Source organism: Scardinius erythrophthalmus, assembly GCF_964197995.2.
Source record: "Scardinius erythrophthalmus genome assembly, chromosome: 1".
In the NCBI taxonomy this organism is placed as follows: Eukaryota; Metazoa; Chordata; class Actinopteri; order Cypriniformes; family Leuciscidae; genus Scardinius; species Scardinius erythrophthalmus.
Genome location: NC_138221.1, coordinates 28276652 through 28348740, shown reverse-complemented (window position 1 = coordinate 28348740; position 72089 = coordinate 28276652). Strand labels below are relative to the sequence as shown.

The window sequence follows — 72089 nt, the reverse complement described above, 5'->3', positions numbered from 1 at the left end:
AGAATTAAGGGCTATAAAGTGAATACGGTTTGAGGGCTACATAAATAAAAGAATGATTTAAACTATGATCAGTGAATTATCTAAATTATCAGTGCTGGTACTACTCGACCTCAGTGCTGCATTTGACACTGTCGATCACAACATACTTCTTGACAGGCTGGAATACTGGGTGGGGCTTTCTGGGATCATCCATGACATGCGGAGTCCCTCAAGGCTCAATTCTTGTGCCACTCCTGTTCAATCTGTATACCCAGCTAGCAGGGAACATTCTCAGAATGCTGGCTAACATTCCCTACAAGTTTGGTTAATGTTTTAATGAAAACATTTGAATGTAATGTTCAAAGAATGTTTTGAGGATGTTTTCTCATTCCAAATAATGTTTCTATAAGGTTAAATGGAAACTAAGATATAACGTTTTAACTGTAACATTTTGAGGATGTTTTTAGAGAATGTTATCCTACACAGCAAAAACTCCAGTGTTAAATTAACTCTCCTGAGAATATATTTGACTCCACACTCAAAGGGTTAAAGTGTTAAAGGGCACCTATTATGCAAAATTCACTTTTACATGGTGTTTGAACATAAATGTGTGTTGGCAGTGTGAGAGCAAAACCACCCTAGAATGATAAAAATCCACCCAGTGTTTTTTTTACAATCTCAATAAATCATAAGCACTGTCTCAGAATGAGCTGTTCTCAGATTGCTCTCACTGTGACGTAGAATTGCGCAAGCCCCACCGACGTGGTTTGATTGACACTGTGGTTACCCCGCCCTCGGTGATCTGTACACCATCGCCATTGTTTCAACGACAGCCGGTATGTCTCCTAGTGTTCTGTTGTGGGATGTAAGAATAGACATAGTCTTCACTGACATCAGAGCCACTGAAATCACAGCGGATGGATTTTATTTATGAAGAAAAGGTGCCACTTAAACTTCCTAAATACGTTTGCGAGAATCATTTTCTGACTGACTGTTTAGTGAACGAGGGTCAAAGTTAACTTAATCCTCAAGTGTGGATCGTTGCCTACTGTTCGCGATCCAACGTCACCTCCAGAAGAAGTAAGTGTATTTTATGATTTTTGAGCAAATAGTCATTTCAATCGATGTCAGCCAGTTCAACAACAAATGCGTCTAAAGCTATTTAATGTCGTCGTCATAGGATGTCTCAACAAACAACGTCAGACAGTTTTATGTCACGTATTAGTTTTTGCAGCAATTACAAATTTAAATAAATTAATACCTGCTCTATCTCCATAAAAAGTATATAAACGTCTATCTCCCTGCAGCATTTGTTTTCTGGTTCTGTAGCCATCTTCTCACATTTGCCACATAAGCACCTGCTATGACAAGTAATGTCAACATGACGCAACAGCACCCCTGGCATAAATATAATTTAGCAAACGTTAGTACTTAGCAAACGTTATCACAGTATTTGTGTGTGTGTAGTTTCAAAAAATTGCGCAAACGTTATCACAATTTGTGTGTGTGTGTGTGTGTTGCACATCCATAATTGCAAAGGGGATGCGATTAAAACCTTGTAAGTACATAAATGTATCAAATAACCATTCCGAGACGTCTTGGTCCATTCTCGTTCGTGTTTATTCTGCCGGACTCTCTTCATCATCTGGGTCCAGCAGGGCGGGGATATGCAGCTCATTTACATTTAAGGTGGTACACACCAAAACAGCTCTTTTTAAAACAGACCCCAAAAATGACATTTTCAAATGGTTATAATAAATTAACTGTGGGGTATTTTGTGCTGAAACTTCACAAATACATTCTGGGGACACCCAAGACCAATATTACATCTTGTAAAAATGGGCATAATAGGTGCCCTTTAAAATATGAGTGTTAAATGAACACTCATAGCGGTTACACCAGGTGTAAATGGAATCATTTTGATAAGTCAGATATCCGATTTGGGGAAATCCATTAAGTGGCCAGGTGTAAACAGGCCCAATGATTTCACTCATTTATCACATTTTTAACTGGCTAACACTCTAATTGTGATGAAGTCAAATTTGACTAACCTGAAGTGAATCTGGATTCCAAACAGCAAACGAAGGTTCTCTGCAGAATATTATACAACAGTAATGTCTTGAGTCCTTAAATCACATGAGTGATGTAGGCTAAGACATTGTAACTTCATGTGTTACTCTGCTACAGTATAAACTCTGTAAGCCTGTGTCTTAAATACTTGTACTTAAATTATGCAAATCTATGTCAGCCAATCAGAAGTGATCAGTAGGTTACTGCCTTCAATTAAACCACATGACAATTAAGGAAATTAAATGTCTCAAGACTCTAGAGAACTGAAACTTGTAGCCTAGATTTTTTTTCTTCAAAACGATGTAAAATCATCCTGCCCACTCATTCAAATAAAACAAATATTTAAAGCAGCCATGTAGTCAAACCAGCCAAATGTTTTCCAAAACATAACTGAAATGGCTGAAAAAGAAGAAACTTAACAAATATGTCAAGTGTCAAGAGCCCAACTAAAGTAAACGCTGATAACCATGATGGTAACTTCAAATGAAACAATCATTCATCAACATCTAAACCTCTATTAGTTCTCAATAAGAATTGCTGTAGACGTCTGACAGAAATAAAGTCAGTCTGGTTAGTAATAAGTGAAGCTGGTAATGCTGTTTGTGGAGTTGTTTAATCCTCCTCTCCTGAGATCTTCAAAGATTTATTGTCTTCTTTTCTCTTCAGTGGATTTCATCTGCTGTGCCTGACGAAAGTTGTAGTTTGTGTTTTTATTTCTATTTCTTTCAGTGCTTGTTCACAGAAGGTGTTTGAATGATTGAAAAAATTATTCAGGAACATCATACTAATACATACATTTTTATGTTCCTAGAATGTTGAATTTTAAATCAAAATTAAGTTGAAAGAACGTTTGAGGAATAACATACCTTTTAAAACACATTCTTCTAACGTCAAGAAAACCGCAAATTTTTTACGTTCCCAGAACCAACACTGAATATTTGGAGAATGTTCTTATAACAAAAATATGTTAGCTAGGAAAGGGTTAACACTGGTGATTTTGCGGTGAACTCCTGTGGCAGGTTGAACTTGCTCTGCTGCACAAGGAAATACAACTCCCACTGGGCCTTTTTCACAACTTTGTGGAATTCATATGACTTTGGGGAAACTGTAAAGGGAAATAAGACAAGAACAGGAATGTAGAAGGGGGTAGAGCCACTGAGTCACTAATTTCCAGAGGTGTTTAGTCCAGGGGTCAGAAAGTAGAAGTCCTGCCATATGTTATTCCACCCATGACCTCAGCCAGCTGATTTCTATCTCCTGGCTGAAAAACGTCCCGGGTTACGTATGTAACCCTAGTTCCCCGAGGGGACGGACGCTGCGTGTAATCGCAGTGGGAACGCCTCCAGCGTAGTGCGTCTGAAGCATGAATGAAATCAGTCAATGGAGAGAATGAGCGTCACGGCGAGTGACGTCATCGACCAGGAAACTATAAAGCACCCCTGAATACACAAGCGAACAGCTTCTGATGTTACTGAAGCAAGCGATCCAAGGGGATGCCGGGAGCATGGCAGGACACGCAGCGTCCGTCCCCTCGGGGAACTAGGGTTACATACGTAACCCGGGACGTTCCCCTTCAGGGACTACCGCTACGTGTAATCGCAGTGGGAACGCAATACCCACGTCCCCATGCGAACAAGTCCCCATCATGTGTGATTTAGGAGACACAAGCAGACGAGAGAACCTGAGCCCCGGGAGTGGAGCTAAAATCAAGAGAATAAAATCTGATAAAAGTGTGCGGTGAAGACCAGCCTGCCGCATCACAGATGTCTTGAAGAGAAGCCCCTGAAAGAAGAGCTTTAGAGGCAGCCATACTCCTAGTAGAATGGGCCCGTACAGCCAATGGCGAAGGCTGACCGGCCGAAACATAAGCAAGTGAGATGGCCTCGACCACCCACTTGCTCATCCTTTGCTTAGAAGCAGGACACCCCTTGTTAGGTGACCCGAAACAGACAAACAATTGTTCCGATTTCCTCCACAGGGCAGCTCTGTGGACATAAGCATCTAAAGCCCGAACAGGGCACAGCAAATTAAGTTTCTCCTGGTCTGACGTCAAAAAAGGCGGAGGACAGAAAGCCTGCAGTACAACAGGACTGACAGAAGTAGTTGGTACCTTAGGGACATACCCTGGTCTCGGATGGAGAAAGGCCTTAGCCATACCAGGAGCAAATTCCATGCACGAGGGAGCCACCGACAGTGCTTGAATATCTCCTATTCTTTTCAGAGATGAGATAGCAAGAAGGAGGATAGTCTTAAGAGTAAGAAACTTTTCCGAAACTTCCTCATTGGGCTCGAAGGGAGCTAGGGAGAGACCTTCTAGAACAATGGCCAGGTCCCAGGATGGTACCCTCGTGCGTACTGCTGGCCTCAGCCTCAAAGTGCCACGAAGGAAGCGAGATACAAGTGGGTGTCTCCCAAGAGAAACTCCACTCAAAGGAGCGTGGTAAGCAGCCAGGGCCGCCACGTAAACCTTCAGTGTGGAGTGGGATAACCCCGTGGAGAGACGGTCCTGCAAGAACTCCAGCACTGTACCAACCGGGCAGTTAACTGGGTCCTGTTGGCGCTCTCCACACCAAGAGGTAAAAAGTTTCCACCTCGCGGCATATAACCTCCTTGTGGCAGGAGCTCTGGATTGGAGAATGGTCTCAACGACCTCAGCCGAGAGACCGGATTCTATGAGCTGAGCCCCCTCAGAGGCCAAGCCCACAGTCTCCATAACTCTGGGCGGGGGTGAAGGATCGACCCACTCGCCTGAGAGAGCAGATCCCTCCTGATCGGAATCTCCAGGGGAGAGCCGTCGAGGAGGGACACTAGGTCCGCAAACCATACCCGGGCCGGCCAGAACGGGGCTATCAGCAGAAGACTGAGCCCGTCCCGGCGAACCCTCTCCAGAACTCCTGGGAGCAGAGCGATCGGGGGAAATGCATACAGACGTGACCTCGGCCACGGCTGTACCATCGCGTCCAACCCCAGTGGGGCTGGATGGTTGAGAGAGAACCACAGTGGACAGTGTGATGTCTCCCGGGAAGCAAAAAGGTCGACCTCGGCACGACCGAAATGTTCCCATAGGAGCTCCACCACCTCGGGGTGGAGCCTCCATTCCCCGGGCCTCGGCCCCTGCCTCGACAGGATGTCTGCCCCCTGATTTAAATACCCTGGGAGATAAATAGCTCTCAGCGAAAGAATTTTCCCTTGGGACCATAGAAGGATCTGACGTGCCAGTTTGTAAAGCGGGCGAGAACGCAGACCCCCCTGATGGTTGATATAAGAGACCACCGATGTGTTGTCTGTTCGGACAAGAACATGGTGGCCCCTTAGGTCTGGGAGGAAGTGTTTCAGAGCCAGAAACACTGCCAACATCTCTAGACAATTTATGTGCCATAGACGATGATGGTCCTGCCACAGACCCTGAGCTGGGCGACCACTCATGATCGCCCCCCAACCTGTGAGAGAGGCATCCGTCGTTAGCATTACGCGACGACAAAGAGCTCCCAACACCGGACCTTGGGACAGAAACCAAGGATCTTTCCACATGGTCAGGGCGTGATGACACCGTCGCGAACTCCTGATCGTGCGGAACGGATTTCCCCTCGGGGAGAATCCCTTGGTTCTGAGCCACCACTGTAGCGGTCTCATGTGCAAGAGGCCAAAAGGTATCACGTTGGACGCAGCTGCCATGAGACCTAACAGTTTCTGGAACTGTTTCACAGTAAATGACTGGCCTAGCTTGACCTGATCTACTGTGGCGAGAATCGAAGCAATACGAGCAGGTGACAATTGTGCCTGCATCGTCGACGAATCCCACACTACACCGAGAAAAGTGGTTCTCTGTAATGGAGAAAGCACACTCTTCTTGGCGTTGAGCCTCAACCCCAACCTCTTGATGTGAGCAAGAACGACATCTCGATGCCGAACTGCCTGTTGTTCTGATTGAGCTAGAATTAACCAATCGTCGATATAGTTCAGAATGCGGATGCCCTGCAGCCTTAGAGGGGCTATAACCGCATCCATACACTTTGTGAACGTTCGGGGTGACAATGCTAGGCCGAACGGAAGAACCCGATACTGGTACACTTCGCCCCCGAAGGCGAACCTCAGGAACTTCCTGTGTTGAGGGAGGATAGATACATGGAAGTAAGCGTCTTTTAGATCTATCGTGACAAACCAGTCCTCGGATCTGATTTGTGACACGATCTGCTTGAGAGTGAGCATCTTGAATTTGAGCTTCCCTACAGTGCGATTTAAGAGACGCAGATCTAAAATGGGACGCAACCCCCCGTCTTTCTTTGGAACGATGAAGTACCGGCTGTAATATCCTAACTCCCTGCTGGGGGGAGGAACCCGCTCTATAGCTCCTTTTAGCAGCAGAGTTTTTACCTCCTGTTCCAATAACAGGGCCTGCTCGGGGCCCACCACTGTGGGTAGAACCCCTCTGAACCGAGGTGGACGCGTTCTGAACTGAATAGCGTAACCGTTTTCTATTGTACGCAGGACCCACTGAGATACATTGGGAAGAGTTTTCCATTCCGCCAGAAACTCTACTAAGGGAACCAGCCTCTCGAGGCTGGCCTCTGGTTGAATATCCCGAGTGACAGACACAGCGCCCTGTAGCGGCGCACCGGCAGGGGATAGCTGGTCTAAACACTCCGCAGCCCTCCTCGGAGGAGGCGAGCGTCCCTCGGGAAATCGCCCGCCGAGTCTCTCTACGCCCTGTATAGGCAGGGTTAGTAGAACAGACCCCTGAGGACAACGGGAAAGACAGGGCACCGTGGTCTTGTGAGGTGTACTCAAGTCTTTCACGATGGGGATCACCCTGAGAGTCCTGGCGTTGATCGCGTCAGGATTTTTTCGATGCGGCCTTCTTGGCGACAATGACTGTCCTCAGATCAGCCCTGCCCCGCGAAGATCGCGTCCGAGAGCGCCCCGCCTCGTCCCCCTGAATTTGCGGGGGGGCACGAGACGCAACACTCTGCTTTTGTTGCACTCTCCTAAATGAACTACTCGGCGGCTGAGGCTGCCCTCGCCCAGCAGCCCCAGGAATCTTTACTTTGAGGGGAATAAATTTCTGAAATGCTGCAGATTGTCTTTTTTCTTCCTGAAACCTTTCAGTAACAGAATGTAAAGCATCACCAAATAAACCCATAGGGGACACAGGAGCATCTAACAGAACAGATTTCTCTCTCTCTTGCATTTTGCTCTGATTTAACCACAAATGCCTCTCCGTGGCCACCAGGGCTGCCATTGAGCGACCGATTGATCTGGCCGTCTGCCTGGTGGCTCGAAGAGCGAAATCAGATGTCTGTCTGAGCTCATTGATCGTCTCAACAGAAATTTCCCCCTGCTCGCTAGCATCCTTAAGCAGGTCAGCTTGATAAGCTTGCATAATAGCCATCGTATGCAAGCATGCAGCAGCCTGCCCCGCCGCCGAATAAGCCTTCCCCACCAACGCTGATGTGTTTTTTAAAGGTCTGGTGGGGAGAGCCGGTGCTTTCAGTGATGATGCCGATTCGGGAGAGAGATAGCTCGCGAGCGTCTCTTCCGCCCTCGGCATCGTCACATAACCACTAGATTTAGCTCCCATAATATTTGAATAAACATTGGAAGTGTGTGTGTGAATTCTCGCTGACATTGGTTTAACCCAGGTCTTTGTCACCTCAGTGTGAAGATCAGGGAAAAAAGGCAGACACCGGCGAGAGGGCTGAGAGCGCGAGGGCAAAAATCTATCATCAAGTTTGCTTTTAATATGAGATTCCTGCCTATCAGATGGCCACTCAATACTGAGCTTCTCAACAGCCCGTGAAAGCACATTAATAAGCTCGTCATCAGGAGGAGACTGAAATGACGAATCTCCAGCCTCCCCTGATTCGAAGCTTTCAACATCCAGCTCCTCAGAACTGGATAGCTGAAGCTCCGGGACAAATTGTGCCTCAACCCGGGGAGAAGTAGCGGAGGACCGCGCTTCCACAGCCGGGACAGAGGCACTGGATCCCTCCGGTAGAGGCTGAGATAGGGCGGGGCCCGTCTCACACCCCCCGGAGAGATCCATTTGTGATCCCCACGACATGCGTCTCCGCTCTGCCTCGACAGAAGCGGGACCCGTGCCGCGGGGAGAGCGCACCGAACCGCCCTCCTCGAAGAGCGATCTGCGAGAGCGTAAGATCCTCATAGGAAGACGCTCACAATGCTCACAATCAGCCCCCTCGAGAGCTGACTGGGCATGCTGCACTCCCAAACAAGCCACACATAGTTGATGCGAATCCCCGCCTGTGATGTATCTAGTACAGGGGGGAACGCATTTCCTATATTGTGGCTCGCTCGTCACTTTACTTTGGCTCATTTTTGGTTTTTTTAATATATAGAGATATATATATAGTGAAAAACTCCTGCCAGGGACAGACAAACACTAAATAGACGGGTTTCAAACACACACAGAGCGCTGCTGAAGTAACAGAAGCTGTTCGCTTGTGTATTCAGGGGTGCTTTATAGTTTCCTGGTCGATGACGTCACTCGCCGTGACGCTCATTCTCTCCATTGACTGATTTCATTCATGCTTCAGACGCACTACGCTGGAGGCGTTCCCACTGCGATTACACGCAGCGGTAGTCCCTGAAGGGGAACTGCTAATTAGCAAATCCAGGTGATTGGAACAAAATACTGAAGAGGACTTTTACTTTCTGAACCTGGACTTTACACCTCTGAAGAGAACAGAAAAAGAGACGAGCAGAAACACAAGAACTACAACTGACTTTAGACACAGTCTTAGATGAAATCTTGACAACTCCACAAACAGCATTACCAGCTTCACTTGTTACTAACCAGACTGACTTTATTTCTGTCTACAAAAGTTTTTATTGAGATTTAACAGAGATTTAACTCTGTTTCATTTGAAGTCACCATAACAGCGATTAGTGTTTCCATTAGTTGGGCTCTTAACTCTTATTATATTTTTTGACTTTTTTGACCACTGTGACAAGTGTGTTTATTATGAGCATGGAATGATATGATGATACACACAGACATTAACAATCAGCATATGAATCTCAACAATGGTGACAATCAAAAGTACCTTGCTGCAAGGCATGCTGGGTACCAGCATAGTACAAAACTCCCAGCATGCATTGCAACATGAATAAATTATGCAGCTGAATTGTCCTATTATTGTGTTTAATTCTAAAAGATTTAAACTGATTGTTATAATATTGCTAGATTTCATGCTGCAGTAACACAGGGTTAGTAATGTGAATGTGTAAATGGAACAACATAAATGTTAGATAGAAAAAAACATCAGTGATGATTATAAAACCATCAACAGGTAACCATCATCACCTGGGGCCTGTTTCAATAAGGAGGTTCAACCAACTCTGAGTTAAAACTTGAACTCTGAGTTGATTTACCCTGAGATGGGAAATTCTGAGTTTTTGGTTTCAGAACAGCTGAATTGAGTTAGTTCAATCGACTCTGAGTAGGTTGACTCTGAGTTAAAGGGATAGTTCACTTTGAAATTAAATTTTGGTATGTTTTAGCTTACCTGAAGGGCATCCAATATGTAGGTGTCTTTTTTTCCGCAGTAGTTTCAATTTTGATATTGATATCAAACCGTTCTTGTCTGTCAGTCATATAATGCAGGTCTATAGTCACTGTCTCAAAGAGCATGCACAAGTCCAAATTAAAACAATTCCCCATCGTCCAAATGAAACAATTCCCCATCGTAAGTACACTTTGATGGCCTAAGACACGAAACGAGCGGTTTGTGTGAGAAAACGAACCGTATTTATAAGGTTTTTGCCTCTTGAACAAAGCCACGTCCAACTGATCTGACGGCGCGGGCGGGTGTAGATATATACACTGATGTCGCCTTGGCTAATGAACTGCAATAGCGAAGGCGACTTCTAGTGTTTCTATATCTATATCCGCCCGCGTGCGGGTATAGAAACACTAGCACTAGATGTCGCCTTCGCTATTGCAGTTCATTAGCCAAGGCGACATTAGTGTATATATCTATACCCGCCCGCGCCGTCAGATCAGTTGGACGTGGCTTTGTTCAAGAGGCAAAAACCTTTTAAATACGGTTCGTTTTCTCACACAAACCGCTCGTTTCGTGTCTTAGGCCATCAAAGTGTACTTACGATGGGGAATTGTTTCATTTGGACGATGGGGAATTGTTTTAATTTGGACTTGTGCATGCTCTTTGAGACAGTGACTATAGACCTGCATTATATGACTGACAGACAAGAACGGTTTGACCTAAAAATATCAAAATTGAAACTACTGCGGAAAAAAAGACACCTACATCTTGGATGCCCTTCAGGTAAGCTAAAACATACCAAAATTTAATTTCAAAGTGAACTATCCCTTTAAGCGCGTGCACCATGACTGGAAAAGCCACGATCAATGGAGCACCGAAATTACGATTCACCATGGCAACAGCACCCGACAAAAAAACGTCCACATACTTAAAAATCAATACACAAGTATAAATCTTAATCACTGTTATATTATCAGGTGAAAACTGACTGAAAGGTAAGTTATTGAACTAATACTCATTTTCATGATATCCCACAGGCAAAAAAAAATGTGGCAGCAACTAAAAATGAACAATTAACCCACAATTTAATCAGTTAAATCTTTAAGCATAAAAGGTTCATGGCTGTAGGCTACATGATTTTACAAACATTTGACATATTAAATAAATATAATTCAGTGTCTATTTCAATGTGCCGCTGCGGTTTCCATGTTGTAGCCTATAATGCTCTTTTTCACATAATTAAATGTTCTCTAATCCAACCTGTTACATTTTTTTAATTAGGCTAATGAAATTAACATTTGACTTCTAAGTTACTCCGCCAACAGCAAGAATGCAGAGGCTGGACCTGCACCACCACTGATAGATGAGGAGGAGATAGCCTACACAATACTGGAAGAATTTAAAATCCAACAGGAAAAAAATAATTACTGTGGCTTTTGTATTTGTAGGATATTAAGATGAACAAATAAATTGTGAATAATTAGTGTTTATTTAACAGCTGTGGTGGTTACAGCATATATCTCTACCCTTCCATCTGGCATCCTCCCATTCCATACAGTAATGTTTGATTTTCGGAAGGTGCGATGATGGGATTATGTGTGTCATCAATGCATCCAACCACACTGGAAATCCTAAAGGAAATTCTAATAATTAGGTTACTTTCAGAGGTCACAGTAAGATGTTATCAAGTGAACGTCATTTATCAGATTAGCCTCATTCAGACTGATTTCTCCACCACTGACCTGCAATCCTGTGAATCTCTTCTTGGCTAATATGGGTTTGTGTCAAGGAAACAACACAAAAACTCTCAGAAAGAGTGTGAGAGCGAGGCACACTTTCATTCTCGCTCTGATACAGTGGCCTTACTAATGTGCTCTGCATCTCCGATGTTATATAGAAAAATGCGTAATGAATGAATGTTCTGCACTGCAAAAAAAAAAAATTAAAAATGCTTTTCTTACTTAGCCTTTTTGTCTTGTTGTTTCCAGTCAAAATATAAAAAAAATCTTAAATCAAGATGCATTTACTACATAAGAAAAACTCTGGGTTTACCTAAGAAAACCTGCTCCCAACCAGGTTAGGTTAACAGAGTAAGTTACCATGGTAACTGACTCTGAGTATAAGTTACCTCTCTTTCAGAAACGGCCTTGACTTACTCTGCTTTCTCGGGTTTGACATACCTCCCATTCTGAAACAGAAAACCCAGAGTTTCCCTCATTTCAGGGTTAACATACTCAGAGTTTTCACTTAACCTCCTTTCTGAAACAGGCCCCTGATCTCATTTCACAGCTTTCTTTGCTGTCGCATATGCGTTTGAAAAACACAATATCAAAGCAGCAACAAAAAAACAAAAGATATATTAAGAGTTAAGAGCCCAACTAATGGAAACACTAATCACTGTTATGGTGACTTCAAATGAAACATGTTAGAGTTAAACCTCTGTTAATTCTCAATAAAACTTCTGTAGACGTCTGACAGAAATAAAGTCAGTCTGGTTAGTAATAAGTGAAGCTGGTAATGCTGTTTGTGGAGTTGTTTAATCCTCCTCTGCTGAGATCTTCACAGATTTAATGTCTGCTTTTCCTCTTCAGTGGATTTCATCTAAGGCTGTGGCTGACGAAAGTTGTAGTTTGTGTTTTTATTTCTCTTTCTTTCAGTGCTTGTTCACAGCAGGAAATTATTCAGGAACATTATACTAACCTTTAAATAACATTCTATTAACATTCAGGAAACTGGACATTTTTATGTTCCTAGAATTCTGAATTTTAAATCAAAATGAAGTTGAAAGAACGTTTGAGGAATATCATACCTTTTAAAACAGTAAAAACGCAAAAAATGTGCGGTTTTCTTGATGTTTGAAGAATGTCTAACGTCAAGAAAACCGCACATTTTTTACGGTCCCAGAACCAACACTGAATATTTGGAGAATGTTCTTTGAAATCTGTTAGCTAGGAAAGGGTTAACACTGGTGATTTTGCTGTGACCTCCTGTGGCAGGTTGAACTTGCTCTGCTGCACAAGGAAATACAACTCCCACTCTTTGACAACTTTGTGAAATTCATATGACGTTGGGGAAACTGTAAAGGGAAATAAGACAAGAACAGAAATGTAGAAGGGGATAGAGGCACTAATTTCCAGAGGTGTATAGTCCAGGGGTCAGAAAGTAGAAGTCCTGCCATATGTTTATTCCACCCATGTACACTCTCAGAAAATAAAGTACATAATTGTACCTTTAGGGGTACAATGGCTTGTCACTGGGGCTGTACCCTCAAGGGGACCCTGAGGGTACATATTTTTACCCTTGTGACAAAACTTGTATTTCCTTTATTTCAAGGCTACTTATTTATTATATTAGTTTATTCTTTCTGAATTCCACATTATGCACAAATGCGTCAATGATTTCCTTGCATTCCAGGACATTTGCATCCGCGCTCTGCATGCGCTTGTTTGTTTCGTTATAGAGGCTGAAAATATCAATCAGGTATGACGCTCTAATAAGAAATTTGTCTGTCATTTGGTCAAGCAGTTTCTGGTTATTCAGTCTCAGGAACTCCTTTATTTTTTTCTTTCAGTTCATAAAACGACTAACACTTTGCCTCTTGATAGCAAGCACACTTCGGTATGAAGGAGGAGTGTCTGGTGCACATCATCTTCACACAGCTCGGCAAAGATTTGTTTGTTCAACGGACGGGCTTTAATAAAGTTGATGATTTTTACTACCGTCTAGAGCGTTTCATTCAGCTCATCAGAGAGGTGTTTGTTGGCCAGGGCTTGACGGTGTATCATACAGTGAAACACAAGACAGTTGGGAGCCATTTCCTTCAAACGTGTATTGAAGCCTGTATTTTTTCCCATCATTGAAGCAGCTCCGTCTGTGCAGCATCCGACTAAATTATTATAGGGAACGTTTTGCTTGGTAAAGTACGTCAATTGCGTCAAATATCTTCTCCTCGTGTCGTTTTGGACAAATTAGTAGACAAAAGAATGTCCTGCTTTATTTCAGCATCTTCAGTGTACTGCATAGCCTGGGGAGGTCTCAGGCAAGGACACAGCGGTCACAGAGGAGCCTGAAAGTGGTCAGTCACTGGAGCCCAGTGGGACGTATGTGGATGTGGGGATGGAGGCCCTACCTGCTATGACCATTCAGGAGGTTTGAGTGGGACAGAAGGAAGACACAGTTATCGGACCCATCCTCCACTTTAAGAGCAGGAACCAGAAGCCAAGCCACAGTGAGAGGATGAAAGTGGGCGCCACTGGGAGTCTCCTCTTAAAAGAGTGGAGGGATCGACTGTCATAAAGGGCTGGTGGAGCAACTAATACTGCCAGAAAGGCTGCGTGAAACTGTCAAAACAGCCCTTCACAATGACTCAGGGCATCTGGGATTTGAGAAGACACTACAGATGATAAGGGAAAGATTTTACTGGCCAAGAATGTTTCAGGAGATCAAGGCTTGGTGCGAACAGTGTGAGAGATGCTGCCTTAGAAAAACTTCCACAGTCAACGTCAGGGCCCCCCTTGTCAGTATCCATACCAGTGCCCCCATGGAACTGGCTTGTGTGGACTTCTTAAAGCTGGAGAAGTCCTAGGGTGGTATGGAGAATGTGATCATTGTTACAAATCACTTTTCTCACTACGCACAGGCCTACCCCACCAGGGACCAAAAGGCAGGCACAGTGGCCAGGGTCTTGTGGAGGAATTTCTTCTGCCGTTTTGGTTTCTCTGCAAAATTACACACAGATCAAGGGGCGTAACTTTGCAAGTGCAATAGTGAAGGAGCTATGCAAGTGTACTGGCACCACCAAAACCCACACCATGCCCTACCACCCCCAGGGCAACGGGACCACCGAAAGATTCAACCGTACCCTGATGAACATGCTGGGAACACTAAAGCTGCACCTGAAGCCCCGGTGGCATGAGCATGTGGATTCCATGACACACGCATATAACTGCTCGCAACATGACTCCACTGGATATAGCCCGTACTACCTTATGTTTGGTAGACACCCCAGGCTCCCAATGGACCTCATCTTCTGGTCCCCCACAACAAATCAGCCGGGTGAATACAGCGATTATGTCCAGACCCTGCATGACTCCCTGTCGAAGGCCTATGCCCTGGCTAATCAGACATCTCAGCTGGCGAAAGGACAGCAGAAAAAGTATTATGACAAAAAAAGCTAAGGGTGAAGACTTTAGTTCAGGGGATAGTGTCTTAGTCAAGGTCTGTCATGTGGAGGGGAGGCAGAAGTTGGGAGATCGATGGGAGAGACGGCCATATGTTGTGGTAAAGAAGCAATCAGGTTTGCCTGTGTACGTGGTGCGACGAGAGGATGGGGGAGCGGAGAGAGTGGTTCATAGGAACCTTTTGACGCAGTGTTTGTTTCTCCCAGTGGAGTGAGATGAAGGAGTGATCGTAAAAGGGAGTGAGTCAGATGGTGAGATATGTGGGACAGGCATTGAATCAGAGGCCGAAGAGGGAACAAGGGGTGACGGTTCAGAGTAGATTCTGGACAGAGCCCTAATTGGAACACCAGATAAAGAGGAGGAGGAATTGAGCACAGTAGGGATGCACGATAATGCATTTTGGCCGATATTCGATATGCCGATATTTTCAAACTAATTTTGTCCAATGCCGATACCGATATATACACATTTTCCCCCTGATATATTTACACTTTAATTTTACTGAAGAGAAATCCAAGTCTCTCTCCTGTACTACCTTTACTGTATTACACTCATGTGTTGTAGATAAGGCAATTTACAAGACAAACAAAACAACATTTGATTCTACCATAAATGTATAATTTTACACGTGTAGACAGACATTCATCCCTGAAAAATAGGTAAATTATTTCACTTGGAGAATAAATGATATGCCATTGCCACAGTTTATTTTTAAGTTCAGACTTTAAACTTCAGTCCTTAGAAGTAAAATAAATAGAAAAAAAAAAAAAAAAAAAATTTACATCTTCTCCTACTTGAACAGGTCTACCAAACGCTCCCCTGTTTTCGGTGCTGATGCGGTGGTGACCCGTTCATGTACTGCAACATGTAAGGGTGGTGCTGCCAATAAAGCAACTAAAAGTTGTCACAGAGAAGCGCAAAAGTAATGATTATGAATATGTCAAATATAGCAAGGAGACATTTTAATTGTTTATTAATAAACAAGTGTTTTCTGGGTCGGCTGCAAAGATGAAGTTGACTGACTCGCGATCTTCGGAGTAGGCTCGCGAGTCAGTCAACTTCATCTTTGCAGCCGACACAGTGAACGCGCCAGAGAGAAATGCACATTTCGGATTACATAGTTTTCTTTCGTTTTGAATTGTTATGTTTAAAAATATGATTTCAAACGTTCTGTAGATAATAGATATATTTATCAGGTCTGTGAGGCAAGTAAGCTATGCTGAGTTTCGTTTCATTTATGAGACGAACTCCAGTTCACGCGCGCGCCTCTGTGTCGTGATATCTATTATCTGGTTTACTTATTATTTATTAGGCTAAATCCAGGCAATTGGTTGATGAAACATTTTTTAAAATTAAGATACAATTAATACAAAACGAAATTCACTTAGAAAGGCTTTGTGCTTTCTGTTTGAGGTCTCTGTGGAAGTTTTAAAGCAGTCTCTATCAGTGCCGCTTTCAGAGCGCTTACGTCCGTAACCGAGAACTGTCACTGTTTTTCCTCATAAATGCAAACACGAAAAATAAAATAAAATGAATATTTTATGCTCTGTGGAGAGCATAGTAGCTTGGAGAGTTTACATTAGTAAGCTACAGGACATCGTCTTTCGAAACATGACCTGCACGAAAGAGAAAAAAAATACTGCGTCATTCTACCCAGCACTTCTGAAAATGCACTTGCGAATGTGTCTGTCCCCAGCAGATCTCAAACCAAACTGACGCTCATGCTAGAAATGCCTCCACATGTTGGAAGTTTAAGTTGCTGGCACTCATGCTATGTTCACGGTCATCACGTGCACATAGGAAACAAGCCACCCTATCAGCAAGGCTCATCGGCAGAAATATTCATATCGGCCGATGCCGATGATGGTCTTTTAAAGCTTTTATCGGCCGATACCGATGTTGTGTCGATATCATCGTGCATCCCTAGAGCACAGAGGAGGCTGACATGTGGACAGAAGAAACAAGTAGTGGAGAGGGAGTGCTTGTGACTGGTAGTGATGCCACCCCCACTCAAGGGCCCAACCCCCCAAGAAGAAACCCGAGAAGGAGCCGGCATCCCCCAACTAAACTCTCACTTGAGACCCAAGTGGTGAAACTGGAGAGTGACCACCAAAAGATAGAAAGAGGGAGAAAGTTGTGGCTAAAGTCCAGAAGTAAGAGGAGCGGTATGGCACACGTGGGGCCATAGTGCATACACCCTGATAATAGTTGGCTACCCATGCCCATGCTTATTACACACATCATGTGCTATACATTCACTCACAACACGTGCATTGTTTTGATTGTCATAGATTAGACCACACTTGAGTTTTGGTTAATTAGATGGCTGGGACGCCATCAATTAAAGAAGGGGCGGATGTAAGGCGATATATTGCGTTGTCCACAAGATGTCCCCATAAAACTATTGTATTAGATCTGATTCAAGTGCCTTTAGCGCTGTCTGAGCCTCTTGATGTACTGTAGCGTTGATACGGGAGTAGTGCGTCATCTTTTCTTCAGTTCATGTTGTCAACGCTATAGGTAAGCCATATTAATGGTAGTGAAAAAAAGCAATGTAAAATATATTTGTTGTTATCGCACTAAAGTTCAGTTTATTGAGATATTTTGTGTTTTAAACTGCTAAAGACCTAAATGCAGAGTAATGTACAGAGTCAAAATGTTTTGTTTTTCCTTTTAAATGTGATTAAAGCATGGTGGCTAATGCAAAGCTATGTTTGATAATATCAGCAGCACAAGCTTGCTGTTGAATTGCATGTGCATTGAAATGTACTTTGCTAGTTTAAATTTAAATTAAGTTCATGTTGTCAACGCTATAGTTGCCGTGCTGTGGAATAAACGGTCAAGCCAAGTCCCTGCTTTCTACCACCACCCACAAACATACATAACACAACGCAGAGCAGCAGCGGCGGTGGTAGAGACCAGTGAGCGCATGGAGAGAGAGAAAGAGGGTTACATATACAAATTACAACATGTAAATAGGAAAATGTTGGCATTATTTTGTCACTTATTGGGAGCAGTATGCTAGCTGGAGCCATTTACCTCCAGTCTTTGTGCTAAGTTAGGCTAGCGCTGGATGCGTCAGACAGAGTTATGGTGTTACGGATCAACTGGGGATCATGTTAACTGGGGCGTGCATGCAGAAACACTGAAAAAATAAAAACCTTGGATCAACTTAAAAAAATTGAAGTAATCAATCACACAAAATATTTGACACTGACTCAAAGTAAATCATTTAATTTAGTTTAACCTGAAAAGTTTAAATCCATGCAACCACTTTTTAAAGGTTGATCAAACTAATTATTTTAACAAACTAATTATTTTAGGTAAGAACAAACTAACAAAACTAATATAGGTTAAAGTAAATTAATTATTTTAGGTAAGAACAAACTAATTATTTTAAGTTAAAACAAACTAAACTAAACTAAACTAACTTTTAATACATTTTGATCAATGACTACTCAGAACACTTTACTTTAGAACACATTTATATTTATTGTTCAATAAACTGACAACATTGAACATCTGTTTCAAATGTATGAAGATTAACAGTCTGCTTCACACAAATACTTTGAGCCCACAAATTTGTTACAAAATTAATCAAATCATCACTTGATGACATCACATTAGTAGTAATATTAAATTAGGAAGGTTTGTTCTGACAGAACACATTTCACCATAAAACATCCTAAAATACAATTAAATGTTATGACAGTATTGTATACCTGTTTCAAATGTATATGATGATGAACAGTCTCTTTCAGCTGAACACCAGAGACAAATCCTGGAACTGCTCCTCAGACAGTGAACAGTGGAACTCCTAAGACACTGATAGAGTTTCTGATACAGAGCTGTAAACTCTACATTTAAATACAACTAATGTACATGTAATAGCTCAAACAAAACTCTGAGCCCAAAAAGTTGGTGGCTTCAAGTATCAGTCACTTGATTGAATCACTAGTGTCACCATAACAGTGATTAGTGTTTCCATTAGTTGGGCTCTTAACTCTTATTATATATTTTGTCTTTTTTGGCTGCTGTGACAGTGTGTTTGTCAAACACATTTGCAAAAGGCTAAAGTGAAATAAGATCAGGTGATGATGGTTACCTGGTGATGGTTTTATAATCATCATGAAATAGACTGATTCACTGAGGTTTTTTATAATCTAACAATTATGTTGTTCCACAAAAATATTCACATCACAAAGCCTGTGTTACTGCAGCATGAGATCCAGCAATATAACAATCAGTTTGAATCTTTAAAATAATGGCCTACGCTGACACACACAAATATCAACAATGGTGACAATCACAAATATTTAGATAAACAGATTAATTCAGAACATCACTGAAAAGCTACTAATTCACAACAAAACCAACAGCAAAAAATAAAAGCAAAGATTTAGAATCAAACAAAATTATAGGACAATTCAGCTGTCAATTCATCATTTTTAAAATTCATTTTCTTCTTCAGTGATTCTGCTTGTTTAACATCAGATGTCTTCAATGGTCAATCATCACACAATTAATCACTTAATTGTCTCATTAACTTTAACACTGCATTAGTGTTACTTATAACACTCTTGAGTGTGGACTCATATAAACACTGAGCAGTGTTAATTTAACACTGGGGCTTTTGCTGTGTAGGCTGCCATAGGAAGGCACTGGTTGGCGACTGCTCGAGCAGGAGGTCTGAACTGTGTCAGGTGTGGGTGGGCAGACTGGCTGGCAGATGCAGGCGGAGGGGGTACTGGAGAGCGAGCGTCAACATGCATGTTGAGGTGGGAAGCTGGAATCTGTGTCTGTTGAGGAGACAGCTCAGGAGGAGCATCAGCGGTTGCCTGGTCTAACGCTACCAGAGAATTGTGTACAGTTATGTTGGGAGCCCATGCATTAGCAAATGGGGGTGACGGAATGACTCCACTATAGCCTGGAACTTGAGCGGTGAGAAATAAGCACTTGAAAGGCCTGATTAGCAGCTATGTTCTTAACTGTAGTATTCGTCACTGGTGGGCTTTGAAAACTTAGCGCGGGCACAGAAGGGGGATACGAATAACTTGGGTGAACCTGGGGGCTGGGTCTAATAGGCTGGGCTGGATGTGGCACGGCAACTGGATAGGGTTTGAGCAACTGCTGCACAACTGGCATCTCAACGAAAGCATGATGTGCAGAATTTTGCCAAGTCATAGCTTCTGAGGGCCCCTGTATACTGTGTTTGCGAACAGAGGCATCAACCGACCTATCTAACTGGCCACCTGGTCTTGCATCTGGGCTGTTGTCGAAGCAAAGTGTCGTTACTTGCCCTGAGGCCCCAGAGCCTGGCAGCCTTCGTGCATGGGCTGGCGTCACATACTGGTCAGCATAGGGCGAGTTCGTAGGGGCTGGTGGGCCAACGGTGACATGCTCCGCTGGCGTTAGGAGACAAGATGCACCGGTGGAGGAGCACTGTATGTCTTGTGGGGAGTTTGCATAGGTCTGCGACATCTTAAAATCCAAATGTGTTTACTATGTGCAAGCAGATTAAATGGCAGTGTAATTAGATTCTATGGAGGTGCTGAATCTATTTAAAATGATACAATCCCATAGAAATAAAAATGTTCTAAAGTAAGCTATATGTTTCAGTGAGATCAGCCCAATGAAAAATGTAACCAGCTTATCCCAAAACTTAACCCTCAGGGGACCACAAACGCGCCCACGCGTTTTGCTCGTTTTTTTTTTTTTAGCAATGAAAATAAACACTATGCTCTGTTAATTTTGATCTTTCATTTTCGTGTAATACATCAATCGATCCTGTTCAGTTTCTATTTTTTTTCTGTATACTCACAATAAAAATAAAGTGTTTTGCTTTTTGACAAATAAAGAAAAATTAACATGATGCGATTTCTGCCTTCTCTCTCTCAGTGAACTCCCATTTGAAACGCGTTCGAAAATGATCTATAACTCCGCGAAAATTCAGTCAAACAGGCAAACAGACCCACGGGCATAAAGCTTGAGATCGCATCTGTTAAATGAAGTCATTTATATAAAAAACAAATATTCTCAGCTTCTGTAATCTGTATAAAAAGAGAGCGACTCCAGTCGAGCTCATTACGAGCTCATTCACAGTAATGTGACCACTCCCCGGAGAGCGCGTGCTATTCAAATGCAAATTCTGAGAAGAAGATCTGTGAAACGCCCATCAGCTGTAAACACAGCGCGTCGCGATCGAGTGAGGCATAATATAGCCTACCTATATATTGCAATATAGCAATATCTCCTGATATGAGGAGCAGATCCCGCTGAGGAGTGAGGTAGGCTGTTTTCTTTTCTCACGTGTGGAATAACGTTATGGAATAACGTTAGTGTAGGCCTATGCAAACCGCAAAAAGATGAATCGCATTTCTATAATATGACTCGCCTTTCTGTGAGATGAATGAAGGGTACATATTTGTAAAGACTGTTTAGCCCAAATATAAATCGCGCGTCTGTGTGTGAAAGAATAAACTGCTTTGCTATAGCCTACTGAGATGAGTTAAACGTTATATTTCTATCTATATATATATCTATATATATATATATATATTTGTCAAAAATAAAGTCATAGACTAAGATGTTAGATGTTCCAATGTTGGCTATATTCAAACTAATGAATACATATGATAAAATGTAGGCCTATAATCTTCTTTCTTTTTCTTTTCTGCAAAGAAAGAGTACACTTGAAATATTGTTGAAATTGTAATTATTGTTGTAATTGTAACATTTTTTAATAAAATAGCAAACATATTTACAAGAGAGATGTAAGCGAAATCTTAAATGGTCAATATAAGTCTTCTAAATACATCTTTTGTCCTTCCATTGTGGCTCAGTCAGTGTCACACCTGAATGAATGGCTAATTATGCAGAGTCATTATGCAGAGTGGGTGGGACATTGTAATCTAAGGTGTAAACTACTCCTCCCCCTCGCATATTGGCTTTCCAAGCAAAACCTGTTTTACACCATTTAAATCAATGTATTTTTTTTTGTGAACGATAAAGCAAAACTATTTTCACATAATTTTGAAGCTAGAACTCAAAGGGAGAACATCCATTAGTCAAAAGTCTTGTGGACACATATTTAATATGTGTTTTGTGGTCTTAATTCAGCAACTTTCATTTTATTTTTTTCCAATAACCACGCATAAACATTATTCTCTTAAAAATACAAACATCTACATACACGTTGCTCGCATATTATGGTAGCCCTGTTTGTGCTATATAGAGTGAATTTACACCTTTGCCATTAACATGTTTATAAATAACTGAAAAAAGCACAAATGTCAAGGCATGTCAGAACATCTCAAAGGCCCCAAAAACACTGTGGTCCCCTGAGGGTTAACGACTCATCAACTAAAATGGCTTGTCAGTTTAAACTTAAACAGTTTAAACTTAGGTCTCACTGATTATCAAGCAGATGCACAGTAATCTTAGATCAATTTCACAAATTTCAATAGGCAAAAATCTTCTCTCTTGTCCATAAAACTATCAGATATGTTTTACATCACAGCAAATTACTGAAATTTAAACAGTTCAATAACAGTTAAGATTCCCAGCAGACTGTAAAGGATATAGCTGTGATGGCAGATATGTATCCCCCAAATCACCAGTTTGGTTAAGAATTCCAGTTTGTTCATTAAATATAGTTCAGCATTCAAACCACTGGCTATAGAAATCTCTTCCTCTTCGTTCTAGAATTCCCACAATCCGGGTCACGGCACCAAATATGTAACCCTCTTTCTCTCTCTCCAAGCGCTCACTGATCTCTAGCACCGCCGCTGCTGCTCTGCGTTGTGTTATGTATGTTCGTGGGTAGTGGTAGAAAGCGGGGACTCAGACACAGAGGAGTTCGGGATCGTGGCTTGACCATTTATTCCACAGCACGGCAATTATAGCATTGAAAACATGAACTCAACTTAAGTTTTAAACTAGCAAAGTACATTTAAATGCACATGCAATTCAACAGCAAGCTTGTGCTGCTGATATTATCAAACATAGCTTTGCATTAGCCACAATGCATTAATCACATTTTAAAGGACAAACAAAACATTTTGACTTTCTACATTACTTTGCATTTAGGTCTTTAGCAGATTAAAACACAAAATATCGAAATAAACTGAACTTTAGTGCGATAACAACAAATATATTTTACATTGCTTTTTTCCACTACCATTAATATGGCTTACCTATAACATGAACTAAAGAAAAGATGACGCACTACTCCCGTATCAACGCTACGGTATATCAAGAGGCTCAAACAGCACTAAAGGCACTTGAATCTGTGCTAATACAATAGTGTTATGGGGACATCTTCTGGACAATGCAATATACAGCCTTACATATAGTCACAGCGTGTACAAATAACAAGGTCACATGAGACACAGCCATCTTCTAACCATATACATACTGGGAAGTGGGAACTATATTCTCAGAAGGCAAATCAAATAGGTTAATTCTAACCGTTTCATTACTACTGTCCTCCACATGTTCTGATGGAACGCCACTTGTGTGTTCAGTGGTTGAACTGGTTTCTACTGCTCTCTGTGTGGTAAACACAGTAACAGTCTCGGCAGCAGCAGATCTCATCAGAGAAACACAAGCAGAATTGTAATTTGTGAAATCACCACCAGATGGCACAAAGGGACAGTTGGCACACATCTACTGCAGTCAGATTCACCCGTGTTAACTCTAAAGGAATCACTCACATGGCTGGGCACTTGTAATGACACATCAAGGATGTTAAGAGGCTAAAAGCAGGTTTAAAACTTGCCCCATTGAAGTCAACAGGGTGCAAATTTTAAAAAGAGGATAACACTGTGTAGGCAACACCGATTTTTGTCGTTGTTCTCTGTACTGACAGCACTCCAAATTTACAAAAATAAAATGAGCTCAATGTTAAAATTGAGTTCTCCTTTAAAGGGCACCTATTATGACCCTTTTCACAAGATGTAAAATAAGTCTCTGATGTCCCCAGAGTGTGTATGCTCAAAATACCCAACAGATATTTTTTTTACAGCATGTTTAAATTGTCATTTTTTGGGGGCTCAGCAAAACGTGCTGTTTTAGTGTGTATCCCTTTAAATGCAAATGAGCTGCTGCTGCCGGCCAAAGGGCGGAGCCTCACGAGCTTGCGCTTCAGTCAGGACAATCTCATCTGATAATATCAAAACAGAAATTCTCAGTAGCAGTGTTCATTTAGACTCGGAGTCGGACAATAATGCCCACAGAGCCAGAGAATATATACTGTATGGAGATTGAACAGGTATAGTTTATCTTAATTATGGTTATAACTTATTTGTCATCTGCTTTTATCCACTATTAATACAAGCCTGCTGTAGCAGACCTCGTCCGAATGATGACCAAAATATACTGATGAGTTCAATTAAGTTTATTGTACATGACACAAAAGATGAAAGTTTTACTCCAGAGAATCACTGTAAGAGCTGAATAAACACAGTATAAGATGTGAGCATTAAAGTCTTATCCATAAACTCTCTCTCTCTCTCTCCATTTCATTAGCATGGAACATACACAGCGAAGTACACAAAACACTTGTTACAACTAACAGTAAACAAATATATACACACCTTTTCAGTCTGTGCTTAATACACTGGTACACTGTAAATCCGTAAAACGACTCAATGAGCTGTGATAAAGTGCGCGCTCTCACTTTCATTTCAGTAACGTTAGTCCTGTCGCTCCGGAGACTGTAAGCTTGATCACGAACAGTACAGATCCATCCTCGAGTAACAACAAGAGTAAACGAAGACTGCTATGTTCATTCTTACATCCAACAACAAAACACCTCATTCGCTTAGGAGACATTCTTGTCTACAGCTGCGATATCTATGTGCTCAAGCGTCGAAACAATGGGGACTGACTCTGTGTCCAGCTCACTCAGGGCGGGTCTATGCTCAAATTGCAGTGTCAATCAACCGTCGTGGGAGGGGCCTGTGCAATTCTACATCACATTGCACCGAATCTGAGAACAGTGCTTATGATTTATTGAGATTGTAAAAAAAACACTGGGTGGATTTTTTCATTCTAGGGTGGTTTTGCTCACACACTGCCAACACACATTTATGTTCAAACACCATGTAAAAGTGAATTTTGCATAAGAGGTGCCCTTTAAGAAAATTTACTGGCCATAAATATTTTTTACCAGGTGGCCATGAAACTGCTTTTACAGTTATGACATCAAAATTTCAGATACCAGTGAAAATTCACAATTTCACTCTATTACAATTTCAGTTTAAAACATTAAGAGCGGATGCACGGATCAAATATACTGATACACATACGCGTTTTCTTTCTCGACTGTTTACATTTACTTAAGACAACAGACTGTGTTTACTAGGATACTCGCCTATACGGGCATTTTTGACATAATTTCTTATGAATTTGTCTGTTCAAGCGCAAGAATGTCACGGTTTAGAGAGAGAGTACCCAGGCGCAGAATGAACAGTGAGCAAAGAGTTTATTATGGACAATTCGTACAGATGAGGATACTCAGAACACCACATTTAGCAGGCGGGCGACCAGGACATCAAACAACGGAGAGGATGAGTGGTGCGAATAATGTTGAGTGGAAGCCAAACGGGAACCAGAATGAAGATAACTCCAAACGATCTCAGAGGTTGTCAATTTCTGTGGAAACTTAATGCACACATGGAACACAGACAACACACCAAAACGAACCAGCAAAGACAAGAGGAAAAGAAGCACAATATAAAGGGACTAGAACACATAAGGATCAGGTGAGCACAATTAATGAAAGGGACCAAAGCACATGAGGATCAGGTGAGCACAATTAGTGAAATGAGAACAAGACGAGAACTAAACAATGGGGCGTGGTAACAGAAAACAAGGAGGCAGGACAAGAGGAGCACATGGCAAACACAAACAAAGACAGAGCCATGTGCTCAGACACAAAACCAACAAGGAAACATTAAACAATGACAAAACAGACAAGACAGTAAGAGCAGGATCCTGACAAAGAAGACATGAAAGAGAGCTCAATTTAGTATTTGCGCTGGGCAAGTGTTAATTTTAGGCCCTGGTTATAGCACTGTTTATTTTTTATTTATTTTTTTACATGTTTTTTCATTTTCATTAATCTAATTAAATAGTGCTTTACTCAAGAGTTTTTTTGAAAAATAATGAAACAGAAACATGAACATGAACAAGATTTTCTTCTTCATGGTTTAGCACCTAACCATGAACTGTTAACATTTTACTTTGTTAGTAATGTGTCTATCTATTATGACTCAAAATGACAGGAGTTAATTGGCTTGAAATTGCAGAGTGAAAAAAAACTTTAATAGAAGTGATATAAAATGTATTTTATATAGACTAAAAGTATATAAAAATACCAATAAGATGACACATTACAGAAAAGTTCATCATATACAGTATACTGAGTAAACAACGTTAAGCTATTAAACCACTATGTCAGCGCACGTTTACATATTCACACTTATTTATATGTTTGTGTCATATAGCCTATGCCATTAACATTTTATCATTAATACCCCTTTCTGGATATTTTAAGCTTTATAGTTTTGTCACAAAAAGGCATGTTCTTTTTGAAGTTCAAATTATTTAACATATGTGTATTTGAGGAATTGAATCTTGTCTTTTAGTCTATTGAATCCAGTGTATTGAGATAGATGTACGACTCTCATTTTTGATCTATTCCATTAGATATATTGATCCAAACTCTCAATAGCTTCTTGTTTTGAGTAGTTTCTCCATTCATCTGGTATCTTCCCCTTCCCCTTAAATGTTTTACTGTAGTATTTCTCCAGATGTTTCTGGAATATGCACACAAACCACTTCCAGTAGGGCAGTTCAGAGAGATCAGAGGGGATGCTCCAGTCTGCATAAACTCCTCCTGCTCTTCTGTATTCTCGCCAGAGGACATTATCATCTGAGGCATTGGGATAAAAAGATCGACTGCTTGCCACCGCTGATGTGCAGATGCTAGTAGACAGGTTTGTCGTATTCTTGTAATGCATCCCGTTTAGTCCAATAACACGATGGAAATTAACATTGTGATCTCCATCATGGTTTTCTATGGTGTTGGTGCAGGTGGCTTTACAGAATGGACACTGAACCCAACAGCACTGACCGAAGTGATCAATCAGAAGCTTAGCTGGCCTGAACTTATAGTCCAGCTTTACTGGAAAAGTTTTTGTGTTAAATCTACTGATGATGTCAGACATTATAGCAGAAAGTTTGTCTCTTATCACATCTTCTAGGAGGTTTAAATCATCAACATCGTCATGTTTCACTCCAGTGAAGTTTTTTTCAGAGAAGATCAGCTCATCTGAGAGCTGCTGTGTGAAACTCTTCAACCACAAACCAACATCTCCTCTGTTAACTTGAACATGTTCAGTAGATTCTTGAGCTGCTTTCATGATCTTCTGCTGCAGGAGTTTAATGTTCTCCTTCATCTTGGGTAAAACACTGACACTGAACTTATCAGTGATGTACCGTCTGACTTCATCTCTGATGAAACTCTTGAAGTGATCTCTGGGATTATGAATGTAGTTCATGTATTTGACAAAATCCTTCTCTTCTGCCAGTGTCTTCAGGATGTGTTTTTCCAGTTTTGATCTGTTTCCATTCAGTGATTCACAGTTTGATCTCATTTCACCAGCCAAATCTCTGGCAGTCTTCTTGAAGACACTCTGCTCAATGGGCTCTTTAAGTTTCTGACAGATGATCTCACCAAAAATGGCAGCTGATATTGCTTCATGACAATATTTCTGGAAAATACTATAGTACTCTTCTCTCTTCTTCTCATCATATTTCACAGGACTATTGGCATCCCTGAACATTTTGTGTTGGTCAGTGATCATCTTGTTTGCTCTCTTACAGATGGAAATAACCAAATCCCTGAAGAAATCATTCTTGAAATCATATTTCACTGGTCCTTCCTGATGTTCTGTTACTCTTTTCTTAATGTAATCTGTGAGGTGTTTAATACATCTGATGTTGTAGCCCATCTTTGAAATGTTAGATGACATGATCATTGAGTCTGTATGCCGAGCAACGACTGTGACTAATGCTCTTATTTGGGCTTCATCCTCTCTTGATAGATTGCAACCGAATATCTTAGTTGATCTGTGGGTGTTTGTGACTGATCCTGTACATTTCCTGGATTTCTTTAACTGTACATACTCTGAATAACTTGGTACAGAAAAAATATCTCTGTACTCACTTTTCTCCTTATGTTGGCCTACAGAAACACTTCCATAGGTGTCACTGAGGATCTCTCTCACATCTCTCATTATGTCAATGTCTTTGATTGGAGGAGTGTCTGAGATGATCTTCTTCACACTCTGTTTCCAAAACAAATCAAACTCTTTCTTCGCTGTTTCTTCACCATTTGCTTTATCTTTCAGTTTTAAGGCAAGTTCTTTGCTCTTTTCATAGAGAGTGTTTTCTTGATGTGTCCTCTGAGCATCAATCTTTTTCTTCAGGTCTCGCTGCTGAAGAACCTCATTTAATTCCCTCTTTGTTTCTTTCACAATGTTTTCCTGAAGCTCCTTGATTTTGATTTCAAATGATGTTTTCCACTGAATCAGTATATCAGCATCAGTGTCCTTTTCAAAGAATTCAGACATTGATTTTTCCACTTCTTCACTTGTCTTCTTCAGTTCTTCTTGAAGATCAGTTTCCTCAACTTCATGAATTGCTTCATTTTCTATTTGGTTGTTAACTGTGTTCTCAGTTTCCATCATGGCACTGCGAAGACTCCAGGTCCATTTGCTGTATTCGGTCTCCAGTTTTCTGTAGGCTGAAATCTCCAGAGATTTTCTGAAGTTGATTATGAATTGTTTATTCAGTAAAGCCTCCCAGAGATCTTTAATACGGTCTTTTAAGTGTGTCAGCATCATTCCATGTGACTTTGATGCATATGTTTGAATAGATTCTTTTAGTTCTTGAATGTTCTCGCAGTAGTTTGGGTTTGGTGGTGCCATGGGTGGGCTGCCCTCCCAGAGCTGAGCAAAATACTTCACATCATTCTGAACATCAAATCTAATGACATTACTGAAACATTCAGCGTCACAGACTTCCTCTTTAGCAGCGACTTTTGTCATCTCATCCAGTTTCTCCTGCAGTCGTCTTCTTCCCTCCATGTTTTTAAGTCCGCCTGTGACATCTGAAACGTTCTGATTCACAAACACACAGCTGGGATTCAGTCCAACCTTCTTCATCCTCATAAAGGCCTGAACAACAATCTGAAGAATTGACTGCATGTCAGCTGGGTTTTCTCCAAATATATTGATCAAGATCAGATTACTAAAACCAACAACAAATGTGGCCAATTCATTGTCTTGATGTCTTGTTGATCTTCCAGCCAGTTCTAGAGGACGAAGACCTTCAGTATCAACAACCAGAATATAGTCAAAGTTCAGCTCTGGTTTTATCTCGTCTGAGACTTTGACCAGCTGCATGAAAGCTCCTCTGGTGCACCTGCCAGCACTGACGGCAAACTGGAGTCCAAACATGGCATTCAGCATTGTGGATTTCCCAGAGCTCTGAATCCCTAAAACTGACAGCACAAAGACTCTCTGGTCTCCCAGTTTCTGAATGAGTGCATCTATAACAGCAGAGATCCAGACCAGAGGAACATGAGCAGCATCTCCATCCATCAGCTCCAGTGGGAATCCAGAGATCATCATCTCTGCTGCAAGACTCGGGAGAGAAGAGAAGTTAAACTGCAGGTCTTTCTTGTTCTTCTTCACAGATGTACATGATTCATAGATCTGTCCGATCTCCCTCATGATGTGCTCCAGACCAAAGGTTGCAGCTTGAAGATCCTCAAATATTCTCTCAAGTTCTGTCTGTTCAGCTTTGAATTGTTCAGGTTTTTCATTGTTGTATTTAAGATTTAAAACTGCTGACCACTTTTCATGATACTTGTGATGAAGAGCAGAAATATCTGGTGAGATATATTCATCCAGGACGATTTCAAGCCATTTAAGGAAATAGATCTTACTCTCAGCATGCAAGTGCATTTCTTTAATAAAGAACTGTATAAAAGTACTTATGTTAAATGCATGCTGCTGCTCACGTAATCGCTTCAGGTTGGCTTGTTTTTGGCTGATGTCCATTTCTGTCTCATCTCCTCGAGGTCGATGTAGTTCTTTGTTCTTCTGACTCCACTGATGCCACAGTTTTCCCTGACAGGGCAGAAATGATTTTTTGATTTCTGCCAGATCTTTATCCTCCAGTAAACTCATCATCTGTTGTGCTGCTTCTCTTCCTCTCCTGCAGTCTTCATCATCTTCCTCATCTACTCTGATGTCTGAGTGTTTGGACATATCTTCAAGTTTAAAAGTGGAAGATGATTCTGAGAGACAATCATTTATTGTTTGTCTGAGTTCTTCAGATACATCTGACAGATGTCTGTGCTTCAAACCAATTTTGAATTTCCCTTTGTCCATCACAGTTACAGTAGATTCATCTTCCGTGAAAAGACAAATGAGTGGCTTTCTGTTTGTGCACAGGTTTTGGATTATTGTTGAGCTTTCGTCATTCCTGGGAAGTTGAGGTAGAAGAACAACATTGACGGAGGCCATTTCAGTGAGGATCTCCAGCTGTTTCTCATGGTCTCCTGCATCACCGTGTAGATTACAGAACGCAACACAGTCAGTGAATTTATCCGTGTTTTTCCCAGAGGGGCAGAACCAGGCGATCTCCACCACTCCATCCATCAGGACTCTGGTTCTGCTGCTGCCTGGGCAGTTCCTGTGGAAGAACGTGTTGTGTTTCTCATTGATCAGACTGTTCATCAGATGAGACTTCGATGAGGACACAGAGCCAAACCTGAAGAAAGACACCATTGGAGTTTCTGCCTTGTAGACAAGATGGGTTTGACTAATGATTTCATTGATGTGGTTTCTCATCTTCCAGCTCTTGTTGATTGGTCTGAATGTCCAGAGAGGAAACTCAATCTGTTGTGTGAATGGATCAGGAACAAGCAAAGGCAGGGCATACTGACACTGGGACAGTTTGGTCACCATCAACTGCTTCAGGAAACCATCAGCACAATGAAACACGGCCATCTGAATATCCATCGGGTGGATTTGCTCAGATTGACTTTCTTCTTCATTAGAGAAAGATATTTTTTTGAAAATATCACTGTTGCCTTCAGTTGATTCATTGTCTATTTTTTGTGTGTGAACCTGTTCATTGGTATCTTTAACATTATTGTTTCTTACTCTGTAATTCATCGTAAGAAGTTTTTGTATGAAACTCAGAACCAGTTCCTCCTCAGCACAGGACTCATGAGTCTGTAATGAATGTGCAGTTAACTGAAGAACTTCTTCTCTTTTAAATGTATTTTTGTTCTTGTCAAGATGAAGTCTGTGAAATAGATGCTCTTTTTGTTTTCTTTCAGTCTTATCCTGTTGTATGTGTTGATCTGGGCTGACTCCTCCTGGTTTAATGTCTTTGTTTTCTCTCTGTTGGATAGAAAAAAAAATAAAACAGTGATACATATTTATCAGCATTTTCCAGTACTCTTCTTTTAATTATAAGTAATTATATGTAATTTCCATTTAGTCAGTCATGTTCAACATCACATTAATATACTGATGTATTCTGTTACTATTTTTCTGGTTTAGTTGTTTTTTGGCTTAATTGAAGCTGCTCTCCACCCTCCTCCGCTCTCACTACCCTCAATGGAGGGGCCAACAAGGGTTACATGGAGATTCCACAGGTGAAGCGTGCAGTTGCGGTCAGTGGCGGTTCTACATTGAATTACACCCTGGGTGAGACCCCCTTCGAGCTTATAGAGTTTTTAAAAATGAGAGTGGCCGAGAGCTACTCTTGTGATAAAATTACTTAAAGCTCTTAATTAATGTATCATAACTCACTTTTAACAACTATTCAAACTGTTTTAGACCTAAAATAGTTTTTGTATGATTTTAGTTGATCATAGTTGATCATAATGTAGCAGTAGGCATTGGTTGTGCCTATTAACGCTCGGCTGGGTGGTGATTGAGCTCTAGTTATGAGGACTATAAATGCGGATTGTGCATGTCACCTGTGAGGGCATTACACGTGACGTCATGTCATTGTTGTTGTTCCGGCGCGGTGTGCAAGAGCTGGAGAGGTAAGATCTGCTGGTTAGCGACTCTGTTGCAAATGATTCCTGTGGCACTGGTTGATGTGGACTCCTTTGTTGTAGTGGACAGCGGAACTAATCGGCATATACTCGGCGGCGCGTGTTGTTGTGCGAACTTCTAGAGAAGCGGATGAGTTTCGTGGTTCTTTAATGATGTGCTGTTCAGGTATGTTTTTAATCTTTTACATTCAATGCCTCAGTCTGACTCAAGTTCGCTTAGTGAGTTTCCTTTTTGTTTTAATTCAGGTGTGTTTCATATGCCTGTTTAAGGTTATGGTGGGTTGTTCGTCGTCATTGTCATTCGCTGGACGCTTTAATCAGAAGTCCGGTTCAACAGACGACTGCTGAGTGACCACAAACTTACTGCAGACTGCTGTTTTGTTTAACTTCACGGATATACGAACACGGAGTGACCACAAACTTACTGCAGACTGCTGTTTTGTTTAACTTCACGGATATACGAATGCTGAGTCACCACAAACTTACTAGCCCACGTGCTGCTCGACTGTGCAGCTTTATTGACTAGCGTCATTGCGACATCTCCGACCTCGACGGCACCAGTAACGTTAACGTTTCTCTTTTATTCTATGAGAATTGGTGTGAACATTTTCATTACCGGGGATTTGATTTTGGGTGCTCAGAATGTAAAGAGCTGCATTTAAAGTGGCCTTTTGATGCTCATTATTCTTAGTCATCACTGTTTATTGTTTTGATTTAAGTTTTCTTGTTTTTTTTCTTTTTTTCTTCTCTTTATTTGTTTTGTCCATTTATTATGTGAATGTGTGTTTTGTTTAATTCTTTTTGGCTCAAGTGTGGTCTTTGTGGCCAAGGTAAGTGTTAAACACTGGTCTGTGTCTTCCTGAGGCTGTCTAGGATATCCGGTCATCCAATTGTTCTCATGAGAGTACCCTGAGTTAAGTGGTGAACGTGTAATATTCAACGATGTTGTGAGGTAACAATCATCTGGAATGTATCTGTCCAAGACGAGAATGCTTGTTATCATACTTGTTTGAGACGAACATTGTGCATTTGGGTCAAACAATTGTTTTCGTGTTTCTTTTTTTTTGTTTGTTTGTTTTCTTTATTTTTTTGGTATATGAGTCTGATGTGTGTTCTTTATTGTAGGCTTGGGCGGCAAGGAGATTAGGGGCGGCAGCCCTTCTCATCTTGGTGGGGGTATTTGGGGAGTGATTGCTGTGCCACCCGGAGGTGTGTGACTGAGTGCAGTGTGAGTGCACGTGTGTTTGTGGTTTTCTTTGTTTTTTTTCTTTTTAGGAGAATAGAGAGGCCCCTTGGGTTGAGGGACTTGGCTGTCGTCCCCTATTTCCGTCGCCAGGAGCGTCCAATTTTGTATATCCTTTTTTTGTTGATGTTTTCTTTTTCTCTTTGTGATCGGTTGGAACATCTTAATCAATAAAAGTGATTTTACTGTTTGTACTTCACCCCTGTCTCATGCCTGACTCCAGCTGATACGAGCCTGTGAGCCTTGTGTGCTCCTAATATGTTAAGGGCGATTCCCTGGTAAAGAAAAGCCCCCAGGGTGGCGTAGTTGGTTTATTTTGTGTTCTCGTTCTAAGAGCTCGGTCGCCACATTTGGCGTAGTGTCGGCAGGGTTCGGTTGTGTGGTTAAAGGTTGAGACAAGGGTGTAAAGTTGTTTGTTGTTGTGTTTGTCGTATTTTTCTTTTTTTTTTGTAGAACAGTGGTGACTGGTTCGTGAGTATTTTCTTGGGCCCCTATGGTAAGTAAATCCTCTGCTAAATTATGGAGGACGAGTTACAAGTAATGAGGGATTTAATAGCCAAATTGAAGGCCGATAATGAGAGACTGTTGCAGGAGCGGCAACCGGTTGGGTTGTCTGATCCTGGAACAGCCTCTTCTAGCATGGTACCACCAATTACACCACAGTTAGTCGGTGCTGGTGCTGCGGTGACGGAGAGACTGGTGTTTATACCACGAGACAAACGCTGTCCTAAATTTAGTGGTACCAGTGGTGTCCGTATTAATGAGTGGGTAGAAGAAGCCCAAGCATGTATGCGCGTACGCAATCTTTCTCTTACCGATCAAGCTTTCTTTCTGTTTGACCATCTTGAAGGCGAAGCTCGTGAAGAGATAAAGTATCGGCCAGAAATTGAGAAAAATGATCCTATTAAAATTATTTCAGCATTGCGTGAAGTGTACGGATGTTCCGAGTCGTACGTTGCTTTACAGGAAGCCTTTTTTTCTCGGAAGCAGCAGACAGGTGAGACATTGCTAGAATTTTCTCTAGCTCTGATGAGCCTACTAGAGAAAGTGAAAGATCGGTCGCCACACGCTATTACCAACGCTGATGTTGTCGTACGGGATCAATTTGTCGAGTACGTGTCAGATAATGCTCTTCGTAGGGAGCTCAAGCAGCTTATTCGACGACAGCCCACCATGACATTGTTGGAGGTTCGGGGGGAGGCAATTCGATGGGAACGAGAGGGGATGCCAGGCGGTGCGCGAGGTCGGAGTCATTCAGTTCCATCATTGGGTGGAATTCAGTATGGGGTACAAGGGGGGGCTATTTCAGGTTCAAGTCACGGGAACCAATCAGTTGAGTTGAGGGAGTTACGGGAATTGTTGCAGCATCAACAACAGCAGATAAATCAGCTCACGCAAGCCCTTGGCCATAACCACGTACCCCGTTTTCACCGTCAATACTCTCGTTCAGATCAGTTGATTTGCAGGCGTTGTCAGCAACCGGGCCATTTTGCTCGGGAGTGCAATGGGGAACGCCGTCCCCCTTGCCCTCCACATAGGTCTTCTGCGGTCCCTTCGGCTTCCGAGTCGAGGCCGTCGCATGTATTACCACCGTCGGGAAACTAGTACCCACCGGGCTGCAGAGCCACAGCTCGGTTGGGGGTGCGTTTGGCTCTCAATTTCCAGGTAGTAGCGAGTCGGTATCCCGTTTGGTTTCCGCATGTCCACATTCCATTGTTAAGATTGGGGGAGTCCCGGTGCCCTGTTTAATTGATACTGGCTCTATGGTGTCGACAATTACAGAGCGTTGCTTTCAACAACAGTTCGAACCACGGGGCCAGGATCATTTGCAATCGTGTCGTTGGCTGCAGCTCCGAGCGGCTAATGGGCTTGAAATTCCATATATCGGTTATATGGAATTAGACATTGAGTTTTGCGGTAAGGTACTCTCTAACTGCGGGGTGCTGGTGGTCCGGAATCCTCCTGGTGACTGGAGTGCTGACGTTCCTGGTATTTTGGGGATGAATGTACTCAGTCGCTGTTATAAGGAGCTTTTCGGGCAACACGGATCCGCCTTGTTTGAATTACCGTTTGTGGCACGTGACCCTAGTATTGCGCAGGCATTTCAGGACTGCCAAAGGGCAACTCGAGTTTCCAACCGGGGGGGTGATGTAAGGGTTCGGGGGCGTAAGGTGTGTCGCGTTCCAGGGGGCACCATGAAGCTGGTTGCAGCGACATGTTCGGCGTCGTATATGGGTAGGACTGTGTTGTTCGAGCCCCCAGAGACTGGTCTTCCTGCGGGCCTATTGGCCTCTCCTGCATTGGTACCGGTTGTCGGAGGTACGGTTTATGTGCCTCTGGTCAATGTGGGCATTGCAGATGTGGTGCTTTACCCCACCACAGTTATAGGCGAGTTGAGGGAGGTGTATGTGACGGACTTGCCTGTTGGAGTGGCTGAGGTTCCATCAGTGGTCGCACAGGTTGCTGCTGGTAGTGTTTCAAGTACTCCTGTACTCGACCAAATTGAATCTGTTGATTTGGGGGGGTTATTGGCAGAGGAACAGTCACAAGTTAAGGCCCTACTCCTAGAATACCAGAGTGTGTTTTCAATGCATGAGGGAGATTTGGGTTGTACTAGATTGTTGTCCCATGAGATCCCACTAACTGATGACGTTCCCGTCCGACAGCGCTATAGGCGAATTCCACCTTCGGAGTATGAGTTGGTAAAAACCCATATTAACCAGTTGCTGGACTCCCAAATCATCCGAGAGAGTTGTAGTCCTTACGCGTCACCCATTGTGTTAGTCAAAAAGAAGGATGGCAGCCTTCGCATGTGTGTCGATTATCGACAACTTAACTCGAAGACACGTAAGGATGCTTTCCCACTACCAAGGATCGAGGAGACGTTGGATTCATTGACAGGGGCTCGCTGGTTCTCCACATTGGACCTAGCCAGCGGGTACAATCAGGTCCCTGTCTCTGAATCCGACCGACCAAAGACCGCTTTCTGTACTCCATTCGGGCTTTTTGAGTGGAATCGCATGCCATTTGGCCTTTGTAATGCCCCGAGTACATTTCAGCGATTGATGGAGCGACTTTTTGGGGATCAGAGACATCAAACCGTTTTATTGTATCTTGATGATATAATTGTGTTTTCTTCATCAGTGCAGCAACATCTGCAGCGGTTGAGAGTAGTGCTGAGCCGCCTACGGGCTGAGAATTTGAAGGCCAAATTGGACAAGTGTGCGTTCTTTCGGGAAGAAGTTAAATATCTGGGGCATGTCATTTCTGCCCAGGGGGTAGCGACGGACCCGGGTAAGATTGAGGCTGTAGCTCGATGGCCTCGTCCGTCCACTGTGTCAGAGCTACGGACCTTTTTGGGCTTCGTAAGCTACTATAGGCGCTTCGTAGAAGGGTTCGCGAAGCTGGCTGCTCCATTGCACAAATTGGTAGCTGGATCGACTGGAGGGAAGTCGGGTAAGAAATGTAAGCAAGGGTTTATTGAGGTGTGGTCTGCGCAGTGCGAGGAGGCGTTTGGGACCCTTAAGCACCGGCTTACGACGGCACCTGTTCTGGCGTATGCTGATTTTACGAAACCATTTATCGTGGAGGTGGATGCCAGCTATGTGGGATTGGGCGCGATACTCTCGCAAGAAGTCGATGGCAAAGTTCGTCCCGTCGCCTATGCGAGCCGTACTCTTAGGCCTGCAGAGCGCAATACAGCTACGTATAGCTCGATGCGATTAGAATTTTTGGCCCTTAAATGGGCAATGGCTGAAAAGTTCCGCGAGTACCTTTTAGGTAATAAATGTGTCGTACGAACCGATAACAACCCACTGAGCCACTTGGCCACTGCTAAGCTTGGCGCTACTGAGCAGCGGTGGGCAGCTGAATTAGCGGTGTTCGATTTTGAGGTCCAATATCGATCTGGCCGAACCAATCAGAACGCAGATGCATTGTCTCGCCAGAATGCTGCTGCCCGGGAGGAAGGAAACCGCTGGTCTCCAGGTCTGGTAGTACCAGAGCTGTTGAGGCGAGCTGTACAGTCGGAGCCTATAGGGATGATCCAGTCTGGGGCTGTTCAGGCCTTGCCTAGCCGTTCTGGTGCAGATATAAGCACACTGCAGGAGGCTGACCCAGACATCGAGCAGGTGTGGAGTCTGTGGCGACAGCAACGACGTCCAGGGCCTATAGAGAGACAACGTTTGTCTAAGTCCGCGTTGACTTTTCTCCAGCAATGGGACCGGTTGGTGGAGGAAAAGGGCCTCTTGTATCGACGAGTGTTCCGTCCGGATGGCGGAGAGGAGGTGCTACAGCTGGTGTTGCCAAGAGTTTTGAGATCAGAAGTACTGACACAGCTCCATCAACAGCATGGGCACCAGGGCATCGAACGCACTTTGGAATTGGTGCGACAGCGATGCTACTGGCCGGGCATGGCCGCTGAGGTTGCGCACTGGGTTCAGGGGTGTGAGCGGTGTCAGTTGGCCAAGGCGGCTCCCCCTATTGCTCGAAGTTTCATGGGGCACCTTTTGGCGTCCAGGCCCAATGAAATCGTGGCTATGGATTTTACTGTCTTAGAGCCGTCACTTTCAGGGCAGGAGAACGTATTGGTATTAACTGATGTATTCAGTAAGTTTACTGTGGCTATTCCGACTTCTGACCAGAGGGCAGAGACTGTTGCCCGAGTCCTGGTGGAAGAGTGGTTTTTCAAGTTTGGGGTTCCTGGGCGGATCCACTCCGACCAGGGCCGCAACTTTGAAGCCGTTTTAATCCAACAGTTGTGCAGTCTTTACCAAGTGACCAAGTCTCGCAGCACTCCGTACCACCCGGCAGGTAATGGCCAGTGTGAACGATTTAATCGTACGTTACATAATCTGCTGCGAACTCTGCATACTGGGAGGAAGAGAGATTGGGCATCCTGTTTATCACAGGTCCTGTTTTGTTATAATACCACCCCTCATCAAGCTACTGGCGAGAGTCCTTATTTTTTAATGTTTGGACAGGAGCCAAGGCTGCCGGTAGATTTCTTGCTGGGGCGGGTGCAGGAACCAGCTGCGGGTGGGGTGCATCATTGGGTCGAGGAGCATCAGGCTCGGTTACAGGTGGCCTTTGAGAGTGCTCGGGAACGTCTGAGGGATTCCCCCAGTGGCCCGTGGAAGGATTACTGCAGGTACCCCATTGTTGGGAGTAGTGACTGCTGCTACCCCACCCGACAACACCCCCATTATGCCGCTTGAGGTTAGTGGTGGTCGAGATACGAGTCGATTATCTGTGCTACCGGCTATATCCCCGGGGTCATCCGATTTGACTGTAGTTTCACGTCGAACAAGACGTCGGGGGGCTGGAGAACATTCCAATATGCACCACCTTCCACGGGCAGTTGGAAGGGTGGACCCTGGAGTGGCTAATTCTCCAGTGCAGGGGTCTCAGTCTGTTGTGGTTTTGTTTAGACCGTGGCATTAGGTCACCCATGCTTAGTCACTCCGGTATTTGTTTCACCGTCGGGACGACGATGAGAAATTGGGGGGTAGATTGTAGCAGTAGGCATTGGTTGTGCCTATTAACGCTCGGCTGGGTGGTGATTGAGCTCTAGTTATGAGGACTATAAATGCGGATTGTGCATGTCACCTGTGAGGGCATTACACGTGACGTCATGTCATTGTTGTTGTTCCGGCGCGGTGTGCAAGAGCTGGAGAGGTAAGATCTGCTGGTTAGCGACTCTGTTGCAAATGATTCCTGTGGCACTGGTTGATGTGGACTCCTTTGTTGTAGTGGACAGCGGAACTAATCGGCATATACTCGGCGGCGCGTGTTGTTGTGCGAACTTCTAGAGAAGCGGATGAGTTTCGTGGTTCTTTAATGATGTGCTGTTCAGGTATGTTTTTAATCTTTTACATTCAATGCCTCAGTCTGACTCAAGTTCGCTTAGTGAGTTTCCTTTTTGTTTTAATTCAGGTGTGTTTCATATGCCTGTTTAAGGTTATGGTGGGTTGTTCGTCGTCATTGTCATTCGCTGGACGCTTTAATCAGAAGTCCGGTTCAACAGACGACTGCTGAGTGACCACAAACTTACTGCAGACTGCTGTTTTGTTTAACTTCACGGATATACGAACACGGAGTGACCACAAACTTACTGCAGACTGCTGTTTTGTTTAACTTCACGGATATACGAATGCTGAGTCACCACAAACTTACTAGCCCACGTGCTGCTCGACTGTGCAGCTTTATTGACTAGCGTCATTGCGACATCTCCGACCTCGACGGCACCAGTAACGTTAACGTTTCTCTTTTATTCTATGAGAATTGGTGTGAACATTTTCATTACCGGGGATTTGATTTTGGGTGCTCAGAATGTAAAGAGCTGCATTTAAAGTGGCCTTTTGATGCTCATTATTCTTAGTCATCACTGTTTATTGTTTTGATTTAAGTTTTCTTGTTTTTTTTCTTTTTTTCTTCTCTTTATTTGTTTTGTCCATTTATTATGTGAATGTGTGTTTTGTTTAATTCTTTTTGGCTCAAGTGTGGTCTTTGTGGCCAAGGTAAGTGTTAAACACTGGTCTGTGTCTTCCTGAGGCTGTCTAGGATATCCGGTCATCCAATTGTTCTCATGAGAGTACCCTGAGTTAAGTGGTGAACGTGTAATATTCAACGATGTTGTGAGGTAACAATCATCTGGAATGTATCTGTCCAAGACGAGAATGCTTGTTATCATACTTGTTTGAGACGAACATTGTGCATTTGGGTCAAACAATTGTTTTCGTGTTTCTTTTTTTTTGTTTGTTTGTTTTCTTTATTTTTTTGGTATATGAGTCTGATGTGTGTTCTTTATTGTAGGCTTGGGCGGCAAGGAGATTAGGGGCGGCAGCCCTTCTCATCTTGGTGGGGGTATTTGGGGAGTGATTGCTGTGCCACCCGGAGGTGTGTGACTGAGTGCAGTGTGAGTGCACGTGTGTTTGTGGTTTTCTTTGTTTTTTTTCTTTTTAGGAGAATAGAGAGGCCCCTTGGGTTGAGGGACTTGGCTGTCGTCCCCTATTTCCGTCGCCAGGAGCGTCCAATTTTGTATATCCTTTCTTTGTTGATGTTTTCTTTTTCTCTTTGTGATCGGTTGGAACATCTTAATCAATAAAAGTGATTTTACTGTTTGTACTTCACCCCTGTCTCATGCCTGACTCCAGCTGATACGAGCCTGTGAGCCTTGTGTGCTCCTAATATGTTAAGGGCGATTCCCTGGTAAAGAAAAGCCCCCAGGGTGGCGTAGTTGGTTTATTTTGTGTTCTCGTTCTAAGAGCTCGGTCGCCACATTTGGCGTAGTGTCGGCAGGGTTCGGTTGTGTGGTTAAAGGTTGAGACAAGGGTGTAAAGTTGTTTGTTGTTGTGTTTGTCGTATTTTTCTTTTTTTTTTGTAGAACAGTGGTGACTGGTTCGTGAGTATTTTCTTGGGCCCCTATGGTAAGTAAATCCTCTGCTAAATTATGGAGGACGAGTTACAAGTAATGAGGGATTTAATAGCCAAATTGAAGGCCGATAATGAGAGACTGTTGCAGGAGCGGCAACCGGTTGGGTTGTCTGATCCTGGAACAGCCTCTTCTAGCATGGTACCACCAATTACACCACAGTTAGTCGGTGCTGGTGCTGCGGTGACGGAGAGACTGGTGTTTATACCACGAGACAAACGCTGTCCTAAATTTAGTGGTACCAGTGGTGTCCGTATTAATGAGTGGGTAGAAGAAGCCCAAGCATGTATGCGCGTACGCAATCTTTCTCTTACCGATCAAGCTTTCTTTCTGTTTGACCATCTTGAAGGCGAAGCTCGTGAAGAGATAAAGTATCGGCCAGAAATTGAGAAAAATGATCCTATTAAAATTATTTCAGCATTGCGTGAAGTGTACGGATGTTCCGAGTCGTACGTTGCTTTACAGGAAGCCTTTTTTTCTCGGAAGCAGCAGACAGGTGAGACATTGCTAGAATTTTCTCTAGCTCTGATGAGCCTACTAGAGAAAGTGAAAGATCGGTCGCCACACGCTATTACCAACGCTGATGTTGTCGTACGGGATCAATTTGTCGAGTACGTGTCAGATAATGCTCTTCGTAGGGAGCTCAAGCAGCTTATTCGACGACAGCCCACCATGACATTGTTGGAGGTTCGGGGGGAGGCAATTCGATGGGAACGAGAGGGGATGCCAGGCGGTGCGCGAGGTCGGAGTCATTCAGTTCCATCATTGGGTGGAATTCAGTATGGGGTACAAGGGGGGGCTATTTCAGGTTCAAGTCACGGGAACCAATCAGTTGAGTTGAGGGAGTTACGGGAATTGTTGCAGCATCAACAACAGCAGATAAATCAGCTCACGCAAGCCCTTGGCCATAACCACGTACCCCGTTTTCACCGTCAATACTCTCGTTCAGATCAGTTGATTTGCAGGCGTTGTCAGCAACCGGGCCATTTTGCTCGGGAGTGCAATGGGGAACGCCGTCCCCCTTGCCCTCCACATAGGTCTTCTGCGGTCCCTTCGGCTTCCGAGTCGAGGCCGTCGCATGTATTACCACCGTCGGGAAACTAGTACCCACCGGGCTGCAGAGCCACAGCTCGGTTGGGGGTGCGTTTGGCTCTCAATTTCCAGGTAGTAGCGAGTCGGTATCCCGTTTGGTTTCCGCATGTCCACATTCCATTGTTAAGATTGGGGGAGTCCCGGTGCCCTGTTTAATTGATACTGGCTCTATGGTGTCGACAATTACAGAGCGTTGCTTTCAACAACAGTTCGAACCACGGGGCCAGGATCATTTGCAATCGTGTCGTTGGCTGCAGCTCCGAGCGGCTAATGGGCTTGAAATTCCATATATCGGTTATATGGAATTAGACATTGAGTTTTGCGGTAAGGTACTCTCTAACTGCGGGGTGCTGGTGGTCCGGAATCCTCCTGGTGACTGGAGTGCTGACGTTCCTGGTATTTTGGGGATGAATGTACTCAGTCGCTGTTATAAGGAGCTTTTCGGGCAACACGGATCCGCCTTGTTTGAATTACCGTTTGTGGCACGTGACCCTAGTATTGCGCAGGCATTTCAGGACTGCCAAAGGGCAACTCGAGTTTCCAACCGGGGGGGTGATGTAAGGGTTCGGGGGCGTAAGGTGTGTCGCGTTCCAGGGGGCACCATGAAGCTGGTTGCAGCGACATGTTCGGCGTCGTATATGGGTAGGACTGTGTTGTTCGAGCCCCCAGAGACTGGTCTTCCTGCGGGCCTATTGGCCTCTCCTGCATTGGTACCGGTTGTCGGAGGTACGGTTTATGTGCCTCTGGTCAATGTGGGCATTGCAGATGTGGTGCTTTACCCCACCACAGTTATAGGCGAGTTGAGGGAGGTGTATGTGACGGACTTGCCTGTTGGAGTGGCTGAGGTTCCATCAGTGGTCGCACAGGTTGCTGCTGGTAGTGTTTCAAGTACTCCTGTACTCGACCAAATTGAATCTGTTGATTTGGGGGGGTTATTGGCAGAGGAACAGTCACAAGTTAAGGCCCTACTCCTAGAATACCAGAGTGTGTTTTCAATGCATGAGGGAGATTTGGGTTGTACTAGATTGTTGTCCCATGAGATCCCACTAACTGATGACGTTCCCGTCCGACAGCGCTATAGGCGAATTCCACCTTCGGAGTATGAGTTGGTAAAAACCCATATTAACCAGTTGCTGGACTCCCAAATCATCCGAGAGAGTTGTAGTCCTTACGCGTCACCCATTGTGTTAGTCAAAAAGAAGGATGGCAGCCTTCGCATGTGTGTCGATTATCGACAACTTAACTCGAAGACACGTAAGGATGCTTTCCCACTACCAAGGATCGAGGAGACGTTGGATTCATTGACAGGGGCTCGCTGGTTCTCCACATTGGACCTAGCCAGCGGGTACAATCAGGTCCCTGTCTCTGAATCCGACCGACCAAAGACCGCTTTCTGTACTCCATTCGGGCTTTTTGAGTGGAATCGCATGCCATTTGGCCTTTGTAATGCCCCGAGTACATTTCAGCGATTGATGGAGCGACTTTTTGGGGATCAGAGACATCAAACCGTTTTATTGTATCTTGATGATATAATTGTGTTTTCTTCATCAGTGCAGCAACATCTGCAGCGGTTGAGAGTAGTGCTGAGCCGCCTACGGGCTGAGAATTTGAAGGCCAAATTGGACAAGTGTGCGTTCTTTCGGGAAGAAGTTAAATATCTGGGGCATGTCATTTCTGCCCAGGGGGTAGCGACGGACCCGGGTAAGATTGAGGCTGTAGCTCGATGGCCTCGTCCGTCCACTGTGTCAGAGCTACGGACCTTTTTGGGCTTCGTAAGCTACTATAGGCGCTTCGTAGAAGGGTTCGCGAAGCTGGCTGCTCCATTGCACAAATTGGTAGCTGGATCGACTGGAGGGAAGTCGGGTAAGAAATGTAAGCAAGGGTTTATTGAGGTGTGGTCTGCGCAGTGCGAGGAGGCGTTTGGGACCCTTAAGCACCGGCTTACGACGGCACCTGTTCTGGCGTATGCTGATTTTACGAAACCATTTATCGTGGAGGTGGATGCCAGCTATGTGGGATTGGGCGCGATACTCTCGCAAGAAGTCGATGGCAAAGTTCGTCCCGTCGCCTATGCGAGCCGTACTCTTAGGCCTGCAGAGCGCAATACAGCTACGTATAGCTCGATGCGATTAGAATTTTTGGCCCTTAAATGGGCAATGGCTGAAAAGTTCCGCGAGTACCTTTTAGGTAATAAATGTGTCGTACGAACCGATAACAACCCACTGAGCCACTTGGCCACTGCTAAGCTTGGCGCTACTGAGCAGCGGTGGGCAGCTGAATTAGCGGTGTTCGATTTTGAGGTCCAATATCGATCTGGCCGAACCAATCAGAACGCAGATGCATTGTCTCGCCAGAATGCTGCTGCCCGGGAGGAAGGAAACCGCTGGTCTCCAGGTCTGGTAGTACCAGAGCTGTTGAGGCGAGCTGTACAGTCGGAGCCTATAGGGATGATCCAGTCTGGGGCTGTTCAGGCCTTGCCTAGCCGTTCTGGTGCAGATATAAGCACACTGCAGGAGGCTGACCCAGACATCGAGCAGGTGTGGAGTCTGTGGCGACAGCAACGACGTCCAGGGCCTATAGAGAGACAACGTTTGTCTAAGTCCGCGTTGACTTTTCTCCAGCAATGGGACCGGTTGGTGGAGGAAAAGGGCCTCTTGTATCGACGAGTGTTCCGTCCGGATGGCGGAGAGGAGGTGCTACAGCTGGTGTTGCCAAGAGTTTTGAGATCAGAAGTACTGACACAGCTCCATCAACAGCATGGGCACCAGGGCATCGAACGCACTTTGGAATTGGTGCGACAGCGATGCTACTGGCCGGGCATGGCCGCTGAGGTTGCGCACTGGGTTCAGGGGTGTGAGCGGTGTCAGTTGGCCAAGGCGGCTCCCCCTATTGCTCGAAGTTTCATGGGGCACCTTTTGGCGTCCAGGCCCAATGAAATCGTGGCTATGGATTTTACTGTCTTAGAGCCGTCACTTTCAGGGCAGGAGAACGTATTGGTATTAACTGATGTATTCAGTAAGTTTACTGTGGCTATTCCGACTTCTGACCAGAGGGCAGAGACTGTTGCCCGAGTCCTGGTGGAAGAGTGGTTTTTCAAGTTTGGGGTTCCTGGGCGGATCCACTCCGACCAGGGCCGCAACTTTGAAGCCGTTTTAATCCAACAGTTGTGCAGTCTTTACCAAGTGACCAAGTCTCGCAGCACTCCGTACCACCCGGCAGGTAATGGCCAGTGTGAACGATTTAATCGTACGTTACATAATCTGCTGCGAACTCTGCATACTGGGAGGAAGAGAGATTGGGCATCCTGTTTATCACAGGTCCTGTTTTGTTATAATACCACCCCTCATCAAGCTACTGGCGAGAGTCCTTATTTTTTAATGTTTGGACAGGAGCCAAGGCTGCCGGTAGATTTCTTGCTGGGGCGGGTGCAGGAACCAGCTGCGGGTGGGGTGCATCATTGGGTCGAGGAGCATCAGGCTCGGTTACAGGTGGCCTTTGAGAGTGCTCGGGAACGTCTGAGGGTTGCGGCCACTCGGCGTAAAGTGACCCATGATCAGCGGGTAAGGGAGTTACCGTTGCAGGAGGGGCGACGGGTGTACCTTCGTGACCATTCAGTACGGGGTCGCCATAAGATTCAGGATTTGTGGAGTTCGACCATCTATCAAGTCATAAGGGCACCCCGAGAAACTGGGGGTGCTGTGTATACAGTGGCTCCAGTGGAGGATCTGAGTAAAATCCGTCATGTCCATCGGTCACTGTTGAAGCCCCAAATCTGTGACGAGGTGTTTGAGGAATTACCTGACCTTTTGATAGATTCACCAGTTCAATCAGTGGCGGAGGAAGAGTTGGAGGATGTTGATTTGGGTTATGTGGTGCCTGGGATTCCCCCAGTGGCCCGTGGAAGGATTACTGCAGGTACCCCATTGTTGGGAGTAGTGACTGCTGCTACCCCACCCGACAACACCCCCATTATGCCGCTTGAGGTTAGTGGTGGTCGAGATACGAGTCGATTATCTGTGCTACCGGCTATATCCCCGGGCTCATCCGATTTGACTGTAGTTTCACGTCGAACAAGACGTCGGGGGGCTGGAGAACATTCCAATATGCACCACCTTCCACGGGCAGTTGGAAGGGTGGACCCTGGAGTGGCTAATTCTCCAGTGCAGGGGTCTCAGTCTGTTGTGGTTTTGTTTAGACCGTGGCATTAGGTCACCCATGCTTAGTCACTCCGGTATTTGTTTCACCGTCGGGACGACGATGAGAAATTGGGGGGTAGATTGTAGCAGTAGGCATTGGTTGTGCCTATTAACGCTCGGCTGGGTGGTGATTGAGCTCTAGTTATGAGGACTATAAATGCGGATTGTGCATGTCACCTGTGAGGGCATTACACGTGACGTCATGTCATTGTTGTTGTTCCGGCGCGGTGTGCAAGAGCTGGAGAGGTAAGATCTGCTGGTTAGCGACTCTGTTGCAAATGATTCCTGTGGCACTGGTTGATGTGGACTCCTTTGTTGTAGTGGACAGCGGAACTAATCGGCATATACTCGGCGGCGCGTGTTGTTGTGCGAACTTCTAGAGAAGCGGATGAGTTTCGTGGTTCTTTAATGATGTGCTGTTCAGGTATGTTTTTAATCTTTTACATTCAATGCCTCAGTCTGACTCAAGTTCGCTTAGTGAGTTTCCTTTTTGTTTTAATTCAGGTGTGTTTCATATGCCTGTTTAAGGTTATGGTGGGTTGTTCGTCGTCATTGTCATTCGCTGGACGCTTTAATCAGAAGTCCGGTTCAACAGACGACTGCTGAGTGACCACAAACTTACTGCAGACTGCTGTTTTGTTTAACTTCACGGATATACGAACACGGAGTGACCACAAACTTACTGCAGACTGCTGTTTTGTTTAACTTCACGGATATACGAATGCTGAGTCACCACAAACTTACTAGCCCACGTGCTGCTCGACTGTGCAGCTTTATTGACTAGCGTCATTGCGACATCTCCGACCTCGACGGCACCAGTAACGTTAACGTTTCTCTTTTATTCTATGAGAATTGGTGTGAACATTTTCATTACCGGGGATTTGATTTTGGGTGCTCAGAATGTAAAGAGCTGCATTTAAAGTGGCCTTTTGATGCTCATTATTCTTAGTCATCACTGTTTATTGTTTTGATTTAAGTTTTCTTGTTTTTTTTCTTTTTTTCTTCTCTTTATTTGTTTTGTCCATTTATTATGTGAATGTGTGTTTTGTTTAATTCTTTTTGGCTCAAGTGTGGTCTTTGTGGCCAAGGTAAGTGTTAAACACTGGTCTGTGTCTTCCTGAGGCTGTCTAGGATATCCGGTCATCCAATTGTTCTCATGAGAGTACCCTGAGTTAAGTGGTGAACGTGTAATATTCAACGATGTTGTGAGGTAACAATCATCTGGAATGTATCTGTCCAAGACGAGAATGCTTGTTATCATACTTGTTTGAGACGAACATTGTGCATTTGGGTCAAACAATTGTTTTCGTGTTTCTTTTTTTTTGTTTGTTTGTTTTCTTTATTTTTTTGGTATATGAGTCTGATGTGTGTTCTTTATTGTAGGCTTGGGCGGCAAGGAGATTAGGGGCGGCAGCCCTTCTCATCTTGGTGGGGGTATTTGGGGAGTGATTGCTGTGCCACCCGGAGGTGTGTGACTGAGTGCAGTGTGAGTGCACGTGTGTTTGTGGTTTTCTTTGTTTTTTTTCTTTTTAGGAGAATAGAGAGGCCCCTTGGGTTGAGGGACTTGGCTGTCGTCCCCTATTTCCGTCGCCAGGAGCGTCCAATTTTGTATATCCTTTTTTTGTTGATGTTTTCTTTTTCTCTTTGTGATCGGTTGGAACATCTTAATCAATAAAAGTGATTTTACTGTTTGTACTTCACCCCTGTCTCATGCCTGACTCCAGCTGATACGAGCCTGTGAGCCTTGTGTGCTCCTAATATGTTAAGGGCGATTCCCTGGTAAAGAAAAGCCCCCAGGGTGGCGTAGTTGGTTTATTTTGTGTTCTCGTTCTAAGAGCTCGGTCGCCACAATAACTAGAGATGAAATTGCATGAAATTTTCATTTCATGATCATAGTGACCAAAATGATCACGGTTATCACAGAATCTTGTTCAAAAAGTACTAATAGTACACAATGAAGTCAATTCACCAAGTTTTATGTCGAAAACCAGCAAATAACAAATAAAATTAGCATCAATATGCATTTCAAAAAAGATAAATTACTGACATTTACTATGCACATTAGCTTATCTTTTATTATTAATAGTAAAATTCAGTCCGATTTTCCTGTGGCGTCTGTCGTTGCTATTCAACCATGCACTGCACTTTCCAAAACGACAAAAGTTTTTGTAGCTAATGGATTTCCACCACTGAAAAACGCTTGCTGTAGCTCTGCTACAAGATTTATTTACGGAGAAGAGAAAAACACCCGTGGTGTTTGGGTGCACCCCCATACTGAAAAGTTGAAAAAATATCATCTCACTGCCCCTGGAAAAAATTAACGGGTCGCTTCAATTATGAGCGCACTTTACACACGCCTACATTTGAAATAACTAACTCGAGCATGCAAAAGACACGATATGTGAACGGCCCCTTGGCGAGCTACCTCCAATCAGGCCACGGGCTACTGGTAGCTTGCGAAGGATGTGTTGGAGAGTGGATCCCCCGTTGTTCCCCCATTGTCCGTTCCATTTGGAAGAGATCCAAAGGTAAACTGCAGAAGCGCATCCTCGCGTGTGTTCGCCCCAAGGATTGGTTTGTAGCGATCGACCTAAAGGAAACATATTTTCATGTCCAGATCTTACCTCAACACTGCCCATTCCTAAGTTTTTCTTTTGAGGGTCGAGCATATCAGTACAAGATCCTCCCCTTTGAGCTGTCCCTGTCTCCCCTTGCTTTATTACAGTCGCAGAGGTTGTCCTTACCCTGCTCAGGGACGACTGCCTCATTCTAGCATATTCTTGGGATCAGTTATGCAAACACCCCTGTGTGCCTGGTGCCTGGTGCACACTTGGTGCATTCAGCCCCTGGTCAGACCTTGTCTTTCTACTGGCCAGAGTGCCCTTAGAACAAGTGAACAGGCATGCATGGCCGTAGCCAGCTATGAGGTCACCGAGGTCCGGACCTCGGTCATTTTATTATATTCAAAAATAAAATTCCAAGCTCTCTGAATGATTAATTAGCCGTTTAAACCGCGTCATGTGTGTTTGCAATTCATGTCGCTGCGAGAAGGTAGAACAGTGAACGGGGCTTGAGAGCGTGTTGTGAGTGAGGGCGTGGGTGCAGCCTCCGTGTTGCCAGATTCACCTATTATACGTCTTTTTGGACTCGTTTTTCCCATTTATTGTGACACTTTAGAACATTAATAAAGTGGGAAGTTGAATGTTAGGGCTAGTGATATATTAATTTTCTTTCCAAAACACAAACTTTGAACTTATTGCGGATTATTATTATTATTTTGTTTTTTTAATGTTTTTCGTGGCATTAATAAAAAAGAAGAAGCTTAGACAAACTGTAATTGCTGACAGGAAGATACCACATTCGGTAAGACAAACGCAATGATCATCGTGATTATCTGTAAGAAATGTACAACACTATAAAAACAATAGCATAATACAGATCTGTATCATTTTTCTAACGTTATTTGTAACTTGTTACGAAATAAAAAGTCTCTCACCTAAAAAAAACGTACTTTCCTGTCCCGTCAGTCTCGTTGCGCATCCTCTTCAATTACACGCGCAAATGCGGCAGAGCGCTTTATGTCACTTTATTATAAATAAAGCGAAAAAGAAACTACAAGCATGATGCAACAACATCGTAGTTGATGTCAATTTGTAAGTCATATATATATATATTATAATGCATTATATTTTGCCAACGAACTAAAATCGAAACCGTGATATGGTTTTGTGCTTTATAAAACAGCACAAGACTTTAATTAAGCATCCAATATAGGCATTATGTTTGTGCTGCGTGATTTAAAGAAAAGTGTGCACTTTGCTCATGCGATCAAAGGGTTTATTTCTTGCAAGTTAGACATTAGGACAAAATAATTGTAATTTTCCTATAGTGTAATGTAAAATATACTTTTGAAATATTCATTTTCATTTATTAGGCTATATGGATTTTATATAGGAATAATTATATAAATCATTATTATATTATTATACTAATTGTTTGGCATACTAAAACACCAGTGATAATAGACTGAAACTCTATATCATAACTAAAAAATATGTTTGAGCCCCCTTCAATGTCCAGGTACAAGTCAATGTTTTTTCTTTGTGCACAGTTGGGTTGAAGCCCGTTGAAGCTCTTAATTTTGAGCTCTCAAAGAGCACCAGATTGATGCATTTAACCTTAAAATGTACAAAATTTTCTTGCGGGGGAGCATGCCCCCGAACCCCCCTAGAGGGACAGAGGTCCACTCATCATAGTTTTACAAAATCCTATGGGAAAGAATGATCATTTATGAACTTTACTCCAGCATAGTACAACAAAGATCCTTTTAAGTCAGTAAACTAAAACTGTTAATGCAAAATTAAAATGTCCTTGGACAAACTATACATTTGGCCTGCCTAAGGGGGGGCCTACAAGACATTGTGCCCTCTGAATTCTTAATCCGGCCCTGGACCTCACCCCGGACCTCACTAATTTTCAAACCCTGGTTACGGCCTTGCAGGCATGTTGTTGTTACAACAGATGCCTTCAGAACGGGCTAGGGTGCTGTGTGCAACAGGCTTGCAGCTTCAGGTTCCTGGACAGGACCTCGCCAGCACTGGCATACCAATTGCCTGGACTTGCTGGCAGTGATGTTAAAGGTATAAGTCAGTGCACACACTTTTTCCTTTTGTTAAATTTGGCGCTGGGTAGGTTACGACTGTGTGAGAGCAGTTGCCAAATGGGCACGCTACAGCTTGCGAGCATCTGTGTCTCCGACACTTGTAACACAGTTCAGTGGCTGGAGGGCTGGGGTTACTGATGTGGGGTTCAGTGGCTGGACGGCTGGGGTTACTGATGTGGGGTTACTCTGTTACTGATGTAACCCTCATTCTCTGAAGGAAGAAACAGAGACGTTACGTCCCTCATGCCAAAGCCCTGAACTACCGCTGAATGGCCTACGTCAGTATTGATGTAACCTTCAAGGAACGAGGGTTACATTAGTAACCGAGACGTTTCATCTGGGCTTTCTTACATTTTAGCTATTCACTGCTTGTATTAATCAGCTTGCATACATACTGTCAGTCTGTGCATTCGAGGTAGGAATTTTTCACTGACTATTTCTGTACCAGGAAACAAGTTTGAATCACTTGCTTTCCCAAAACAGTGAACAGATGAGTGGTTATACTACAAATGTAACGCAATCATGTCCATTTCTGATGGCCTTCATATGTAGCCTCAGTGATTTGATCACAAAACTTTTTAGACTCTGTTTACAACTGATTCATTTTCTCAAGAAAATTGTTTTAAAAAACACGACACAGCACCACTGTTATCTGGAACAAATAGCCATTATTCCTATTGAGGTGTTTAAGGTGTTAAAATGCTATCAATGTACATGAATCAGTTCTCTCCAGGTTTCTCTGAACACTCACCTGTAGTGAATCATCAGTTTCAGAACAGGTCTTCATCTCATCTTTCACTTGTTCATATTCCTCTTTCCTCTCCAATTTTCTTCTGTTTAGTTCATCTTCATGCTGTTCTTCAAGGAGTTTCAATGTTTCTTCAAAAGACTTTTGTTGGTCTTCTCTCGTGTTTCTTTCTTCTTTCAGTCTTTTCTCAAAATCTTGTAGTTGTTCTTGTTTCTCTCTTTCAATTCTCTCTTTCTCTCTGACTATTCCCTCTATTTCACTCTTGAGTCTCTGATATCGATCATCAGAAATCTGTTTTTCTCTCTCCAATCTCTTAATTTCCTCCTCTCTTTGTTTTCTCTCTTTCTCTTGTTTCAGTCTTTCATCTTCCATCATCATCCTCATTGTCTTTTTCTCGTCTTCTAATTTGTTCATCAGTTCTTCTTTTTCTTTGTTCATTTGCTCCACTATCTCCATCAATTTATTCATGTTGTTTTCATTTGCTTTATGTTTAGATTGAATATCTTCTCTCTCTCTTTCAATTCTCTCTTTCTCTCTGACTATTCCCTCTGTTTCACTCTTGAGTCTCTGATATCGGTCATCAGAAATCTGTTTTTCTCTCTCCAATCTCTTATTTTCCTCCTCTCTTTGTTTTCTCTCTTTCTCTTGTTTCAGTCTTTCATCTTCCATCATCATTTTAATTGTCTTTTTCTCGTCTTCTAATTTGTTCATCAGTTCTTCTTTTTCTCTGTTCATTTGCTCCACTTTCTCCATCAAGATCTTCATGTTGTTTTCATTAGCTTCATGTTTAGATTGAATATCTTCTCTCTCTCTTTCAATTCTCTCTTTCTCTCTGACTATTCCCTCTATTTCACTCATGAGTCTCTGATATCGGTCATCAGAAATCTTTTTTTCTCTCTCCAATCTCTTATTTTCCTCCTCTCTTTGTTTTCTCTCTTTCTCTTGTTTCAGTCTTTCATCTTCCATCATCATCCTCATTGTCTTTTTCTCATCTTCTAATTTGTTCATCAGTTCTTCTTTTTCTTTGTTCATTTGCTGCACTTTCTCCATCAAGATCTTTATGTTGTTATCATTAGCTTCATGTTTAGATTGAATATCTTTTCTCTCTATTTCCATTCTCTCTCTCTCTTGTTTCAGTCTCTGATTAAATTCATCCCAAATTCTCTGTTCATTCTGTCTTCTTTTCTCATCCTCTTCTTCTCTTCTCTTCTCTTCTTCTTTTTGTTTCTGTCTCTCCCATTCCTCTCGTTCTTGCTTCAGCTTTTCACGGATCTCTCTCTCTTTCTCTTTTATTTCAGTTTTGTATTGTTCTTCCCTCTCATTAAACTCTTCTTCTCTTCTCTTTCTCTCTTTGTCATGACTCTGTCTTTCATTCTCTATTCTGTTCTTCAGTTTGTCTATTTCTGCGTCATATTTGATTTGAAGTTTTTCTCTTTCTGCTTTTATTTTCTCATTTTCTTGCTTCATTTGCTCAATTTCATGCTCAAATGCCTCTCGTTCTCTTCTCAGCTCATCTCGTATCTGTCTCTGATGTGCCTCTTGTTCTGTTATTTCTTTTTTGAGTTGCTCTTCTCTTCTCTTTCTGTCTTTGTCATGATTATGTCTTTCTTCCTCCATCATCATCTTAATTCTCTGTTTCTCTTCTTCTAGTTTGATCATCAATTCTTCTTTTTCTCTGTTCATTTGTTCCACTATCTCCATTAGGAGATTAATATTTTCTTCTGCTTCAAATTTAGATTGAATATCTTCTTTCTTTCTTTTCATTCTCTCTTTCCCTTGTTTAAGTCTCAGATTAAATTCATCCCAAACTCTCTGTTGCTTCTCTTTTCTTTTCTCATCCTCTTCATCTATTCTCATCTTTTCTTCTCTATGTTTCTGTTTCTCCCATTCCTCTCGTTCTCTTCTCGTCTCTATTTTATATTGTTTCTCTCTCTCTCTAAATTCTTCTTCTCTTCTCTTTATCTCTCTGTCATGATTCTGTCTTTCTTTCTCCATCATAATCACCATTCTTTCTTTCTCTTCTTCGTGTTTGGTCAAGAGTTCTTCTCTTTCTTTTAGTTGCTCCTCTTTCTCCATCAGGAACTTCATTGTTTGCTCTTGTTTTTCTCTTTCCATCTGTCTGAACATCTTACACGAGTAGAAACTCCCTCCGTTTGCTTTCACCATGGCGTCTATCTTCTCCAGTAGATCAGACACCTGTGTTCGGTCTCCAGTCTGATTATTATTGAACACATGGAGTCTGTTTCCACACGCTTCTATAAGATTCATCAAAGGAGATCCAGGTTTTCCCAAACACTGTTCAATGGTTTTGTTCTTCAGACCATCTCCCCTTGTGAAGAGCACCATGGTGTACATTAAAGAGTTTTCACCAAATGTCTCTTGGATGATCTTCACTGATTTTGCTTCTTCTGGAGTGAATCGTCCCAGTGGAATCAGTAAGAGAAACACATGCGGTCCAGGCAGTACCATGGAGATGCAGTTGGTGATTTCTCTCTGGATCTCCTCATTGGTAAGTTCAGTATCAAATAGTCCTGGAGTGTCGATCACAGTAACGTGTCGGCCGTTGATTTCCGCTGATTCTCTCTGAGTCTCACTTGTAACTGATTGAAAAGATTCTTCTGCTGTAAACGCATCCCTTCCTAAGATGGTGTTTCCTGTTGCACTCTTCCCAGCTCCAGTTTTTCCCAGCAACACAATCCTCAGATCATCTCGACTCTCTTTTGAACCTGTAAAAGAAGAAATGCATTAGTCTTAAAGCCTAAAAACAGTCTTTCAAAAGTTTCTGTAATTTGTACAGTGATCTTTTCATATTTTCATAACCCTGTTTGTGAGAGGTCTGCTGTCTACTTGTTTGTCATATCAGACGTATTGCTAAGTGGTTTGTGTGGTATGTTGTACTGTAGGGCTTTTCTCGTTAAAATTGCGATTTAAAATTTAATAAAATATTTAAGAATAAATATAGCAATATAATAATTAGAAAATAAGTATACTTTTTTTTTTTTTTTTACAGAAAACTTGATTTATGTAAGACTGTATGGTTACCTTTGCAAGCAGCCTATAACTATAAACATAAATCATTAGAAAAAGTATTGTTTGCACTTAATTAGACAGAAAAAAACTTGTTTATTTTTGTTATTTTTTATTCTTATTTTTATGTTCAATTAGGAGGTCACACACAGCCTCAATCAGAAGTTCTGGAAGCTCGTAATTCATGTACAGTAAGGTCTGAAGAGACTCACGTGACCGCATACAGGAGAGAAGCCAGTCAGTTGAGTTTGATTAGTTAAAACATTAGTTAAAACATTAGTTAAAACATCAGCACCTTCAGATGAATGAATTTTGTCATTAAGGATTTAAAAAAAATTCAGTGCAAAAATCTTGTCTTGTCTCATTCTCGTGAACCCAATCTCGTGTCTCGTCTCGTGAGCTGAGTGTCTCATCCCACCCCTACTGTACAAAATACTTTATATTATATGACAAGAAGCCACATCAGCTCACAAAAGGAAGTTATTTAAAACACTTGACTGATGTTATGAAGTGGGTTTGTAGTAAAAACATGTTATTAAATGTTCTCATTTGTTGGACAAGAGGTTTACGAATGCTTTGCTTTGCAAGTTTGGGTTGATGTTTGCTTTTTCAAATGTTGCTTTTCAAATGCACGTCACAATTAATCTTGTTCCTGAAGATCTAATTAAAGTTTCAACTAAATTTTGAGAAACTGTCTTTCTGCTTCATTTGCAAAATACTTGTGTAGACCAGAATAGTGTATACCTCAGTCTAGGGTATTGTATTCAGTTCAACCATGTATGTGATAATTTTACCTGTCCTGAAAAAAAAAAAAAAAAAACACCAGACAAAATATGCAATACAACAATTATGTATCACTGTGAGGTGGGTGTTTAATATGGAGCAGGAAGAAAGACAAATATTAGAATTTTCATATTTAGAAATTTAGGCGTAACATTTAATAGAATTATTAATATATAAAAGTATTTTATTGATTTGTATTTTTAAACAATGAAGTGAGTGTTTATAACTTTACTGCAACACTGTATATATATATATAAGTTTATCTACTTTATTTTGCAATACAGATGTAAACTGTGAATGTCCAAGACTTACGATTCATTAGCTACAATAGCTAAATAACTAAGAATAACAAAGTGCAGTAAACAGTAAAACTATTTGCACTTCAAATCAGTGTGTTTATGAGTAATAAATGTAAAAAAAAAAAAAAAAAAAAAGAGCTAACATTTACTAGTTTTCAATATTAAACTGCATAACAGGCTGTTTTTTACATCTAAAATAACGGTAAGTGGATGACACAGGAAACCTCACTGAAATTGAAAATGTGTCTACTCTTACGATAAGGTAGATACAGTTTAAAAAACGACAGAAAAACTTTTAGCCTCAACACTCCAGATAATTATAGTATATAGTTATGGCCAAAATTATCAGTTATCAATAAACAATTCTAATAATCTGCTTTTCCTGTGGAACGCAGGAGCTTGATCTTATTTTGTAGTGTTGGAGTTCGGAAAACACAAATTGGTTAAATTTTTAAATGTCAGAATTCAAAACTTTTAGTATTTTTTTAGCTCCAAAGTTTAAGACCCAGACTGATTATCAGGTCATTACCTTGTGACAGAAAATGTGTCTCTAGGGAATGAATTTTCTTCTTCATTTCTTCAAATTTCAGCATTTTTTTAATCTGTGCCTCCAAAAATGTCTCTGTGGAGAAAAACCCGCCTATGTTTTCTTCCACCATATGCTCAACATTCTCCATCAATGTGGACACTTGTGTGGTGGGACCAAAGAAATGATGTCGTCCTCCAAAACTCTCAATGACAGACTTTGTATCTTCATTTAGTTCTGCTGTTGTTTGCTCCAAATTCTGCATTATAAGAACCATGATGTGTTTCTTGATTCTTGAGCTGAAAATCCTCTGGATCTCCTCCATTTCTGCTTTGTCTTCATCTGTAAGTGGAGCGTCAGGAATAATGAATAGGAAAACATGAACTCCAGGATCACAGAGAGACACACAGCGGAGAGTAAGACGCATCACTTCCTCCTCTGAAAGCCGAGTGTTGAACAAAGCTGGAAGCTCCACCAGACTAATCAGATGTCCATGAAGCTCCATGTCTGATCTTCTGTCTGTCTGCTGCAGGATCAGCTCTGATATGGAGGATTTTAATGTGCCGTCGCTTCCACACACAACCAGATTCAGCTTCACGCCCTCTGAAACAGATAGTAGAATATTAAAATGAAACAAAAAATGTATACTATAGTTACGTTTTTACTACAAATGATCAAACATTATCACACTTACCTCTTTCTGTGGCTTGTTGCTTCATTGTGAAAAACTGTGAAGCTTCATGTTCGGCACAAATCAGGTGACGTCCATCATTCATTTGTACAATGCTTTCAAACGTCTGCAGAAGATCATCGGGAGAGCTGCTTTTCTGAAGACTGAAGTGTCTATTGAAGCATTTCTGAATGATTTTCTGTAGGATGTCATTGTTTTCAGTTGGCTCTTGTGTCGTGAGCACCATGGTGTGTTGAAAAACCTGCTCAGAGAAAGAGTCCAGCACCTTCTCCACACATTCTTGATCTTCTGTTGAACACTGCTCATGTTTTAGGAGCAGAACGATCACATGAGGTCCTGGATCAGACAGATACACACACTCTCTCACTGTTTGTGTGATTTGACGGAGTGACAGATGTTTCTGGAGCAGCTGAGGACTGTTGATGATGGTCACACGTCTGTCCTTCAATCTTCCTCCGATTCTCTCGACAACATCTGGAGGAGCTTCACTGTCAAACACTGCTCGTCCCAACAGTAAGTTTCCCACTCGACTGTTTTCTGACATGGTCTTCCCCAGCAGAACAATCCTGAGATCGCTAACTGAAACACACAAGTGATATGTAACTTTATGATGCCATGATCTATTATCATAGATGAAAAATAAAGTGTTCTATTGTTAACCCTCTGGGGTCTAAGGTGTTTTTGGGGTCCTTGAGATGTTCTAACATGACCTGACATTTGTGCTTTTTTCAGTTGCTTATAAACATATTAATGGCAAAAAAAATTACACACTATTTAGCACAAACAGGACTACCATAATATGTGAGCAACAAGAATGTGCATGTCTGCATTTTTGAGAGAATAATGTTTATGCATGGTTATTGAAAAAACTAAAAACTAAAGTTTCTGAAATAAGGCCATAAAACACATTCTAAATATGTGCCAATAAGACTTTTGTCTAATGGATGTCATCACCTAGTGTTTTTTCTTCAAAATGATGTGAAAATCACCCTGCCTTATCATTCACATAACACACATTGATACATTGATTTGAATTTTGCAAAGCACTTTCTGTTTGGAAAGGCAATATGCGGAGTGGGCGTCAACGATCATGCATATTTAGTGGTTCACACCTGAAGAGGCAATGGGGCCTGCATACTTAATTAGCCATTCATTCAGATGAGTCACTGAGCCACAAGAATGCAAGAGCAACAGTTGGAAGCATCTCAGTTCTTTTTTATTTTTCCACATATTGTGGTTGCAATTTGGCCTATAATATCCAGGGAAACATGTCTAGTAATTGTGCAGTTAATTCTCATACTGTATTTTCAGTTTTGGAATATTTATCCTCTCCCCAAATTTGTCACTAATAAAACACAATAAAAATTATTTAAAGAAAAGGCTTATATTTACCTTTTAATACTTTGTTTACATCTACCTTGTAAATATATTTTTTTATTAAAAAGGTTACAATTACAACAATTCAAGTGTAATCTTTCTTTGTAAAAACTAAAGTATACATTTTATCATACATATTTCAAAGTTAAGGATTTGATTGATTATTTGATTACTTTATTTTTGACAAAACATACTATATTTAACATGAGCAAATATTGGCAAACAAAAGCTTATTTGAGGTGGCAGATATTTTACAGTAAAAATGTATAATCTATCCAAAACTAATCAACAAAATGTTGTCTTTCATATGTCTGTAACATAGGTCTTTCATTTTTATTATAAGAAATATAAATGTTAATTTGCAGTTTAATACGTTGCTTATACAAATACATTTTATTTCAACATATTTCAGTCGATTTTTACTCAGTATAGCAATACAGTTTGCTAAAACCGGAACATTCATTCACAAACAGAAACGCCTGACTGTAACGTTGTCTTATGAAATATTAGGGCATATAAATGTTAATTTTCAGTTTAATACGTTGCTTATACAAATAGCCTACATTTTATTTCAACATATTTCTGTCGATTTTTACTCAACTCAGTATAGCAATACAGTTTGCTAAAACATCATCATTCATTCACACAGAGACGCAATTTAAATTTAAACTGTCTTTTTGCGAGCTGTGATAAACAGCGCGCATCTCTGCGGCTGCCGTTCATTCATTCACAGAAACGCAATTAACTTGAGAAGGAAAAAAAACTTACTACATATTCGGATCCTCTCTCCTGCAATACCCGCACTCTGAGGTAGATTTTCCATTATTATTATTATTCCTCACAGCGCTGCCAGATGGTGTAAACACGTAGGCTACAATGATATGATTAAACTTGTGTTTTCTCGAGCTGATATGGGGGGGCGTTCACAGGTTTGCCTCAGTGAATAGCACGCACTCTCCGTGGGCAGAGTCACATTACATTTGAATGAGCTCTAATTAGCTCGACTGGAATCGTTCTTTTTTAATACAGATTTCACAAGATGAGAATATTTGTTTTTTATATAAATTACCTAATTTAAAAGAAGATAATTCAAGCTTCATGCCTGTGTGTCTGTATGCCTGTTTGACTGAGTATTCGCTGAGTTACAGTTCATTTTCGGACGCGTTTCAGAATGGTCTTCACTGACAGAGAGAAGGCAGAACTCGCATCACGTTTATTTTTCTTTATTTGGCAAAAAGCACAACACTTTGTTTTTATTGTGAGTATACACAAAAATAATACACATTTAACAGAACCGATTGATGTATGAAACTTGCTTGTAATATCAAAGTCAACAGAGCAAAAATAATTTCTTTTGAACTGAACTGAAAAAAAGCGAGCCTATTGCGCTGGTGTGATTGTCGACCTCAGGGGGTTAAAATATCCAGTTTTCCTAATGTTATTGAAATGTATTTTTTAAGGTTAGTGTGACATTCCTGAAACCTCCTTTCAACTCAACCTTCTAGGAACATTCACTTGTAACATTCCAAAAACAGAAACATGTCCAGTCTCCTATATGATAATAGAACGTCATTTAAAGGTCAGTATGATGTTCCTGAAACATTCTTTCAAACATTTGAACACCTGCTGTTAAAAAGCGGAATCACTGAAATAAAGCAGCTCTTCTGATGATCTTTTGCAGACATTTTAAAGCATTGTACAAATGAATGATGGACGTCACCTGATTTCGAGACTCAAGTACCCAACGAGGTGGAGTCCCTTTGCCTATTACCTGATCTAGTTCATCTTCTGGTGGCTGCCAGAAAAGGGCTACTTTGGCTAATAGCACTGGTGATCTGAGGATTACAGTGAGCGTTCCCCGACGAGAACACCTCCCCAGGCCCCTCACTCCTCTAGCGCATCACAAGCATGTTGAGACTGTGTACATGGGTGGTTCATGTTCTCTCAGAAGAACATGACCACGTCGGTGCCTTGTTCTCTTGAATTTCTCGTAAGGGCATGAGCGTTCAGCACGCCGTGTGCCGTCGAGTTTGACGGCCACGTTCACTATCTTACATGCCTGGCAGCTTACGGATGGGATTGCTGGTCCTTTTCATGGGGGACCTAGTGTTTCAATTGAGGCTCCAGCTGAGGATCAGACGTTGACCGCTGCATCGGAGAGAGAGCTGTTATACTTTGGAAATGATGATGCTGAGCTTCCCATTATAGTGGTGTGTGCTCATGCTGAGTCAGATTCAGACTCGACAGCTATGCTTTCTCGGGCTGCTCTGGGGGCGCAGCGCGACGCGTAAATCGCCTTGCCCTCCCCCGTGCTGTTTTCCCAGATGTGTGTGAAGAACTTTGGCAGTATGGAGCAAACAGGCAAGCCAAACATGCCTCAATCTGGAGAAAGTTTTTTCTCTCCCACTACCCTCGGTGGTGGGTTGGCAGTGCTATGCACAGGTCGCCTCTACCCTGCATGTGATGGCCACCCTGAAACTATGGAAGGCCAAAACACTCTAAATGTAGGAGGGAAGTTCTGGATATCTGGATATAAGTTCTGGATATAAGATTCACTAGGATATCGCCTAGTGTGCCTTCTCGGTGCTCTCATCTCACAATGTGGCCTTTTCGGCGACACTTTAGAGCAGTGGTTCTCAAATCTGTCCTGGAGGACCCCCAACACTGCACGTTTTCTTTGTCTCCCTACTCAAACACACCTGATTCAACTCATCAGCTCATTAACCCATGTGATAATAAACTGATGAGTTGAATCAGGTGTGTTTGAATAGGGAGACAAAGAAAACGTGCAGTGTTGGGGGTCCTCCAGGACAGGTTTGAGAACCACTGCTTTAGAGGACTGGGCCCAGCAGTTCTCTGCAGTTCAGAAGCAGGCTGAGGCAAACAAGAGCTTGCCCCTTTGTGCTTCAAGAGCACTCGTGGGCTGCCCCTCAGTCTGCTCCTTGCCAAGGGCGTCATTCCCCTGCACACACACACACAAAAAAAAGAGGGGACTCCTCCACAGCCAGCTCTATTGTGATGTTGAGTCTTGTAGGAAAATGACGCCGCTCATCTAAGCAGCTGAGCGTTCAGTGAAAAATCACCTCTGAAATGGGTGACCAGGATTAAGCTGCTCTTTCCATGGAGTAGGGGCCGGGTGTAGATTTTAACAAATTCTTTCCGCCTCTTGCAGCTTAGCCAGCGGTTCCCACACTTTCAATAAAGAGCCGTTTCAGAAATCTCTGGGTCCCACGAGGGTGGGGACGACAGCGTGCACCGCCATGCCTTGCTGCTTTCATTCCCCTCTCCCCAAGAGGACCAGAATGGCAGCTTGTGACGCCTCGCAGCTCTCGTTCCCCTCTTGGCAAAAGGGTAAGAATGACAGTGCATGATGCTATATCTCGTGACTCGTTCCCCTCTCCACACAAAGGCGAGGTCGACAGTGTGCGCATTATGAAGGCGAGGTTGACAGTGTGCGCATTATGAAACCTCACCACTCATCCCCTTCGGCAGTCGCCAGCGGACAGCAGCATGCGGTTTGAGAATGCAGCCAAGCCTTCCCACGCATCGTCTGCCTGGCTAGCACTCCCCAGAACATCCCGCTGACTCATCTGAACCATCAGACTCGGCTATGCGATTCAGTTCACCCGGCACCCTTCCAAGTTCAGGGGCATCCTGTTCACCACAGTGATAGCCACTGGTGCTCCTATCTTAAGGGCAGAGAACGTAGTCCTACTGGCGAAGGACACAATCGAGCTGGCCCCTCCAGCTGATATGAAGTCAGGGTTCTACAGCCCCTACTTCATTGTACCCAAGAAAGGCGGTGGGTTACAATGGGTTACGGCCAGTCTTGGACCTGCGAATTTTGAGGCCCTGCACAAGCTCCCATTCAAAATGTTCATGCAGAAACACATTTACGAATTCATCCGTCCCCAAGATTGGTTTGCAGCGATCGACCTGAAGGACGCGTACTTTCACATCTTAACCCTCTGGGGACCAAGCTGTTTTTGGGGTCCTTGAGATGTTCTGACATGCCTTGACATTTGTGCTTTTTTCAGTTAATTATAAACATGTTAATGGCAAAGGTGTAAATTCACTCTATATAGCACAAACAGGGCTACCATAATATGCGAGCAACGTGTATGTAGATGTTTGTATTTTTAAGAGAATAATGTTTATGCGTGGTTATTGGAAAAAATTAAAATGAAAGTTGCTGAATTAAGAACACAAAACACATATTAAATATGTGTCCACAAGACTTTTGACTAATGGATGTTGTCCCTTTTAGTTCTAGCTTTAAAATGATGTAAAAATAGTCTTGCTTTATCGTTCACAAAAAAAAAATACATTGATTTAAATGGTGTAAAACAGGTTTTGCTTGGAAAGGCAATATGCGAGGGGGAGGAGTAGTTTACACCTTAGATTAAGGTGTCCCACCCACTCTGAATAATGACTCTGCATAATTAGCCATTCATTCAGGTGTGACACTGACTGAGCCACAATGGAAGGACAAAAGATGTATTTAGAAGACTTATATTGACCATTTAAGATTTCGCTTACATCTCTCTTGTAAATATGTTTTACTATTTTATTAAAAATGTTACAATTACAACAATAATTACAATTTCAACAATATTTCAACTGTACTCTTTCTTTATATATATATAGCCTATATATAAAAAAAAAAGATTATAGGCCTACATTTTATCATATGTATTCATTAGTTTGAATATAGCCAACATTGGAACATCTAACATCTTAGTCTATGAATTTATTTTTGACAAAAATAGTATTTTTTTTTGCAGTTTAATACGTTGATTATACAAATACATTTTATTTCAACATAACAATATTATTCCATTCGATTTTTACTCATCTCAGTAGGCTATAGCAAAGCAGTTTATTCTTTCACACACAGACGCGCGATTCATATTTAGGCTAAACAGTCTTTACAAATATGTGCCCTTCATTCATCTCACAGAAAGGCGAGTCATATTATAGAAATGCGATTCATCTTTTTGCGGTTTGCATAGGCCTACACTAACGTTATTCCATAACGTTATTCCACACGTGAGAAAAGAAAACAGCCTACCTCACTCCTCAGCGGGATCTGCTCCTCATATCAGGAGATATTGCTCCTCATATCAGCACTGTTCTGAGGAATCTTTTCTCCATAAGGTAGGCTATATTATGCCTCACTCGATCGCGACGCGCTTTGTTTACAGCTGATGTGGGCGTTTCACACCCCTCAGAATTTGCGTTTGAATAGCACGCGCTCTCCGGGGAGTGGTCACATTACTGTGAATGATCTCGTAATGAGCTCGACTGGAGTCGCTCTCTTTTTATACAGATTACAGAAGCTGAGAATATTTGTTTTTTATATAAATGACTTCATTTAACAGATGCGATCTCAAGCTTTATGCCCGTGGGTCTGTTTGCCTGTTTGACTGAATTTTCGCGGAGTTATAGATCATTTTCGAACGCGTTTCAAATGGGAGTTTACTGACAGAGAGAAGGGAGAAATCGCATCATGTTAATTTTTCTTTATTTGTCAAAAAGCAAAACACTTTATTTTTATTGTGAGTATACAGAAAAAAAATAGAAACTGAACAGGATCGATTGATGTATTACACGAAAATGAAAGATCAAAATTAACAGAGCATTTAGTGTTTATTTTCATTGCTAAAAAAAAAAAACGAGCAAAACGCGCCGGCGCGTTCTTGGTCCCCAGAGGGTTAATTCTTCCTCGACACAGGCCCTCTTCCTGCGCTTTGCATTCAAGGGTTGCACGTATCAGTACAAAGTCCAACCCTTCGGGCACCTCAGCCTGTTGGGGCTTAAGGTCAACTGGGACAAGAGCAAACTTTCCCCTGCACAGAGGATCTTTTATCTCGGTATGGAGCTGGACTCGGTCAACCAGATAGCGCGCCTCACAGAGGAGCACGTCCAGTCAGTGTTGAACTACTTTAATTCGTTTCAAAAGCAGGACAGCAGTCCCACTGAAACTTTTTCAGAGGCTCCTGGGGCACATAGCATCCGCAGCCGCAGTAATGCCGCTCGCGTTGCTTCATATGAGGCCCCTTCAACACTGGCTTCATGGCCGCGTCCCAAGATGTGCGTGGCAGAGCGGCACATATTGGATTTCCATTACCCCGCACTGTCGCCAAACCTTCAGCCCGTGGTTGGACTCTTCGTTTCTACGGGCAGGTGTTCCCCTAGAACAAGTGTCCAGCATTGTGGTCTTCACTGCCACTGGCTGGGGGGCCACGTACAACGGGCATGCAGCTTCAGGTCTGTGGATGGGGCATCAGCTACATTGGCATATCAATTGACTGGAGTTGCTAACAGTACATCTTGTTCGCAGCCGCTTCAAGGTGCCGCTTCGAGACAAGCCTGTACTGGTCCGTACGGACAGCGCTACGACCGTTGCGTACATCAACCGACAAGGTGGTCTGCACTCCCGTCACATGTGGCAACTCGCCGGCCATCTCCTCCTATGGAGTCAGAAGCATCTGAGGTCACTTCGTGCCATTCACCTTATGGCACCCGCGTCCAGACCTCTGTAAACTCCATGTCTGGTTCCTGGACAGGATGCAGAGGTGACCTACCCCAGATGATGGTAGACACCATCACATCCGCTAGAGCCCCCTCTATGAGGCGCCTCTATGCACTGAAGTGCAACCTATTCATTTAGGTTTTATCCTGCTGGGAAGACCCCCGAAGATGCCCGATCAGAGTTGTGCTTTCCTTCCTGCAAGATGGGCTGGAGCGAAGACCCTGTCTTCCTCCACCCTCAAAGTGTATGTCGCCGCTATTCCTCGCATCATAATGCAGTTGAAGGTAAGTCATTGGGAAAGCATGACCAAATCATCTGGTTCAATAGAGACATGTCTCTATTGCTCAGCACACTGCAGAGACCTCCCTTCAAACCGCTGCAGTCAGCAGAGCTAAAGATCCTGTCACTTAAGACAGTGCTCCTGACGGCGCTGGCTTCTATCAAGAGGGTAGGGGACCTGCAAGCATTTTCGGTCGACGAATCTTGCCTAAAATTCGGACCGGCTAATTCTCACATTGTCCTGAGAACTAGAAGTGTTGCTTTCTCCTGGGCAATGGCTCAAGGCACCTCGCTGACAGATATACGTAGAGGTGCGGGCTGGGCGACACCCAGCACGTTTGCTAGATTCTATAGCCTTCGTGTTGAGCCGGTATCCTCCAGTTTTCTCGCCCCAAGTGACCAGTAGCACAGGGAACCCGCTCAAGTGTCGGCTTGCTACGCCATTCTCGTCTGGTCGGCCAGATACATGTGTTTATTTTCTCCAGTGTGTTTCCCAGAGACGGCTAACCAGGGGAAGGGCATGCTTTCCCAGGGTTATTCAATGTTCTCACTGAGTGGGGTCTTGGAACATCAGTGGCCAAGACTCCCCGCATAAGCTTCTGCCCCTAACTAAGGAAGAGAAGTAATGCTTATGCAGGGCACTGGAATGGTCAACAGCATGGCGTGTTGGTAAGGATTCCATTCAAGACGGAACCCTCCGACGAACGTTGGAGTGACCGACATGAAAGGGAACATCTCGGTTACGTTCATCCCGTCGTCATGTTGTTGTACCATCGCTGCATACGTGCATCCATTTGCTCCAGTGTGTTCCCCGGAGACGGCTAACCCTGATGAGTTCCTCCATCACCCCTACGGCAGTCAGACGATCACTGAAATCTTCCAAAAATGCTACATCCATTTTGTAAAACTTGAGATGCACTTAGATATCAACACTGATGTTTTCAACCAGATGGAACTCTAATAAATATTTGTAATATTCTGATCCCATTCTGACTTCTGACATATAATGCTGCCTGAATCATAATCATACACTGTTCTTTTGTTGGCCAGAGGAAAACTGGCCCCCAGACTGAGCCTGGTTTCTCCCAAGTTTTTTTTCCCATTCTGACACCTGATGGAGTTCAGGTTTCTTGCCACTGTTGCCTCTGGCTTGCTTAGTTGGGGACACTTATTATTCTTAATAATATTGATCTGCCTGCTTTGAGAAAATTGTATGAGAACTAAACTGAGCTGAACAATGACATCACTGTTTTCTCCAGATAACTAATGATTTTACAATGAATCAACACTGAACTTACTTAAACTGGACTTTGACTTTCTGACTTTCTGACTTTCTTCTAGAGCTGCTGTACAGCCAAAACAAACTTTGTGGCATTACTTTCCTGTTATCACTGTATTGTAAAAAGCGACATAATAATTCAAGTGACTTGACTTGATTTGTTGATATCTGCGAGTGTCCGAGCTCACAATATTTTTCATAATTTTTCAAAATATCTATTTGTCATACAGGAAACACTGATGGTGACTTCAAATGTGTGTTTCTCTGTGTCATTACCTAATGCTCAATCATTACTTAATTATCTAATAAATGTTTTCTCCCAGCATTATGAGGACATTAAAAAAACTGTATAAATAACATTTTGGTAATTTAACCTTTTGAGAACATTAAAGACCAGATAACATTGAACAAATGTTAAATTAATGTTACTGGAAGATTGTTTGTTCATATCTTTGAGAGAACCTTTCCAGAACGTTAGCCAAAGTTATGAGATCGTTAACTGTTAGCTGGGAGTATTGCTAGTCCATATAATGCCTGTTTTCACGATGTAGTAGATTAAATGTAAATGTTATTTTACAGGAGCGCTTTTTAAATATTTCTAGTGAATACAATCACTGGTAATACTATTATAACATGAAAAAGCAAAAATACAATTACAGTAATAGACAATGATATAACTGTTAAATGGGAAAAAATGGAAAATCATTTATTTTCACTGCAAAGATGTGAAAATCAGAAGAAGAAAAAATCCAGATGTGGCTGATCTGTATACAGACTTACATGAAGGAGGTTCCATTTTACTCCATTTTCTTCTTAGAGCAGGTTTGTTGGCAACAGTTACTGGATGAAACAAAAGACTTACATTAAATTGGACTTTAATCACAGCAGCACATACTAACAGAAGGCTTTTTTTTTTTTTGAGTGATTCTTGGGAAATCAGATTAGAAAATACAATTAGTCAGTGCTTGCATTAAGAAAATAATAAAAAGGAACTTTGCCAAGTGAGTATGCAGTGGAGAATCTGTATTACAATTTCCTCAGATATTATCCAAACTTTTTAGCTGCATGCACAGAAAAAAACATATATGATCAATAAGTTATGACAACATATGTTTTTACATTGCTTTAACTCATCAAAATAAGTTAAGCTATTCTGAACAAGTTATACAATATTACATTTTTTTAAATCAGTAATTTAAGTGAAATTACTTAAACATCCAAGTTGATTGTACTTAAAATTTAAGGCATTTACTCTTTTTACAGTGTGGTCAACAACATTTAAAACAGTTTTTTCTCTCTTTTTTTTTATTTTTTATTCTCACCTATGCCGTCTCTGCTGGACATGTTGATATTCTGCTCTGTCTCTTTCTTTCAGACGTGATCTCTTTTCATTTGATCATCTCTGACTCCTGACATCTGTGGGTTTATCTTCCAGTTAAATATTTTAGTCTCTGTCCATTTGACCAGAATATTAAAAACACCATCCATGTTCTCTATTTTTGTGCATGTTTTTGTTAAACAGATTTCTGTTAACTGCATTGAACTGGGTATTTAAATTAGTAAAGAGTAGAGCTTTACCTTTAAACCTGCTGTGTGTTACAGGTTTAGCATTTAGCTTCTCATTCTTAAAGTCACTTTGGATTAAAGAAAGTGTAAATCAATGTTACTGCAGCTCATATATTAATTAAATACATAAACTAAACTCTTCATTTAGTGTAAACTAGTCCTCTTACGTTTACGGTACATTTACCAAAACAAACATAAAAAGGATATTTATTATGAAACAAGATACCTGTGGGTCGAGGCTTCATCATCGTATTTTTTTTTTTTTGTATTTTTTTTTTTTTTTGCCAACAAGAATCCAGGAAAAGGTTTATGGGACGAGTCACTTCAATATCAAGATAAAAACCTGTTGTTGCCTGCCTTGTCTGACAACTGGTACATGTAAAAGTTCTATTTAAATTTTATTGTGAAAATGAGACAATGTGAATAAACAACCAAGTCCTTATTTTACTTAGTTATAAAGATATTAAGTCTTAATGTTTAAGTTGATCACAGATAGCATTCAAGCACTGTTTGGGTAACACTGAACATCATCAAAATAATATAAAAAAATCTGCATTGCTGGATATTTATGTGACTTTACCAACAAAAAGAATGCATGATATCTGTTTTATTTCTTAAACATTTCTTTGTTCTGAATCCAGTATTTAATGTATGTGATTAATTTGCACTTGAGAAAACAGATTTGTGTCAGTTATCACATTATTTAATGTCAATAATTTTGTGTCATTTTCACAAGTCAGTGAATATAATAATTGCTCTTTACACTGTAAATTCTAATACGTTCAGTTTACTTAAAAAAAGTTTGGAAACTGATTGCCTTATTTTTGCAAAGCAAACTTAAAGGGAAAACTGAAGTTAAGTTAATAATCAGCTAAAAGTAAAGAAAGCAAACTCTTCCCAAGTAAATTAAGTAGTAAATATCAATTTAGTTTAATATCAATTCTAGTTAACAAACTCTATAATATTTACTAATCTTACTTGCGATTTAATAGTTAAGTTAATAATCAGCTAAAAGTAAAGAAAGCAAACTCTTCCCAAGTAAATTAAGTAGTAAATATCAATTTAATTTAATATCAATTATAGTTAACATACTCTATAATATTTACTAATCTTCCTTGCGATTTAATAATAAGATTACTTGAGTAATTCCATTTAACGAACAGTGTTATAATGCGTTCTGCAAACATCTTAAATACTATTATTCTCAACATGGTTTTAATCTACCTTTTTAAGTTACCTTTTAAAAAAAATATGTGCAATCGGTTTCCACATTTTCTTCAAGTAAAGTGAACGTATTTTTAGTAGTTCAACTAGCATGGATTAACACAAGTGTGAAATTCTCAACTGTTTAATTTTTCAACAGTAAATTCTCAACTGTTTCATTTCTCAACAGTAAATTTAAGAACATCACAATACAAATATGCTTTACAACATCAGTTTTATTTTTAAACACTCTTTACCTCTTGGCTAGCAGGATTCTGCTGTCATGACATTTTCAAAAACAAAACAAAATAGGCCTTTACAATGCAGAAATACAGACCTTTTCTACCTTGAATAGGCTTTTACAACACTTAAATACAAAATGTCATACCTTGACACAGCATGTGGCTTTGGAAAGATTTAAAAAAAAATGACTAACAACTTATTTGAGCATGAACACTTGAAATTAGTGCAAATGAATATGCCTACATCTTAAACACGGCATGACTTAGGCATCCAAGGCAGAAAGACATTTTCAAAACATGCACTGTATGCAAACAAAACAACATAAAATAGGCCTTAAAACCCTGAAATACAGACCTTTTCTAAATAGGCTTTTACAAAATTTAAATACAAACATTTCCTACCTTGACACAGCATGTGGCTTTGGAAAGGTTTAAAAAACACAGTGGCCACTTGAAATTAGTGAAAATGAATATGCCAATATGCCAACTTAAACACGGCAGCAGGCATCCAAGGCAGTAAGGAGACAAGTTTAGCTTACAAGCTGATTTTTAAGGGTTTGGAGTTTGGGTTTGAGATTCTTCCCTCCCAAAGACAGAAATACCCATTGAATGAAATCAAATGTGTTCCTCATTGTCTTTGGGTAGTCTAAATTTAGAGCATTTATCAAAGCAAAAAGGAGACATACAGCATGTGGCAAATTTGGGATATCATCCACAACAATTTTTCCCTCCAGAATGATTGTCCTTTTTGCATCCACGTTGAGGGCATTTGGACGTTTGGCAGGCATACCTTCAGGTAAAATTGTGAGCAGGCCAACATCTACTTCACATCTACTTCACTTCATCTACATCCACATCCTAAGTAGAGAAGGAAAAATCTGAATTGTTTCACAAGAGACATATAGTATCTAATGCAAAACTACAAAAAGTATACCCAGGATTAATATTTTTCCTAACATGAGCTATACTCTCATGGAATAAAACAAAATGGCAATTTAAAGGGATGGTCCAGAGTAAAATCAACCTAGATTCACCCTTTGCACCATGACATCGAGCCAAACACCCCCCAGAAGCCTTTTTTCCCTTGGGTGAACATTATTAAAATTATAGCTTATTTAGTGATATCAGCCGTATGGTTTAGTGCAGGCGCTAATGGCTCCATGTATCTCGTAAATTACCCCACTAATAATGCCCAGAACCACACTTCTACAATAGTACAAATAGGTTCTGTACTCATAAAACGAGGCATTGTAAAGTTTGTAAGTACATCTGGAGTTTATTCAAATGTGTTTGGCTCGATGTCATGGTGCAAATTACACTAGGTTGATCTCCGGACCATCCCTTTAAGAAAGCAGAAACACCAATAACATTACTTACAAAGCACGTCCTGAAAAATTCCTCTGGGTCATCCCCCAAGAGGACTGGAAGTCCCTGAAGTACTGCGGTGCGAACAAATGTTACATCAGATGGCTATGGAAAAGTAGAGACAGGCAGACACGTTATCGGCCGAGGGTAACAATCATATGCAGATTATGATGATTCAAAGATAGCATCATAAAATAATACCTTTGAATTAACTTGTTGCAAAATTTCATCAAGTATTCTTCCCTGGTTTCCTCCTTTTTTCCGGAAAATTTCAAACAAGCGTGTAGAGTGTGTGTCCAACGCAGCGTAGAACTGAGATCTCAGATTTTTCCCAGATATGCGATTGAATTCTGCTAAGATCTAAGCACAAACACAGAGTAGTTGTTAACATTCAAAAACACAATTCATAAAAAACACAGTTTTTTGAAGAGGAAAAGAAAACAAACCTGGCTTTCCATGAAAAGTGCTAGCCACTTCTTCAAAATCTCACAGACAGGAGGTTCAGAGTGGATGACTTTGTTGCCATGGTTTCACCTCTCTTTCCCCCAACTGCAACATCACTACAGCCACATTTACGGAGTTTTGTTCTATAGTTGGCCATTTTAAATTTCAGGCTGTTTTTCCAGCCAGCTGAGCCTGTTGGGGAGCCCTGTTCAGTCAAACAGGGATGTGCTTTGATTAGAGCTGCAGCAACTTGGGCAAAATCTTCATCTCTTGGATACGCCTTAAAGGTGTACATGGCCCCAGCAAGTGCTTCCAGTATGTCATGTTTTATGTCTCTTCCATCATTAAGAGTTGTACCATCCTTCATAAAAGCAAGGTTTCCCTGACGGAGACGATACTCAACATTAACAGATAATTTGGGTATTTCAAAATCCTCAGGCCATTCAAGCTGTCGTTCAGCAGACAACTGCTCTGATGTATCAGAACCAGAGAGAAGTACAGTGCTAGCTTGACTTGAGGAGGGAGATGTTTGTTGAGGAATTATTTTCAGTGTTGCCCTCTCTGGCAAATCATTAATGTCACTGACATTACACAATGCATGATTAAAGTCAGGGTCTTCAAATTGGACATTGAATGTGTATGTGAGCTGCAGCTTCTCTTGCAACACTTCTTTCAAGGCATCAACATCAGCTGGTTTTTCAGGAATGGTTACTTTTCTGATGTCACTGTCGTGCACAATAACGCGGAGTATCATCGACATGGCTAAGTGAAATTCTAAAATGGAAGAAAAAGAAGAGCATAATACAAAAAAAAAACATAATACAAAAGAATGTAATTTAGCAGCCGATGTAATACTTCAATGTGACATAGAACTGGCCTCGGACATTATAAGCAGCCAAAGGGAAGGGGTCATTTAGTTCAGAAGGCAGAACAACTTGCAGTTAATGTAAGCTGCACAATTCATAAGAGCGCAAATGCTCAATGTACCATGCAGTCTGAGGTTTGCAGAGGAACATTATGTCAGTGTTGATCGTCAAGATTTTCTCAGTCTGTATGAATTCTGGCAAACCTGAACAAGATCCAACTGAAACCACCATGTTTGGGCAGTACTTAATTCCATCAATATAAACACTGGATGAAACTAGCACAGTACTACAACTAGGACTCTGCAGCTCTAGATATTCCTGAACGTTTT

General features: G+C 42.1%; 2 protein-coding genes across 2 annotated transcripts; both read right to left on the bottom strand.

Moving 5' to 3' along the window:
* Positions 1-26330: 26330 nt before the first annotated feature.
* LOC308693487 (interferon-induced very large GTPase 1-like) lies at positions 26331-52650 on the bottom strand. The gene is made up of 2 exons (XM_081370407.1): positions 51282-52650; positions 26331-31239 (listed from the first exon to the last, which is right to left on the bottom strand). The coding sequence occupies exons 1-2, from the start codon at positions 52392-52394 to the stop codon at positions 26461-26463; spliced, it is 5892 nt and encodes a 1963-aa protein (XP_081226533.1). The 5' UTR covers positions 52395-52650; the 3' UTR covers positions 26331-26460.
* A 307-nt stretch (positions 52651-52957) lies between these two features.
* LOC308695669 (GTPase IMAP family member 9-like) lies at positions 52958-56030 on the bottom strand (the record flags this gene model as incomplete). The annotated part of the gene is made up of 3 exons (XM_081373847.1): positions 55917-56030; positions 53283-54004; positions 52958-52969 (listed from the first exon to the last, which is right to left on the bottom strand). Exons 1-3 carry the CDS (start codon positions 55978-55980, stop codon positions 52958-52960), a joined length of 798 nt encoding a protein of 265 aa, XP_081229973.1. The 5' UTR covers positions 55981-56030.
* Between the last annotated feature and the right edge of the window lie 16059 nt (positions 56031-72089).

Bases quoted from the DNA above. Each gene is read 5' to 3' on its own strand.
- LOC308693487 (XM_081370407.1), bottom strand. From the start codon at position 52,394: ATGGAAATAGAGAGAAAAGATATTCAATCTAAACATGAAGCTAATGAT. The intron at 31,240-51,281 runs GTGAGTGTTCAG...TCTATCCAACAG, and splicing joins AAACTGATGATTCACTACAG to AGAGAAAACAAAGACATTAA.